At 46.0% G+C, this 72,089-nt stretch overlaps 3 protein-coding genes and 2 long non-coding RNA genes across 5 annotated transcripts; 3 read left to right on the top strand and 2 right to left on the bottom strand.

The window, feature by feature from the left end:
* The first annotated feature begins 7,719 nt into the window (after positions 1-7,719).
* Positions 7,720-8,359, top strand: LOC109742422 (WAT1-related protein At3g28130-like). Its single transcript, XM_020301506.1, has 2 exons — positions 7,720-7,955; positions 8,077-8,359. Exons 1-2 carry the CDS (start codon positions 7,720-7,722, stop codon positions 8,357-8,359), a joined length of 519 nt encoding a protein of 172 aa, XP_020157095.1.
* Positions 8,360-8,473: 114 nt separating this feature from the next.
* Positions 8,474-9,082, bottom strand: LOC109742421 (B3 domain-containing protein Os06g0107800-like). The gene has a single exon (XM_020301505.4). The coding sequence runs from the start codon at positions 9,080-9,082 to the stop codon at positions 8,492-8,494; it is 591 nt and encodes a 196-aa protein (XP_020157094.1). The 3' UTR covers positions 8,474-8,491.
* A 17,846-nt stretch (positions 9,083-26,928) lies between these two features.
* LOC120968208 (uncharacterized) lies at positions 26,929-29,474 on the bottom strand. The gene is made up of 2 exons (XR_005762444.3): positions 29,148-29,474; positions 26,929-28,813 (listed from the first exon to the last, which is right to left on the bottom strand). It is a non-coding gene; the product is annotated as an uncharacterized lncRNA (long non-coding RNA).
* Positions 29,475-32,251: 2,777 nt separating this feature from the next.
* On the top strand, positions 32,252-37,998 carry LOC109742436 (uncharacterized). Its single transcript, XR_005762442.3, has 4 exons — positions 32,252-32,539; positions 34,549-34,828; positions 34,950-35,643; positions 35,745-37,998. It is a non-coding gene; the product is annotated as an uncharacterized lncRNA (long non-coding RNA).
* Positions 37,999-40,363: 2,365 nt separating this feature from the next.
* Positions 40,364-44,285, top strand: LOC120969612 (uncharacterized). Its single transcript, XM_040396845.3, has 10 exons — positions 40,364-41,577; positions 41,692-41,910; positions 41,993-42,129; positions 42,214-42,483; positions 42,565-42,713; positions 43,149-43,213; positions 43,330-43,398; positions 43,481-43,657; positions 43,741-43,877; positions 43,952-44,285. Exons 1-10 carry the CDS (start codon positions 41,547-41,549, stop codon positions 44,039-44,041), a joined length of 1,344 nt encoding a protein of 447 aa, XP_040252779.1. The 5' UTR covers positions 40,364-41,546; the 3' UTR covers positions 44,042-44,285.
* Positions 44,286-72,089: the final 27,804 nt, after the last annotated feature.

Raw genomic sequence — 72,089 nt, 5'->3', positions numbered from 1 at the left:
AATCCAAAACTCGTCTGAAATTCATGAAACTTGGCATGCTATCATGAACGGCATCAACATGCCGTGGTGAAAATTTTGTCCCATTTGGGGCAGGTTTGGGTATAAGCTTCTCACAACAAGCATGATGCTTTCGATAGGGAACGTACCACCTTTGGGGACGGGACGATATCTGTTGCCTCTTATTGCTTTCAAAAAATTTCAAGTGTCAACATAGAACAACAGGAGTGTTGTGTTTAATCTTGGAATTTTTCGGGGTTCGTTTGGCATTTTTATACATTAACTGGGTTTTCTAGGCATTTTTTGTGCATAATTCAAATTTGAACTACAAGCACATGCTCCAATGCACTAAAGTTGGTTGAAAAATCACATGTGTGTCCTTGGGTTAATTTCTAGGTCGCATGCAAGAGATGGGAATGAAATTCAAACACCAGGGCACTGTTGATTGCCGGCAAAATGTTGAGATGCCTGGTTTTTAAATTCTAGTAAATCCAAAGCTCGTCTGAAATTCATGAAACTTGGCATGCTATCATGGAGCGGCATCAACATGCCGTGGTAAAAAATTTGTCCCATTTGGGGCAAGTTCGGGTATAAGCTTCTCACAAACCAGAGCTTCTCACAACAAGCATGATGGTTTCGATAGGGAACGTCCCACCTTTGGGGACGCAATGATATCCATTGCCTCTTATTGCTTTCAAAAAATTTCTCGTGTCCACATAAAACAACATGAGTGTTGTGTCAATTTTTGTGATTTTTCGGGGTTCGTTTGGACATTTTTATGCATTAACCGAGTTTTTAACGCATTTATGTGCATAATTCAAATTTGAACTACATGCACATGTTCTAGTGCATATAAATTGGTTGAAAAAACAATTATGTGTCCTTGGGTGCATGCTTAGGTCACATGCAAGAAATGGGAATGAATTTCAAACACCAGGGCACCGTTGATTGCCGGCAAAACATTGAGGTGCCTGGTTTTTAAATTCTAGTAAATCCAAAACTCGTCTGAAATTCATGAAACTTGGCATGCTATCATGGAGCGGCATCAACATGTCGTGGTAAAAATTTTGTCCCATTTGGGGCAGGTTTGGGTATATGCTTCTCACAAACCAGAGCTTCTGACAACAAGCATGATGGTTTCGATAGGGAACGTACCACCTTTGGGGACGGGACGATATCTGTTGCCACTTATTGGTATCAAAAAAATTCTAGTGTCAACATAGAAAAACAGGAGTGTTGTGTTTAATCTTGGAATTTTTCGGGGTTCGTTTGGCCTTTTTTATACATTAACTGGGTTTTCTAGGCATTTTATGTGCATAATTCAAATTTGAACTATAAGCACATGCTCCAATGCACTAAAGTTGGTTGAAAAATCACATGTGTGTCCTTGGGTGAATTTCTAGGTCCCATGCAAGAGATGGGAATGAAATTCAAACACGAGGGCACTATTGATTGCCGGCAAAACATTGAGATGACTGGTTTTTAAATTCTAGTAAATCCAAAACTCGGCTGACATTCATGAAACTTGGCATGCTATCATGGAGCGGCATCAACATGACATGGTAAAAAATTTCTCCCATTTGGGGCAGGTTCTGGTATAAGCTTCTCACAACAAGTATGATGGTTTCGATAGGGAACGTCCCACCTTTAGGGATAAAACGATATCCATTGCCTCTTATTGCTTTCAAAAAATTTCTAGTGTCAACATAGAACAACAGGAGTGTTGTGTCAATTTTGTGATTTTTCGGGGTTCGTTTGGACATTTTTATGCATTAACTAGGTTTTCTAGGCATTTTATGTGCATAATTCAAATTGGAACTACAAGCACATGCTCCAATGAACTAAAGTTGGTTGAAAAAACTAATATGTGTCCTTGGGTGAATTTCTAGGTCTCATGCAAGAGATGGGAATGAAATTCAAACACGAGGGCACTGTTGATTGCTGGCAAAACGTTGAGATGCCTGGTTTTTAAATTCTAGTAAATCCAAAACTCGTCTGAAATTCATGAAACTTGGCATGCTATCGTGGAGCGGCATCAACATGCCATGGTAAAAAAAATTGTCCCATTTGGGGCAGGTTCGGGTATATGCTTCTTACAAACCAGAGCTTCTCACAACAAGCATGATGGCTTCTGTAGGGAACGTCCCACCTTCGGGGACGAAACGATATCCATTGTCTCTTCTTGCTTTCAAAAAATTTCTCGTGTCAACATAGAACAACAGGAGTGTTGTGTTAATTTTTGCGATTTTTGGGGTTCGTTTGGACATTTTTATGCATTTACTGAGTTTTCAATGCATTTATGTGCATAATTCAAATTTGAACTACAGGCACATGCTCCAGTGCATATAAATTGGTTGAAAAATCAAATATGTGTCCTTGGATGCATGCTTAGGTCCCATGCAAGAAATGGGAATGAATTTCAAACGCCAGGGCACCGTTGATTGCCGGCAAAACATTGAGATGCCTGGTTTTTAAATTCTAGTAAATCTAAAACTCGTCTAAAATTCATGAAACTTGGCATGCTAACATGGAATGGCACCCGACATGTTGTCGCATTTTTTGTGTCCATTTTGAGAGAAGGCGCGCTCGAATAATGACAGCCAACAAAGGCATTTTGAAAAAAATAGCTGCCACTTTAATATCTCAAACATTTGTATAATTCAAACCATGTGCGTTCTGTTAACCATTCACGTGACGCCACGTGTCTTGGTTTTAATGGCCGTAGGAGGTGCTGTGCGGATAGCTGCTTGACCCTGACTGAACGAGAGGCGTGCGAGCGCAGTCCGGTGCGCATGCTGACCGAGAGGCGTGCAAGCTATCCTCCAATGTGCGGGCTCACCGGGAAGCGTGCGAGCTGTACGCTGCGCGGGCTCACCGGGAAGCGAGCCCTTTGACTTCCATGGCCGCCCGCCTTCCTGTCCATAATGGCGCCCGAGCCGCTGTTTAATACGGGCGGCCTTATTGTTCGCCTCCCATTCCCCTCCCTCCCGCAGACCTCCACCAACGCCATGGCGCAGATTGATCATCTGCCACTAGTCTTCAAGTTTGGTGAAGTCGACTCTGAGCCGGAGGAGATAGAAAATAAGGAGGAATGGGGCCTCATGGAAATGGCCCAGAACGAGCTGGTCGCGGCGGTTGCTGCCCCCGCTCCCGTCTCAGCACCCATCCCCGCGCCCGCGCCAGCGACCATACCCGTAGCATTGACGGGCTGGTCGCCGAGCACTATCGCAGAGCTGGAAGCCGCGGGCGTCAGCGAGGTCTCCGCGGACCCGCGCGAGCTCGTGTACATGCCAGCGCCCGTGCCCGTGCGCGCCCCTCCACCCACCATGGCGCCGGCCCCCGTGCGTTTGGCTGCACCCGCCGCACCCGTGCCCCTGCCCTTGCGTGCTCCTCCACCCACCGCGGGGCCGGTCCCCATGCGTTTGGCTGCACCCGCCGCGCCCGTGCCCGTGCCCATACGCGCGCTCCCCTCAGCAGCATGGGACGCTTCCGTCGACCGCTACCTCTCAGCGGCGCCAGTTGCCGTCCTCCCGCGCCCCGCTCGTCGATTGCGCGACGACATGATGTTTGATTTACAAGTGAAGAACATTTTGTGCTGCCTTGAAGACTTCAACAGCAGCGTCCCGGAGGACGACAACGACAACGACGGTGCGGCACGCCGCCTCCGCCGCTGCCGAAAATTATTTTTTTAGGATTTAATATTGTATCTCGAATTCTCGATCATATGAATATAAATTCGCAGTGTGACTGAATGAAAGATATGGTTTGAACGAACTTGCGTTTTTCTCACTTAATGTACAGACTTATCAAACAAATTTCTTTTGAAAAAAACGTCAATGATTTTTAAATATAAAACACTCATTGCAAACGTTTTAGTTAGAACACCCGTATGCAAACCGACAGCTTCCCAGGAAGCCAAGGGAAAATGTGCCGAGCAGGATTTCTGCATCCCTTCAACGCAAACGGTTGTTTTGCATGAGCCGTGTGCAACCACGTACAAATAATTGGGTAAGATTTGCATATCTGTCATTTTGGGTATGTTGCCATTTGTCAAACTGGAAAGATTGACATTTGTTTATCTAGTAACATTGCCATTTGTCAACCTTGTAACACTGCGATTTGTCAAAATATGCAGCTAAAAATCACTAGCACTATCTAATTTTTGCAACTAAAATCACTAGCACTGTTCATATGGACACCACTAGCAGGCGTGAGTTGATGGACGCATATGCAAATGTACCATTGATTACATACAATAAGTCATCAACCCACAACGACAACGAGGATACACATTGGATTATAGATCATTTCCAACAAAACATTCTAGTAAAGTTTTTCTCACACAACAAATAACAAAGCGATGAAATGAACTTCAGCCCAACCACTCGTCGGTGTTGGAAACGCTTGCTTTGAACGAGAAGTGATTCTCTGGCGTTGGAAGGGCCAGCTACTGTCAATCTCGAGACCAACGCATGACTGATCATCCAGGCTGAAGCAGCCTATGTCAGGACCCATATTGGGACGGTAGGGAAGCATAACAATGTCCGAGGTATAGATACAGTTGCTTCTCATAAATGGTAGTAACGTTGTGTCAACAGCAGCTGGATCGCCTTCCACCATCATTGGATAGTTTTGTCCAAGGAAGAGCGAGTTTCCTCCAAGACTTTCAATACTGAACCAGGGAGAAGGTGTTGGCGCTAGTACAGTAGTATCTATCCCGAATACCCTGCAACGGATGTTGGAATAGGTCCGGAGAGTGCGACCATGCGAGACAACACCTGCTTCCTTAGTAACATCAGCAGTGCCCTATATACAGACAAGAAGAGGTGATCCATCGGAATAGGTTGCCAGGCGCCACTAAGTATATGGGTCCTGCTCGTCCTCATGCTCATGATCATCAGCATCATCATCTCCCCCTTGGTTATAAATTTTTTCAAGTATAGGTGGTGGAATGTTCACAGGACCTTGGAAACATAAGAAGGTTAATTAGTAAGGAGAAACTAGCTAACCCGCATGCATGTGGGTGAAACAATTATAATTATGGTGGAAGACAAATGTACCGAAAGCATCAGGATTCCATGCAAAAACAGTGCCACGAGTGGTGGCAGCAAACACAAGACCCTCGTATTGAATTGCATCACAGTACTCATCCATATACAGAAATTAATTTTTGAGAAATATCCATCGAAGCGTGAAAGTAAGGACGGCAACAAGCTTGTCGAAGATAGCAACAACTTCATAGTTCGTGTAATCCCAAGAGCGGTTGGGAACTCGACAAATTGCTATCTTCCGTAGACGACAGTCACCATGATCGTATTTGAACTCACGTAGAATACCAGTGTACTCAACCTCTAGGCAGTCATCTGAGATTTTTGGAAGTGGAACCCGATGACGAGTGTACACATTCACAAGTTCCCACTCGCAGTTGTACCCAACATAAACAACCCAATCTCCATTTGCGCCTGCCCAAGCCTTGCCCTCAAGCGATGGCATCTTAACATCATATGTATCATTATCAAGCAGCATCAACTTGCACAAGGCGAGGCTTCCCTCATCCCGCGCCAGTCAGCAGGGCCACGGCGAAGAAGATAGGGGAGATCAAACCGCTCCTGGACCCTTGGGTTCCTTGTAATGATGTTATTAGTTGAGTCGAGAATGGTCTTGAACGAACCTGCCATGCTAGCCGAGGTGATGACGTCGCACAGATCAATGAGTTCCTCCACCACGTCATCTTTCATATCGGGGCAAGAATAACGGGGTCGTTTCCGGCCTGTTCCCTCCATGGAGAAGATGATCGAACAATGGCAGAAGGAAGGGTGAAGGCAAATGGAGGGAGGAAGAGCGTGCGACAGCAGTTCCAAATCGAGAGGGAAAGGCGAAGAGGCGGTGGACGGTTGCCATGGTACACGAAGAGGCGCCTGGGGAGCGAACGGTTGCCACAGAGGTCACACACCGACGACAAGGGCCGAGTGAACCGCATGCGTATATTGCACACACCTTGATCTGGCTGACCATTTCTTTTGTGTTGCCTAATCACAAGCAGTTCATCCGAGTGAACCATATGTTGTATATCGCACACACCTTCATCTGGTTGCCTGTTTTTTTGTGTTGCCTAATAACAAACAGTTCATCCGAGTGAACCGTATGTTGTGTATCACACACGCCTTCATCTGGCTGCCCATTTCTTTTGTTCCTCCTCATCGCACACGCAACTAAAATCTGAACCGTGTTTGATGCATCCGTCATCGCAAACGTTTTATACATTTTTGACGGTTTTCATACACCACCGTTTGCGATTATTGCATCGCACACATTTTCTCGAAGGGTCTCTGATTGTATTGTCGCGTTAGCAGCATCCTGCAGTAGTGAAAAACCGTTTGTATAGCAGCTCGTTGTACCAGTGCATTTCCCTGGAGAGAGAGAGAGAGAGAGAGAGAGAGAGAGAGAGAGAGAGAGAGAGAGGTCGGCGGAGCGCGGGGAGCTGGCGGACGAGCTCGGCAAGCTAGCAGCAGCGGTGGCGCGAGGACCGGGTCGCCGGAGACGAGAGAGACAGTGAGGTCGGGGGAGAGAGATATATCTTTTCTTTTGTTTATTTTTTGTTAGGCCCCGTGTATAAGTTAGATAGAGAGAGTTTTTCAATTTCTTTCTTTGGGCCCACATGTAAGAGATACATAGGAGGGGTAAGAGAAAGAGGTTTTATTTTTATATATTTTCGTGTGGGTCCCATATGTAAGTGACACATGTAGGCAGGGGCAAAATGTCCAAGAAACGTCCGGTAGACGGTCAAAGGTCTTGGACTGGACGGAAACAGAACGAAAGGGTATTTTTGTGAGGCCACCTAACGGCAGAGGGACAAATTTGAGCATGCTTCGAAATTAGGGGTAAATCTGAGTAGTGAGTTCGAGTTAGGGGCACAAATGTAAAAGTCAAATTTATTTTCACAACCTAAATTTCATTTTTTATTGGTTTGTTTCACAAAAAACACATCTATTTAAATTCCATATTTTTGAAATAACATATCTCACTCATTTGAAATAAACTGTTACACATTATCAAATAATCATTTTTAGAAATTGACATTTCAGTTTCATATTTGGGGTAAATAGGTTTCCAGTGGAATATGTCGGTTTCATATTTTTCTAGTGAAAATAGGTTTTCACATTTTTCTAGTGAAATATGTTTGTTTCACATATGGAATGTGAAACGTCAAAAATTAAACATGTTTCAAGTGAATCTAGGTTTTTTTTCCGGCAAAAGTGTATCTAGGTTTGATCTTGTTCTAAAGGTCTTGATGTCAGGAATTCAAATATATATTAAAAAAATTAGAAACGAAATTTTTGTTTAAAAAGTATAAATTATGAATTTTTTGAAGTGATGTACTCACTCCGTTTCAAAATATAAGTCTTTGTAGAGATTTCAATAGATGACTACATACGGAGCAAAATGAGTAAATCTACCCTCTAAAATATGTCTACATACATCTGTATGTTATAGTCATTTAAAATGTTTAAAAAGACTTATATTTCGGAACGGAGGGAGTATTTAAGAGAGAGAGAGAGTTTGTGCTTAAGTCAGAAAAGAGAGAAAGGTATGTACCATGCATGTGTTTTTTTTTTACTATGATACTAGAACCTGTGTCCGCCTAGTGATTTAACTCTGAAATACGTAAAAAATGAAATGTGCAATACATCTGGGTGGGCCATCGCTACTTCCATAGCTCGCATGTATCTCACGAAATGTGAGTCGTGTGAGATCTGCCACTTGGCCACCTTCCTCGTCGCCGTCGCGCTGCTGGCGGAGCGCCTCTCCCCCTCCCACTGGCCCGTCAGGATGAAGCTCCTCGGCGCAGCGGTGGACGTCGCCGAGGTGTTCCTGTCCCCGTACTGGGCCACCGCGCTCACCTGCGCCGCGCGGGGAGCTTGCAGTCCGCCGGGGCCGCCACCGTGCCATTCGCCCTGGTGCCCGCCCAACAGACATGGCTGGGCGGCGGAGTGGAGGCTGCAGTGGGACCTGCGCCTGGTCACTGTGGTCTGCTCTGGGGTGTTCAACACGGGCGCCACGTTCGTGCTCATGCCGTAGGCCGTGGCGCGGCCGCGGACCTGTGTACCCGCCCGTGTTCAACTCCCTGTCGTTTGTGGCCACCACAGCCGTCGACGCTGTCGTGCTCGTCACCGACTTCTGCCTCGATGGCGTGCTCGGGGCGGCGCTCGTCGTCGTCGGCCTCTACGCGTTCCTCTGGGGCAAGACCAAGGAGCTCGCCGCCGCCGCCAAGGGAGACAACGGCGAGCAGGAGCTGCGGCGCGGAGACGCCGACGACCGCATCGCGACAGCATCGTCGATGGAACTTGAGATTGTCATTTAACTACTCAATCAATCGTAGCATCGTACTACTAGACTACTAGTAACTTGAGACTGTCATTGACGAACACTACAGGAATTCAATTTCATATCTTCTTTCTTCGATGATCTAACAGTAATGTGCGTAATTAATCTGCTATCGCTCTGCACCGGCGAGCTCGAGGTCCACGCCGAACAGCCGGAGGCGCCGCCCGCGCGGTGCCCTGTCTTCGTCCGACGTCGCCTGCTGCGGAAGCGCCACTGGCACGAGGAGCCTTGTCGTCGGCGCCGAGACGACCCCGGCGCCACGCCTCCGGCAGTCGATGAAGAGGCGCGCACCGGCTCGGCAGAAGGAGACGGTGTCGCCGGCGGCGAGACGGCGGTCGCGGACGAAGGCGCTCCACCCTTTCGTGATGACGTAGCTCTGGCTGCTGCTCCAGTAGGAGAAGCGGAACGCCCACGCCTTCCCGCCGCCCCGGCCGTCCTCGAACCGCAGCACGGCTCCGGGGCAGGCCGCCCCCGCCGCGCCGCCGGGGACCCGCGGGAGGAGGTGCCGCTCCGCGAAGTGCTTGGGCACCACCAGCCGGTTCAGCTTCCCCACGTCGCTCGGCGTCACCACCTTGTCGAACATGTGCTCCCGCATGATCATCCTCGCCTCGCCGCCGCCATTGTCATTGCCACCATTGCTGCCGCCGCCGTCCCGATCTTGCTCCGCTCCCCGTCTCCCCAGCGCGGCCGTCAACGCCATTGATCTATCTTATTCCTCAGCTCAACTTGTCGATCTTTCTGTTGGTTAATCCCAATCAGAAGCACGCCTTCACATGTGTGTGTATATATAGATGGGAATATGGGATCTTTGTGGTTTGCGCGCCAAGTCGTCAACGCCTAGACTTTTCCCATGCACGGCACTCCTCTCGCTTGGTGGCTAATCTCAGCCGTTGATTTCTAGTGATCATGAGGACGTACGGTCTACAAACTCTCTTTGATCCAATAGACATTTCGGTTCGGTTGGCTAGCTGGTGGCATGCATGTCTGACGTGTCACGCGTTATTTCATGCTAATTGCGCACTAGGAAGCAGCCAAGCAGGTGCATGTGAAACCATGAAGCAATGACAATCACTAGTTGCGATCGGTTCAATCTAAAGCTAATCGGCGTCAGCGTACAGCATACTTATATAGGAGTATGTACTAATTGCCGTACAAACGACAATGGACTCGGAAAGTCAACACGTACGCACGGTAGATCACTCAGTAATGCCACATCTACTGGATATACACCTTAAACAATCTACGTAAGTTTAGCAAGTTTTGTAGGTTACGTTTGTTTGCTCGGTGTAAATCTTCTTAACGCGGTAATTTGCGAAGATTGTGCTTGCAAGAAAAAGTCCTGGTCAAGTTCAGTGGTTTAAACCAGATGGTTACCTTAAACAAATCATGTGATGAGAAGTCATGGATGTGACAGATGTGCATAGATAGATAGTGGGTACTAGATAATCAGTGCCACTTGCAGGTACAAGCTCAGTGGCACTATACAAGTATATACATGCCATGATAAGCTCTAGAGACAAGAGAGGATCGATGGATGATGAACGACAAGGTCAACTGCCAATTAACTTTGTCTCACTTGGAACAAGTCGGCATAGACATTACCTGGAAAATAAAGAGACATGCCAGCTATTTGAGCTATATATAGGTATAGAGACCAGCAAAATTAGATGGAGTATACACAAATTAAAGAGAAATCAACTACAGAATTAGTGTTATAATTGATTGGTGTTAATTAGACATGGAATGCAAGCTGGAGAAGAGAACTGGCCAGATGGTCGTACAAGTCTAAGAGCAGGTAGCAGTACAACTTACCATAGGAGTAATTAATATTATTGGGTAGTACGTAGCCTTAGAGCATCTACAACCGGACTTAGCAAATTCGGGCCCTGTACTTCCATGGACGAGCCCGGTCAATGTCCAAGCGTGTCTGTTTTGAGCCCGTATTTGTCCCTCTATACATCGTGCTCCTCATTTTTTCTCTTATATGTCCGGTCATTTGCATATGATTGATGGTGATGAAGAGAGAGAAAAAAGAAAGAGAAAAGATGGTCAGGGGTGAGCCGCGGGGATTGACTGGGCGTGTCCGCGAGCCCTCATATCCTCCCTATATTTTGTCTCATTACGAGGGTTCGTGGACAAGCCGGACATATAGGGATGATATGAGGGGTCCGGTCGGGTCATTTTTTTCCTTCTCTTCACGGACCGGGCGCGTCTACGAAAAGTTTAAGAAGGATTTGGGGGACCGGCGATGCTCTTAGTTCCGTGTAATTGGGCCAGATGATGAAGCTAGCTATTTGGTACTTTTTTTTTTGAGAAATAATATAGGGGCTACGAGCAAGCTAATTATTAAGTATTTAACTATCGTATTGGCTTGAATAATTGAGCATACAACTATAGGCACAATAAAAAATATGCAATTTGGGTTTGTGCATTGTGGTGGTGTACTTGTCATGCATCCTCCTCATGTCCAAACATTCTTGATAGTTTACCCTTGTTAATCAAGCAATTGGAAATCGGGGTGTTACTTGCTTAGTGATGACATCATCCTTGAAAATGTGGCTTAGGTCACATCCACTCTACTTGGACCTGGTCGCTCCCAACCCAAAGGTGAAAGGTGTATGCAATAAGCAAATTATTAATTAAGTTTCCTGACCAGATTGGTGGCTAAACTAAGCATCGCCACTTGGGTGTGGTCTCCGGGGTGACCCAGTTAATTAACTGCTCGTGCACCTTAGATGCCCCCCATGAGGCCAAGGACTTGCATTTTGTATATGCATATGAAACTAAAAATATATACTAGCTGCTGATCGATGTAGTCTCTACTCGACTCTCAAGGGCCAAATGGACGGTTTTGAACATTACATCTTAATCCAGTTCACTGCAGGTAGCTAGGGTGGTTTGCAGTGCAGTGCATTTGCTAGTTTGCAGTAGTACCATTCAGACCTCCTGTCCAGCCCAAAACCGCTTTGGATTTGCAGCAGCTTGTATACATACGTTGTTTCTTGGAGTAGCAAGGTCGGCAAGGGTTAGTATGCACGCACCAGCATAGTAGTAATATTTTGTTTCAGGTGGTGATTATCTGAGCCTTTTTGGCTTAGGCATGCAAATTAACTTGTGAAACATGTATTATACTATATTACTATGACACAAAAACAACAGATTTCTCATCGAATAAAGTTTTCAAACACGTACTTTTTATGAGATATTACATATGTTTTCTTAGTTAAACTGAAGACCTAGAAATCTGTGCCCGAGTTATAAACCCAACCAGAGAGGGAGTAGTGGTAGATTGGAATGGGATAATATGCTCAAAGAGTAAGGGCCAGTCCTGATCTCCTCCAACTTCACAAAACTTCTCAAATACCAGCTTCTCACGCTAGCTTCTGCTCTGCCTGGCAATCACGATACGTTCGGCTCCATTGGCTGGCAGCCCAGTTAACCAAAATCTGGCCTGTTCGGAGGCATTTGGGCCAGCTGAAACAACCCAGTTCGAGGGAGAGAGGAGAGCGAACAGTTCTCTTTACGTACCAATTCGTTTTCCTTACGAGCGTAGCGGTGGCAGTTCTGCCGTAATATCATCCAACTCCATCTTTTCGTTTTTGTGGAGTTGAGCCGACCTCGCTCCAGATTTTAACACTGCGATCGATCACAACTTCCCGAAGCCAGCTTCTCGGGGCTAAATCGTTCGGCTCGGTTTCGCTCCAGAATTTTGGGAAGCTAGGAGCGGGAGGAGATCAGAACAGGCCCTAATTAGATGAAAACTGCAGCTTATTAGGCATATATTATTGTACATATTTATACCCGTGCATTCTAAAAAAAAATCCTTGGCAACTACATACAAATAGTAGTCGACCGAAAGCTCCACAAGGCTGACTAGGAATAGATGAAAATTGCAGCTTACTAATCCAACTCGACTCCTGGGAGCATCCTTCACACCAAAAAGTGTTTTTGCAAATGTCAAAAAAAGTTGAAAAACAAAATAGATGGGATCATTGTTTGTTGTGCAATTTTAACACGCTCCCTCCTACTCCTCTTTTCACATGGGAGGTAGGAAGGTAAGAGTGAATCAAACCCACTACTTGATGCAATCAATGGCTCAGATCTATTTTATACTCTTATCTCTCATGTGAAAAGGGAAGGTAAGAAAGAGCATATTAAAAAAAATTATTTTTTGGGTAAATTAAGTTTAAGCATTTTGACCTGTTCAAAAAAAAGTCAAACATCAAATGTTACCTCCAAATGGTACACTTTTGGTTTTCCACAGATGAAGCACTATTATCCCTTTTCGCATGAAAATTGTCAAGCACGCTTGTTATACTAACAAGAACAACTACACAAAGAAGTAGTTTTTTAAAATTTTATTTACTATTAATTTGAATTTACTGTTCATCCAAGAGCATATGCACCCTAGAGCCAAAAGGCCACCCTATGTATATTGTACATTTTTTTTTTGTGGAGCACTCCAACACTAAGATGCAGTTGTAACATAGATGAGACTCATGAGAGGCAGAGGTAGAGGTGGAATCTTATTTGGCGCTTAACGCGTCAAAGACATGCCTATTAGTATAGGGCGCCCTCTACCTTTTCCTCCGCTAGGTTCTAAGTGGCTGACGGCCCATGTTATCTCTTCTCCACCGGTTTTGGGAACCTTCTATAATGTTTTCAATAATTTGTGTTTTGTTTTGTCACTTTATTTATTTTACCTTTTGTTTTATTTTTTTATTTTAATTTAAAATAATACATAATGAAAATCCATGAACAAATTTTCAAATTCATGAACATTTTTAAGTTCCTGAAAATATTTAAATGTTCAAACATTAAAAAAATCATAAACATTTATCCAAATTTGTGATTTAAAATAATCCAAAACTTTTTTCAATCTTGTAATTTTTTCGGAATTTTTGCACTTTCCTAAGTCCGAGAACATTTTAAATTCATAAGTTTTTTTTCAAATTATGAATTTTCTAATAAAAACCGAAGGACCTTTTTTTTTCTAAACTAGCAGTGCCTGGTTTTTCTCTGTACAGTGAGTGAGTGAGCAAGTCTGGCAAGCAAGGCTAGTGCTAATTTGGTCCTCGCTGCACTACTTTTCGTGCGAGCGTCGAAATGCCAATCAACGATCAAAGCGCTGTGGAGGACCTCTCGAGGTGGAGTGCTCCACAAGACTGAACGAAAGCGTGGTGGTGGTGGACCGAACCTAAGAGCACCATCATGAATAAGTTGGTGACCTAAAATTATTTTCAGGGTGGGAAAGAGAAGATTTTTGGGCAGCACGACTGCTGTTGCTCCAACAGGTGATGAAAAAGTGATGCCTAATTTATTTCCTTCTTCTCTTGTACTCCAAAGTTGCATATAGATGTTGAAACAAAACATGTCGTGATAGACTTTGTGAGATCACAACACAAATAATGAAACAACATATCAAATTCAAGGTCAAATCAACTATTCAAATCAAGTTCAGCATATCAAGCTGCAAGAATTGTGCATCACAACCACAAACAAAAGTGCATACATGAATACATAGTTGTGGAAAGGTTGGCGGGGGAGCAACCTTCTTCTTATTGTTCTGACGGGAATCACGATAGGGACCATTGCGGGTCCGACGGGAGCAGCGGTGAGTCCGACGGCACCAGCGATCATATTGGAGTGGCCTTCCATGGCGAATTGGGTCCACTGGTAGAAAAAGGGCCTATTATCCCGGTTGATAAGGGCCTTTTGTCCCGGTTTTCGAACCGGGACTAAAAGGTCGTTACTAATGCTCTAACCCTTTAGTCCCGGTTCTTACACGAACCGGGACAGAAGGTCCTCCACGTGGCCGCTGCGGCCAGCCCAGGCCAGGGGGCCTTTGGTCCCGGTTGGTGACACCAACCGGGACCAATAGACATCCACGCGTCAGCATTTCAGGGGCTGGGGTTTTTGTTTTTTTTTTTGAAGGGGGGGGGGGGTTGGGGGTTTTGGGGGGTTAATTTAGGTGTTTTATATATTGTGTTAGCTAGCTAATTAATAGAGAGAAGTGTCCTCTCTTATCTCCGTGCTTGGTCGACGCTACGTACTATATACGTATGGAGAGGACTAGACACGCTAGCTAGTAAGCAAATGAAGAAACAGAAGATCGTCATGAACATATGCATACAGAGAGAAGTGATATCGACCACCTCTCCTTCTCCGAGAGATTGGTCGAACAACAAGTTCTCGTATATCTATCTGACACTACCGGCTACATATATACAATAATTATCTCTTACAATATAATCTCCTAATTAAATTGTAAGAACACAGGGTCCACATAGTATTCTCCGTTTTCAGCGATCACGTGGTCAAGGAAGAATGCCGGCAATTCCTCTTGAATTGCTCGTATACGATCTGGTGCTAGGAGTTCATCCCGCATCCGAAATATCTAATTTGAAGAAGGGGGTCAATACATATATATATGAATAAATGAAACTCGACACAAATGATGGTAATAAAATAAAATTGTGAATATTATTGCTTATGCACTTCATATTGTTCGTCAGAGTAGATCCGCTCACAGGTCGTGTGGCGGATGGACTCGCAAACGTAGTATCCACAGAAATCATTCCCTTGTTCCTGCCACAACCACTTTACAAGAAATAGAGGTCAATCAAACTGATAAGCAAGCATGCTAAATGGTATTGATGAAACTAGCGCTTGAATCACTAGGAGATGCGCGGAACATGCTACTATAGTACTTACTTTCGGGTGTCTAAATTGCAGCTTCTTCGGCAGTCCCGGAGCTTTGTTGGTGAATTTTCTCCAAACCCTGCCAGACAAAGAAAACAATTACTTGATATCAGGAAATGAACAAAGTTGCTGATATGGTGGATAATGATCGATTTAACTTACTTCTCGAGTATTTGAGTCATGTCCACATAGTCGTGGGGATCTTGTCTCGAGTCTAAGACGGTTACTACTCCCTGCTCAAGCTTAATCTCTAGGAAAATATAGTGGAAGCTGCGCATGCATGCATAAGTCATCAATTACATTACCATAACCTGGACTAATAAGGGAAACCGAATATGCACAAGACAGTAACACTCACTTGAAGTTGTAAGGAAAGAGTATTATATCTTTGTTTTCATTTATTACCAACGATCGTAGCAAGTTGGCCTCGGTATCTTCGGCATGATATTTAACCTGAGTTGCATCTATGAGATTTGTGTTAATGAACCCAATATCACGGATTTGTCTTTTCTTCAATTCGGCGATCTTCAATCTGCATAATATAGTGAGGATAATTATAAATACATGCAATGAAAGAGCTGACCTATATAGAGAGACTTAATGACAGAAGTAGTACTACTTACAGACAGTAGCAAGTGATCATTGATTTATCGAGGGCCTTTTGATTGAAAAACAGGAAGAACTCCTCAAATGGAACATTCAGCAGTTCAATTCCAACGAGGTCATGCTCCGGTTTAACTCTTAGCGTCAAAGTATTCATCCCATCAGACTCTCTACAGGTTTTCATGTACCAATCATGTAATCTTCGCATCATCATTGTTAGAGATCTTTCATCTTTGACGAGAGGCTTCCCTAATGGTATTTGTGTTCGTCCACCTCCATGATTTCATAATGTAGATCGTCGGGCAGGTAATCTCCAAGATTGCTATAACCAGGCACCATCCTCGGATCATTAGCGACGATGTCGCTAGACTCCTTGAGCGGGGGGCACGATTGGTTCGCTTGTTCGCCGAGCTGGGCAATTTTTTTCCCAGCTCATCGTTCTTTTAACCTTTGATCACTGACAGTACTTCCCGACCGCTCCGCTTCGGCATATGTCTTTGCAAGAATGCGCTCATAGTTGCCTCTCGGCGAAGACTTTGGTGGTTTTGTCAGGGCAGCCAGAGTGCGCTTTGCTTTCACCGGATCTACCTTCTCCTGCGGAGGTGGATGTTTCTTTGCTTTCACCCCTTCAAAGAAGTTCGTCACTTCGGCTCGCACGATCTTCGTGGTTTCCTCCTCGGTCCTCTCGTATGGTAACTTCTCAGGAGTCTTCAGAGAAGGACCGAATCTGTATTGCCTCCCGCCTCTGGCAGCTGTACTGCTAGACGCCGGCAGAGCAGACGGAGCGGCTGCGGCTGTCTTCTTTCCTTGCTTACGAGGCGGAGGAGAAGGACTACGATGCGCCGGAGCAGCCGGAGCGGCGGCGGGTCTCTTCCGCCCTTGCTGACGAGGCGGAGAAGGAGGAGGCTGGCTGCTCTGGCACGTCGGCGCAGGCGGAGAAGGAGGCGGAGTGCCACCACGCGCCGGAGAAGGAGGCTGAGTGCCCTGATCACTCGCCGGAGGAGGAGGCGGAGTGCCGCCACGCGCCGGAGAAGGAGGCTGAGTGCCCTGATCACTCGTCGGAGGAGGAGGCGGCGGAGTGCCCTTACTCGCCGGAGGCGTCCAGTTCGGAAGGTTAATGAGCTCCTTCCGCCATAGGCATGGAGTCTTCAGAGCTAAACCTAGCCGAGTCTCCCCTTCACCGGTAGGGTGGTCAAGCTGGAGGTCCTCAAATCCCTCCGTTATTTCATCCACCATCACCCTAGCATATCCTTCTGGAATCGGCCGGCAGTGGTAGGTTGCGCCGGGTTCAGGAGGTAAAACAGAGCCAGCAGCCGCCTTGACTTTGAAGTTCTGCCATTGCGCCATAAGGTGGCAATGTTGAGACTCCGTGATAGCATCCACGGGGTAGCTAGCAGGAGCCGTCAAGACATGCTCCGGCTGAAGCAGCTCGGTGGAAGCCACGCTGCTTCTCCGCTGAGATGGCGGGGTAGCTTCGAGGGTAGTTTAGGCAGGTCGATTGCCGTCTCGTTCCTCTAGCGCTTGAACCCTTTCGTGCAGCTTCTGAATTTGGGTTTGCTCCATTTTTTTCCTCCTCTCCTGGCTTTTGTAACCGCCCGCGTCCGTAAAACCAGCCTTCCACGGAACGGAGCCTGGCGTGCCTCGTGTCTGTCCAGGGTGCTCAGGATTCCCGAGGGCCATTGTGAGCTCGTCGTTCTCTCTGTCTCGAACGAACGTCCCTTCCTGCGCTGCATCGATATATTGCTGAATCTTCTTGACTGGTATTCTCAAAAGCTCGTTCGTCCAAACGCACCTCCCTGATACAGGGTCCAATTTTCCGCCAGCCCCGAAGAACCAAGTCCGGCAACGGTCTGGCCAGTTCATTGTTTGTGGTTCGATCCCTTTTTCAAGCAGATCATTCTCAGCCTTGGCCCACTTAGGGCGGGCTTTGAGGTAGCCACCTGACCCCGTGCGATGGTGAAGCTTCTTCTTCGCAGCATTGTTCTTGTTTGTCGCTGACATCTTCTTACTCTTTTCCGATGTCTTGTGGGCCACAAATGCGGGCCAGTGATCTCTGATCTTCTCATACCGGCCGATGAATTCTGGTGTCTCTTCTTTGTCGACAAACGTTTTCAGTTCATTCTTCCACCTCCTGAATAGGTCTGCCATCTTCTTAAGAGCATGATACTTGATTAATTGCTCTTTAACTGGCTTCTCCGGATCCTCCTCTGGCGGTAGGGTGAAATTTGCCTTCAGCTCAGTCCAAAGATCATCTTTCTGCATATCATTGACATAAGACACCTCAGGGTCTTCCTTCTTAGGCTTATACCATTGGTGGATGCTGATCGGGATCTTGTCCCTAACAAGAACCCCGCACTGAGCAGCAAATGCTTCCTTTGTCCGGATGGGTTCAATCGGTTGGCCGTCGCGCGCGATTGCTGTGATCTCAAACCTTTCATCCGAGCGCAACTTTCTCTTCGGGCCTCGTCTCTTTACCGAAGTTGTGCTCGATCCGGAGGGCTAGAAAAAAGAAGAAAGACGAGAGTTAATTAATATGTGTACATACCAAAACAATGAATGCATCAATTAGCTAGTCAGCACAGGCTTAACTAATATATTTACCTGGCCGGACTCTGTTCGGTCACCGGAGCCGTCACCACGGGCTCCTTCTTGCACCAGCATTGGGTCACCGGAGCCATCATAATCATGTCTTTCCTCCTCCACTCTTCGATCACCGTAGCCTGCTTCTTCACCCTGTTCTTCCAGACCATCATTGTCGTTAAGATACGACAAGATATCACCTCCGGCTAAGATTATGTCCCCCAACACCTCTTCTGCTTGCTCGTCTCGTCCGTGCTCCATTGTTTCTGCAAATATTACAACATGGCAATTATTACACAACATGACAGCAGGTGGATATATTAGTGCAAACGTAGACCTAGCTTATTCCGGGTTTGGGGTGGCCTCGGCAACGCTTCAAGGGTAGGGGCGCGGCGGGAGGGGGTAGGAGACCGACATCGTTTTTTCTAGGGTTTGGGTGTCCTCGAGAGTTTTGGTCGAGCGAGAGGACCGGGGGTGCTCCCGTGGTATAAGTTATCACAGTCGAAGTTATCCGGGAGGGGGTTATATCGACAACGACGACATACATACATGGGAAAATAATGTTATCGGGGAGGGGGTAGGTCGAACCCCCCCCCCCTCGTGTTGAAGTTATCGGGACACGGGGTATATTAATAGAGGAGAAAAAGAGGAGAAGAAGATATTAATAGAGGAGAAGATTGAAGAAAAAAAGAAGAAGAAAAAGAGGAGAAGAAGAAAGGAATAGAGGAGAAGGAGAGAAAATACTATTTTCTCTTCTTCTTCTCTATTCCTTTCTTCTTCTCCTCTTCTTTTTTTTCTTTTTTCTTCTTCGTATTTATTTCTCCTCTTCTTTCTCTCCTCTTCTTCTCCTTTCTTCCTCTTCTTATTTTCGTTTTTCCTCTCCTTCTTTTTCTTCTTCTTCCTTTCCTAGCTAGATATATAAAACTTTTCTAAAAATGTAACTTTTGCATATATAAAATTTTTCCATGGATCATCATTTCTCATATATATCCATCTATAGCCACATACATATATAAATGGAAAAAATGCTATGAACAAAAATACATATATACTTGGTAAATATTCTATGAACATCGTTTCTCATATATATATATCAAAAAATACATATATATGACAAAAAATACATATATATGACAAAAAATACATATACATATACACACATTTATACACATATACATATAAATTGACAAAAAATACCTATATATGACAAAAAATAAAACATTTGCAGGGCAGGGGCGGCGGCGCAGGGAAGGGGCGGCGCCGCGGCGGCCGCGCAGGGCAGGGGCGGCGCGCGGCGGCAGCGTAGGGCAGGGGGCGCGGCGGCAGTGCGCAGCGGCGACTGCGGCCAGTACAGGGAGGAGGAGGAGGGGATCGGGGCGGCGCTCACAGCGGGCTCGGACGCGGCGATGGCGTCGGTGCAGGGCGCGGCGACGGTGACGAGGAGGCAGGGCCGACGACGAGGAGCAGGGCGTCGGCGTCGGGGCGCGGCGACGGCGACGAGGAGGCAGGGCCGGCGAGGAGGAGCAGGGTGTCGACGTCGGGGCGCAGGGCGACGACGACGAGGTGGGGGCGGCGACGGCGACCGCGGGGCGGCGACGGCGAGCACGGGCAGTCTGGCGGCGTCGATGAGCACGGCGTCGTCGGGCGGCAACTGCGAGATGAGAAGTGAAAAATTTCACAAGTCCAGCTTATATACACAGAGCATTGATCCTGGTTGGTGCCACCAACCGGGATTAATGCCCCCTTTAGTCCCGGTTGGTGCCACCAACCGGGACCAAAGGCCTCTTTTCAGCAGCCCAAAGGGCGGGAAGCGGCGGCCTTTGGTCCCGGTTGGTGGCACCAACCGGGACCAAAGGACATGTGCTGCCCGCGTCGCGGCCAAAGTTTAGTCCCACCTCGCTAGTTGAGAGAGCTCGAGAGTGGTTTATAAGTGCTGCTGCGCCCACCCTCTCGAGCTCCTCTCAATTGCAGGCTTTCGGGCCTAACCGTACACTGTGTGCCTGTGGGCCTACTGGGCCACCTGCGGGCCTGAATCCTGGCCCATGGTTGGGTTTCTAGTCGTATTCAGGCCGTGGTGGCCCAGTAGATGGCAGTTTTTTTTCTTTGTTGCTTTATTTATTTTATTTTGTTTCTACTTACAACAAAATACTTACTGTTGCTATTTTTATTTATTTTATTAAAGTTTATTTTTTAATTCTTTTTGCTTTTAGGTCACAAAAATTATAAACTTTCTGTTAGTGCCATTAGTTTTCAAAATTGAATAGTTTAAATTTGAATTCTTTGAAATTTGTGTGAATCACTAGTTTGTGATTAACTTTACTATAAAAATAGATTTTGGAGTGATTCTTTTTCCTGCTATTCAATATTACTATGTTTTATGATTCTATTCAAAAACAGATTTTGTTATTTTAGTTTCTAACAAAAAAATCTTTATGATAATGCTTTTTGCTATTAAAGTTTCTAACAAAAACATTCTTTATGAAAATTCTTTTTGCTTTTAATGTTTTGAACAGAAAATGATTTGATAATTTTAGTTGCATAAATTTTATATAATTTTAGTTTCAATAATACTAGAGGTTTATAAAAGTTTTTTTGTTGATTCCTTTTGCTATTGGAGTTTTATAAAAGCTTTTTAGTTTATTCTTTTGGCTATTGAAGAATATTATAGTTTTGTTTTAGTTGATCATAACAGCATATTTTAATTGATTATTTTTAGTTCATTCTTTTTGCTATTAGTTCATGAGCTATAAATGACCCTTAAATTGAAAAGCACTACAAATGAACTCTGAAAAGGTTGAAAGTTGGCATGGTATCATCATTTCACCCACATAGCATGTGCTAAAAAGTTGAGAGAGTTATGGCAAAAACTGGATGCACTTCGTGTACAAAATGGACAATCTCTTTCGAAGTATCAGGATTTCGGACGAAAACTCATCAGTTACAAAGTGATTTCATTTTTTTGAACTTATTTGAACTCCAGACTTTTTGTGTGTTCAAAATGCACCATTCAAAGCCACATCATCAATTTTTAACCCTTTCTGACTTCATTTGTTATTTTTCATGCATTTACTGTTTTTTTGAGCTATATGACCGTGAAATTGAAAAGCACTGGTGTCATCACTTCACCCACATAGCATGTGCTAAAAAGTTGAGAGGGTTACGGCAAAAACTGGATGCACTTCGTGTACAAAATGGACAATCTGTTTCGAGATATCAGGGTTTCATACGGAAACTCGTCTGTTACAACAGGCATTTCAAATGAACTACAAAAAGGTTGAAAGTTGGCATGGTATCATCATAATAGTTGTGGAGAGAAAGTCTTCATTTTTTCTTCGCTTGTGTCCTTTGCTTATTGCGCTGTAACCATGGATAATCTTCATCGTTTATCAGGATGCTTGGGTCAGCCTTGACTTTGAAGGGAGGAATTTCATGAAACTTTTCATAATCTTCAGACATGTCTGTCTTGCCCTCCACTCCCACGATGTCCCTTTTTCTTGAAAGAACTATGTGGCGCTTTGGCTCATCGTATGATGTATTCACTTCCTTATCTTTTCTTTTTCTCGGTCTGGTAGACATGTCCTTCACATAGATAACCTGTGCCACATCATTGGCTAGGACGAACGGTTCGTCAGTGTACCCAAGATTGTTCAGATCCACTGTTGTCATTCCGTACTGTGGGTCTACCTGTACCCCGCCTCCTGACAGATTGACCCATTTGCACTTAAACAAAGGGATCTTGAAATCATGTCCGTAGTCAAGTTCCCATATGTCCACTATGTAACCATAATATGTGTCCTTTCCCCTCTCGGTTGCTGCATCAAAGCGGACACCGCTGTTTTGGTTGGTGCTCTTTTGATCTTGGGCGATCGTGTAAAATGTATTCCCATTTATCTCGTATCCTTTGTAAGTCAATACAGTCAAAGATGGTCCCCTGGACAACGAGTACAGCTCATCACAAACAGTGTTGTCACCTCTGAGACGTGTTTCCAACCAACTGCTGAAAGTCTTGATGTGTTCACATGTAATCCAGTCGTCGCACTGCTCCGGGTGTTTGGAGCGCAGACTGTTCTTGTGTTCATCGACATACGGGGTCACCAAGGTAGAGTTCTGTAGAACTGTGTAGTGTGCTTGAGACCAAGAATATCCGTCCCTGCATATTATTGAGTCCCCTCTAAGCGTGCCTTTTCCAGTCAGTCTCCCCTCATACCGCGATTTAGGGAGACCTATCTTCTTAAGGCTAGGAATGAAGTCAACACAAAACCCAATGACATCCTCTGTTTGATGGCCCATGGAGATGCTTCCTTCTGGCCTAGCGCGGTTACGGACATATTTCTTTAGGACTCCCATGAACCTCTCAAAGGGGAACATATTGTGTAGAGATACGGGCCCCAGAATGACAATCTCGTCGAGTAGATGAACTAGGACGTGCGTCATGATATTGAAGAAGGATGGTGGGAATACCAGCTCGAAACTAACAAGACATTGCGCCACATCACTCCTTAGCCTTGGTATGATTTCTGGATCGATCACCTTCTGAGAGATTGCATTGAGGAATGCACATAGCTTCACAATGGCTAATCGGACGTTTTCCGGTAGAAGCCCCCTCAATGCAACCGGAAGCAGTTGCGTCATAATCACGTGGCAGTCATGAGACCTTAGGTTCTGGAACTTTTTCTCTGGCATATTTATTATTCCCTTTATATTCGACGAGAAGCCAGTCGGGGCCTTCATACTGAGCAGGCATTCAAAGAAGATTTCTTTCTCTTCTTTGAGCTGGCAGGACCTTCATACTGCTTCGGAGGCATGCCGTCTTTTTCGTGCAAACGTTGCAGGTCCTCCCGTGCCTCAGGTGTATCTTTTGTCTTCCCATACACGCCCAAGAAGCCTAGCAGGTTCACGCAAAGGTTCTTCGTCACGTGCATCACGTCGATTGAAGAGCGGACCTCTAGGTCTTTCCAGTAGGGTAGGTCCCAAAATATAGATTTTTTCTTCCACATGGGTGCGTGTCCCTCAGCGTCATTCGGAACAGCTAGTCCGCCGGGACCCTTTCCAAAGATTATGTGTAAATCATTGACCATAGCAAGTACGTGATCACCGGTACGCATGGCGGGCTTCTTCCGGTGATCTGCCTCGCCTTTGAAATGCTTGCCTTTCTTTCGACATTGATGGTTGGTCGGAAGAAATCGACGATGGCCCAGGTACACATTCTTCCTGCATTTGTCCAGGTATATACTTTCAGTGTCATCTAAACAGTGCGTGCATGCGTGGTATCCCTTGTTTGTTTGTCCTGAAAGGTTACTGAGAGCGGGCCAATCGTTGATGGTTACAAACAGCAACGCGTGCAGGTTAAATTCCTCCTGTTTGTGCTCATCCCACGTACGTACACCGTTTCCATTCCACAGCTGTAAAAGTTCTTCAACTAATGGCCTTAGGTACACATCAATGTCGTTGCCGGGTTGCTTAGGGCCTTGGATGAGAACTGGCATCATAATGAACTTCCGCTTCATGCACATCCAAGGAGGAAGGTTATACATACATAGAGTCACGGGTCAGGTGCTGTGATTGCTGCTCTGCTCCCCGAAAGGATTAATGCCATCCGCGCTTAAACCAAACCATACGTTCCTTGGGTCAGCTGCAAACTCAGCCCAGTACTTTCTCTCGATTTTTCTCCACTGCGACCCGTCAGCGGGTGCTCTCAACTTCCCGTCTTTCTTACGGTCCTCATTGTGCCATCGTATCAACTTGGCATGCTCTTCGTTTCTGAACAGACGTTTCAACCGTGGTATTATAGGAGCATACCACATCACCTTCGCAGGAACCCTCTTCCTGGGGGCTCGCCGTCAACATCACCAGGGTCATCTCGTCTGATCTTATACCGCAATGCACCGCATACCGGGCATGCGTTCAGATCCTTGTACGCACCGTGGTAGAGGATGCAGTCATTAGGGCATGCATGTATCTTCTGCACCTCCAATCCTAGAGGGCATACGACCTTCTTTGCTGCGTATGTATTGTCGGGCAATTCGTTATCCTTTGGAAGCTTCTTCTTCAATATTTTCAATAGCTTCTCAAATCCTTTGTCAGGCACAGCATTCTCTGCCTTCCACTGCAGCAATTTCAGTACGGTACCGAGCTTTGTGTTGCCATCTTCGCAATTAGGGTACAACCCTTTTTTGTGATCCTCTAACATGCGATCGAACTTCAGCTTCTCCTTTTGACTTTCGCATTGCGTCCTTGCATCGACAATGACCCGGCGGAGATCATCATCATCGGGCACTGGTTCCTCTTGATCTTCAGCAGCTTCCCCCGTTGCAGCATCATTGGGCACATCGTCTGGTTCCTCTTGATCTTCAGCAGCTTCCCCGGTTGCAGCATCACCGTATTCAGGGGGCACATAGTTGTCATCGTCCTCTTCTTCTTCGCCGTCTTCCATCATAACCCCTATTTCTCCGTGCCTCGTCCAAACATTATAGTGTGGCATGAAACCCTTGTAAAGCAGGTGGGTGTGAAGGATTTTCCGGTCAGAGTAAGACTTCGTATTCCCACATGTAGGGCATGGACAACACATAAAACCATTCTGCTTGTTTGCCTCAGCCACTTCGAGAAAATCATGCACGCCCTTAATGTACTCGGAGGTGTGTCTGTCACCGTACATCCATTGCCGGTTCATCTGCGTGCATTCCACTAAACCGTACAAATCTCAAGAAAAATGGAGCTTTGAGGTCGAGCTTCGAGAGGAGAAAGCTTAACTACTGTGGCTCGGGCATTTCATCGAACACCTCATGTGCATAGGACATGAGCTAGAGCACCACAAAGCCCTCCCCTCGCCGGCCAGAGAAAAACAGAGCACTGGAGTGCTCTGCTCGCGGGCGAGGGGTATATATAGGCACCTCATTGGTCCCGATTCGTGGCATGAACCGGGACTAAAGGGGCAGCCTATGGTCCCGGTTCAAGCCACCAACCGGGACCAATGATGGTGGGCCAGGAGCGAGGCCCATTGGTCCCGGTTCGTCCCACCAACCGGGACCAAAGGGGCCAGACGAACCGGGACCAATGCCCCCACGAGGCCCGGCAGGCCCCTGGCCTCACGAACCAGGACCAATGCTAACATTAGTCCCGGTTCGTGACTGAACCGGGACTAATGTGAATATTGCCCTGTGACCAAAACCCTGTTTTCTACTAGTGGTCTAAATTGTAGTATTTGAACATGAACAGTATTTTTTCATCATCTTTTGGAGATGCTCTCGAGTCCTCGACAACGTGGCAGCGCACGTGAAAGCAAGGACGATACCGTGCAATCAGGTCGGTTCACGCGCGCATGTCCAGAGCATGTACCTACGGCAAGCTCGCTACCATGCTCACGTTACTATCTTCATGTGCGTGTCATGGTTCGTGAGGCAGGTGCTTATGTTTTACTGTAGGACCGTGTGGCAGGTGCATAATTACGTGCGTGCGTGTGGACGGATCGATGGCCATAGGACATGCATGCCAGAAACGGATGGCCGATCGATCTTGCACGCTCACCCTCCTGGGATGGTACCCTCGCCGACATGTCGTAACCAATAAATCAAAGGGCTGTCTATTTAACATCTGACTGAAATCTAATTGGCTTTCAGTCAAATTTTTCATCCAATAGAATTGTGACACCTATATGTCTCTTTGTTCTCTTATATGTATGTACGTTTCAACGAGGCCGTGCTTAAAACTGCCTCATCAGAAAAAGCTTATCGGGTTGGACTGGACCCGCTTGAAGTCATGACAAGTGCATAGCATTCATGACAAGCGCATAGCATTCATGGTGATGGAGCAAGTTACAAGGGCTGAAAACTTACTGAAACAGAGTAAAATAGACAGTAATCCATGTACAACACGTGAAATTCGACCAAAAATAACAAATACTTTGACACTGTAATTCATGAATTTCAACACTGTAAAAAAAGTACAGTGCAGTTAAAACGACATGCATTACCGATGCTACAAAAATAAGATCATGAACTGACTGAAAAGTTCAGCCATAGCAAATTATATGATCTGAAAACTGAACATAGGAACAGTTGCACAACAAATCTAGACCAGTAGGTCGCGTAAGATTCACATGGCAGACTCACCAAAGCATGGACCCAAGAGCAGTAAACTGAACTTAAAATTATATAGTAAACTATACGGTAATTCATGCACAATCAAGCTGTAAAAGCAATTCTACAAGACTGTAAGCACACGTACAAGATTGTTTACCACAGCTGATTGCACACTGTAATTCATGCATTTTGATACTGTAAATAAGAGTTGACAACCAAGTAAAAGCCATGCATCATCCATGACCGAAAAGTTCAGACTGGAAATGAAACAGACAATAGATTAACTTTAACTGAAACTTGAACCAAAAAGCACTAACTAAAGCTTCAACCCCAAAAGTCACAAAGTAAACCATATAGGAATAGAGATGGCCAAAAGCCAAGAGGGACAAAAAGAAGAAATCAAAGATGATAGCAAGGCCAGAAGATTTGAAAAGGAGTGGTGCACAATGAAGAAACAAGAATAGAAACAACAGAGAAGCAAAAACAAGGCCAGGCAAGATTCACGCAAGAGAAAGACAATATAATCATGAAGCCACAATTACTAGCTCAAATAGTTATCTGTGGCATTCAGACAACTCGGTAATTTTAAATACTAGAAGCAAATAGTTCAGAATTTATTGGTCTATGTTGCAACTGATCTTTTTAAACATGCAGTTAATGAGTTGCAGAATTTGAAAATGCTAACTGGGCTAAAGTTATAGTAAGCCTAAACAAGAATTACAAAATGAAAAAACAGTAAAGTACATAACGAAGATTAGTAAATTGAGGCCAAAGGTTGAATGAAGACCGAGCAAGATAATCGAGCACATTGAAAACGAGCGTCTCTGACCACTCTTCAGAAATCTTGGGTTATCCGAGTTAGATGAGTGAAGAATTTCAGCAAGATCCAGCACAACCTGAAAGGCAGAACAAGGACAGAAGAAAAATCTACACTGTCATCAGAAGAAATATCATGGGGTTCCTGCCCACAAGCCTTCCGCAATCTGCACATCTGTATCACTAATCATAGTCAAAAAATTGATTATTATGAAGCAAGGATCGAAGCTGAAAGAACACCATAAAAGACTAAAAATGACAAGACCAACAAAAGGATTATGGTGGTAAACTAAAAGACAACATATCTCACACAATCCTTCATCAATCTACTCATCTGTTTCCAAATGATTTACATCACTCACAACAAACCAACACTGCAACTAACCATGGTCAAAATTATTTATAGCACTCCGATTACAAAATTAATCCACTAAAATTACACAAGGATTTACAGTGTAAGTACACTGACAATCCAGTGTAAATACATAGTAAAAAATGCACATATAAAATAATAAACACTATAATTACAAATGTAATTCACTGTAATTACAAAGGGATATACAGTGTAAGTGCACTAACATTGCAGTGTAATTACATATAATATATTCCAAATGAAAATTGGACTGTAAATTACAGGGAGTGCAATTATCAGTGTAAAAGAGCAGTGTAATTGCACTGTAATGTTAGTGCACTGACACTGGAAGTCAATGTGACATTACAGTGTGAATTATAGTGACATATAGTGTAATTAAATAGAATAAAATCCAAATGAATTACAGTGTAATTACACTGCAATTTAGACTGGAACTTTCAGTACATAGAATAGTAAGTTACAGAGTTAAAGTACATTAACTTAGACTGTTAGTACACAGATATTCAGTTTAATATAGACTGTAAGTTACAAAAAATGAAAGAAGACACTAAAAATTACAGTGTAATATAGACTATAGACTGTACCTACAGTAAGAAAAATCACTGTAAAATTAAACTGAAATTGCATTTTACAATTGACATTTAGACTGGACTACAAAAATGAAATTAAACTGAAAATCCACTCAAAATTACACTGCAAATTACAGTCCAAAACACTATTACTTGACTGAAAAAATTCAGTCACGAGACTCAACCGAAAAGGAGATTCAGCATTTGCATACCTACATCTAGATCAATAATTTACTTTCTCTATTTACTGAAATTTCAATTAATGTATTACCATGTAAAAAACAGTGGAAGCAGAAGATTCAGTTAAAATGTACCACCATGTACACTGGAAGTTACACATTACAGAAGTTACAAAAAATGAAACGAAACACTGAAAATTACAGTGTAAGATAGACTAATGTAGACTGTGACTACAAATGACTAAAATTGCATTTACACTGGGCTACAAATGAAATTAAACTGAAAATCCACTCAAATTAACACTCCAAATTACAGTCCAAACCACTGTTACTTAACTGAAAAAAATTCTGTCCACCAACTAACCAGGAGATTCAGCATAGGCAACCATACATACAGTGGCGGCGCCAGGCTGGGGCAAGGACCCAGGCAGTCTTCAAGCACTGTAGACTGTATACACTAGCTACACTGTTCCCTACAGTTGACGAAGGAAAATGGTCTCACGCCCCGGTGCCTGGGGCCTGTCTCCGCCGCTGCATACATATATCAAAAACAGGCCGACGAAAATCAACCTACCAACCTAGCAGATGCCAAAAGAAGATCATACAACACTCGCCACAGGGAAAACTACAGGGACATTCGCAAGCATAGATCAAAATAGACAAGGCCACCGCTACATCTGCATCTGCAAACCTCATGTGTGGGTGTGTCTGTGTGCTTTGGGGGGGGGGGGGGGGGGGGGGGGGGGGGGGGGATAGGGGACGGCTCGAGCCGAATCGCCTTGCCAGAGAGTTCAATCAAACCACAGCGTACGGTTGGGGAGAAGCAAGCAGGGGATGGGGGGCGGGGGAGAACCGGACGCCTCACCACCAGAACGCCTTGAGAGATCGGCGAGTGAGATCTCCAACCAAAATCGCCATGGCTCTCTGCCTCCGAGCTCTCGCCGCTGCCCGCTGGAAATGGGGAAGGAAACTGACAAAGGCAGCTACAGGAGGAGAAAATGAAGAAAGAGAAAAGAAAAATGAGACCGCCTGAGACCAGGAGACGTGACCCGCGAAAATAACGGGTCTCCAGGCTAGTTTGCGGGCCCGATAAGAACCGAACAGACCGAGAGCTGAAAAAAAAAACATACCTGCACGAATCTTAACACAGGAATCGAACGGACAAAAAAAGAATGACGACGAATTAATTTCATCCGACTGAAAATTAGCAAAACCGTAAATCAATCACCACGCCACATCTGCATGCAATGGCTACATCACGATCTACTCCCACGAAAGCGACGTTTATGATGAGTGTCTGATGAGCCAATAGTCCAATACAAGAAGGTTAAAGCAACATGTCTTGACTTCTTTTTGGTATGCAAGTTTTTTTTTTTGAGGGGAAGCTATGCTCCTTAAAGTAGAGAGAATACAAAGGACACACGGTTCACGGTTGGTCGGATGGATGAAAGTGAACCAAATCCTCAGTTGAAGTTAATTTCTATCACGAAAACTGTTTTTGTGGAAGCTATAAAGAAAAACTCAGAGCATCTATAGCCGGACTGGGTAAATCCGGCCCCTCAAACTCGTGCGGACGTCCGCGTGCCCTGACCGGGCACCCCTCAAATGTTGTGCCGCACATCTACATACCGTAAATTCCGATTCTCAAATCCGTGCAATCCATGCACGTCGACCATACGATACAAATTGTCTGAATGCCAAATTTCGAAAGAAAGCAAAACAAATCATAGTTCAATAAACTGGACATGGCAAAAAGAAATCAATGTCCGAGCATGACGGATGACCTCGGATTAATGGCTGGGCGCCTGCTCCTGCTCGTCCTGCTCTGCCTGCATCCTGGCAGCCTCCTCCGCTTGCATCTGGGCCACAGCCGCCCTAGCCGCCTCGTACTTCCTACGGTCGTTGATCTCCATCTTCTTGTCTACAAGCCACTTCTTCGCATGCTCATCCAAGAGGGTCGCGTCAGCGCTCGGAGGGAAGGGGTGCGGGGATCCGGGCGGTGGAGGAGACAGCTGCTCCACCATGTCTGAACCTCCCTGAGCAGCCGCCGCCACCTCCCTCTCTCGCTGTCGGCGTCGCCTCAACTTGCAGGTGACATTCTCCGCCTTGCAAGTCGCAACCGACGAATTGACACCGTTGACGGACAAGGCGGACTGCGTCTCCGTCGCGGCGGTGTGGGTCGGGCTGGAAGACATCTCCAGCGGTGGATCAGGACCGGAGGTGAGGATTGGGAGCAAGGGTGGGGGATGGCGAGGGTCCGGGCGCGGAAAAGGTTGGAGGGCGGCGGGAGGAGGACAGAGGGTGTGGTGGATTTGGTGCAATTTAGGGTGAGGTTGGGCTGGCGGGTCCGACGTCGTGGCAGGCGTGACCGGACATTCCCATATCCGCCTCATATTTGGACTCGATATGAGGGGGTGCCGGTCAGCCCGGCATTTCAGGCCCGTTTAAGGAGTCTGTCTGAGTCGAAAAAATGTGATTGGATAGTAACCGGACGGCCCGCCCGGGCGTATCAGGCGGGTTTGAGACGTCCGGCTATAGGTGCTCTCACAAGCTCTAATTAATGATACTTAATTTTAGGCCACATATATACTGGTGCATTTTTTTGCGAAATTACTGGTGCATTTTTCTAAAAGAAAAAAGGGTCTCTGGCCACTAAAAAATCCTCTAGAAATATATTGATTTAAATTACTCTAAACAGGTTTCACCCCTGCTTTGTATAAAGCAAACCACACGCCCATGCATCAAGTTTAAGTGCCGGAAAGGCGAAAAGAAAAGGATAGATCTGTTGGGGCAACAACACAAATATGCAAAAGAAAAAAAGATGATGCATGACTCTAGGGAGCCGGATCAATCATGACGCCTAGCCAATCCCTATCCTATTGCCTGGAAAATGGACGTCAATGTGGAAAGAAGGTCAGAAATTTAAATACGAATTTAATAGCATGCCGCAGAAAGACACACCCGATCACCATCTTGTTACATATCATTACAGGGTTCAAGTTATCTTTGTGAACGCTAACCAGAAGAGGCGTCTCCTCCTACCTATAAGGTTGGCCTAGGCTTCTAGGAACTGTCCTAGGTCCATAGCCTGCCATCCAGTCTCACCGTCTCAGATCCTCGTGGACAAAGCTCCATAGAAACCGGGCAACATGACATGAGAAGAAATGTGGGTCCTGAGCTGGTGGGACACCACACAGGATACACAACCTATCAACAGAGCCACACGGGGGTGTCTTCTTGCAGATTGCTTGCCTTTGGACCAAACTGTTGCACCGGCTGACCACGTCTCCGGACTCGCTACGATGTGTTTCATTGGTTATGTGTCTTGGTATTTATTTCTCGAGCACTCTTAAGACGTACGTTAAAGACATAAATGCCATTTGGTGCTCAAGGTCCATGAAGCTATTTCAAAAAAAAAAACACGTTTCAAAGTTGCATTCCCCCCCCCCCCCCCCCCCGTGTACAATGGTGCCATCTTAAGAGTGCCACGTATACAATGGTGCCATCTTAAGAGTGCCACGTAGGATAAATGATGAGGTGGGGAGAGAGAACTCATAAGAAAAGGCTTGTGTTCTTTTATTTAAGAGAAGACAAGAGATGATCTCTTAGCACAATATGTCTCACCATGTTTTTAGGAATAGCTAATTATTAAAGATAAGGCTAAGAGATAATCCATTGTAGACATTTTTTTTGTCATCTCTAAATTACATGCAAGATTTAAGATAAGACTATTTTATCAACCATTGTATATGCCCTTACCCCTCCTGGTCTCTTTGATTGACTGAGACGGCCATACCGCCCGTGACACCTCCGTTTCTTTCTCGCAGTCGCAAGCAGTCTCACTTTCCGTTTTCGGCATGCTGGGCTACTCCAGGAAGGAAGTAGCCACAGTCCTCCTCCTATGCTACCCAGCTAGCTGGTGCGGCGAGTGTCAGCTGCCGAGTGCTGTGCATCCACCGCCTGCGCCACACCCACACGGAATCGCCCCTCCGTCGTCCCCTAGCTAGCACCGGCCTCGCATCGGTCATCCCCAACCTCGATTCCACTGTCAACCATGACAATGACGAGACAGACGCCCAAGCCCATCCGGATTCGCTGGATGTAATTCCTGGGAGGTCACGCGCCCCCACCCACGATCCGACCTTTCAAGCAGATCGTCAGCCAGCCGCAGCCGGCCGTTCCAAGGATTTGGATCTCGCTTCCTCCAAGGCTCCAACCACGTTCCGTTCGAGTAGGTCGCCTCTCGACCCAAGGCACGTAAGTCCCCAGAAACCCCAATATTCCTTTTGGTTTAAATTTTTCCAGAATCTACACTGCTGCGCGCTTACACGTGGGGTCTCGATGAGATTTGTGAAATAGATCATCGGTTTTGATCTGTCTGATGCTTCGTGTTACTTCCTTCGTTTCAAAATAGATGACCTAACTTTATACTAAAGTTGAGTCAATTGCAGAAAACTACCACATTTACGGCTAGGTTTGCGAAAAACCACCAAGTCGATAATCCGTTGCAAAAAACACCGTGATTTCACTAAACTCCTTGCAAAAGCACTGATCGGGTGATTTGGCCCATTTGATCATTTTTTGACAAGTGGGGCCAGATTGTAAGGAGGTGTCTTAGCAAAAATATTACGTACACACCCCTGGATCTTAAAATAGCAAGCAATCAACCCCTCCCCCCGATATCCTGCTCCCGATCCAATCGGGAGGAGGCAACCGCCGGGCGCCCTTGCAGCCGACCATGCCGCCCCCGCCGGCTCCCGCCGCCGCCGGAAGCCCGCCCACCGCCCTCTGTCCATGGCGCGGACGCCCTGAGCCGCCATGCCCTGGTCCTGAGCCGCCGTGCGCAATCCAGTCCCTCCCCATCTGGGCCAGCAACTTTTGCGGCGGCGACGGACCGCATTTCCAGCCCGCGGGGCTGGAGCTCGCCTCCAATGCTCCGGCGGCTTCGGCGAAGAGGCGTCGGGCGGTGAGGCAGGCCTCGCTGGCGCGGACGGCTACGAAGCGAAGGAGGCTGCCCGCGAAGAGCACGTCGACGGTGGCGGCCAGGTAGGCGATGTGGAGCGTCGAGGCGTCCGCCATGGATGGATCTTGGAGGTCCACCGGCATGGTCTCTCCGACGAGAACCAACAGGAATGGTGGCCGCCGCAGGGAGCCCGTCCCTGAGCCCGCACTGCCGCCGGGAGCCCGCCCCTGCAACCCTTCGTCCCTTCTGTTTCCTTCCCGACGAATGCTGCCGCCCCATAACACAGGCGTCCATGGGAGGAGAGGAGGAGCGTGACGCAATAGACATCTCCGACGCCGACGAGGGCGTCACCGCGCGTACCGGATGGCAAGGCCAGTGCGCCGCGGTTGTGCACACCGGGGGTCTGATTGCGTTTCTTTGTAAATATCTAGGGGTGTGTGTGCTAATTTTTTGCCAGTTAAGCTCCTTAGTTGGCCCCACTTGTCAGAAAATGATCAAACGGGCCAAATCACCCGATCAGTGCTTTTTGCAAGGAGTTTAGTGAAATCACGGTGTTTTTTGCAACGAGTTACCGATTTGGTGGTTTTCTGCAAACCTTACCGCAAATGTGGTAGTTTTCTGCAATTGACTCACTAAAGTTAGTATAAAGTTGAGTTATCTATTTTGAAACGGAGGGAGTAGTTCTTAGGCATCGGGCAGATCCGTGCATGTTACGACTTATCAACATATATGATTCATGACCCGTAACAACATATGATACGTGGGTTTATTGTTGATTATTTGAGGTCCTATCCACCTTATCTTCACGAGCCTTAGAACATTGTACAGAGGGATATACATGTGACAGGACAAAATATGTTCAGTGTCTTGCACTTGCACTTGAGCCAAGTTCAGAAATGAAAATGTGGCAGGACAAAAAGGTGCCAGACCTACACCGCTGTGAATTTCTTGAGGATGATAACAGATTTTAGCCAAGCCACTGGTCATTCAAGGAACACGAGGAAACATGTAATCAAAGTTTCTAGGCAACAAAACTGGAGACAACGCTAACGTTGAAGCAATTCAACATGTGACTTCAAAATTTCAGTATAAACAGGACAGTCTATAAGACTATTCATGTTATTTCTTCACACCCTGTGAATTCAACTTAAAACCCCTTCCGCCCATGAGACGGGTCTAACAAAAATCCGGTAAACATAGCATTGCTATTTGAACTTTTAGGGACATATGTTTCCGCAGTACAATGTCAACTGACCTGCTGTGAAGATAATAAGTTTTGCTCTTGTTTCTATTGAAAGTGCAGCACAACTATTGTTCTGGTTGACACACAGATCTGGCAAAAGGAAGCTAAGCCGGTGTCAAGCTGAACAATGGCAAGCTGTTTCCCCTGCTTGAGCGCGAGGAAGAAGGAGGTCCCACGTTCTGCCCCGGCCAATGCACACACCAGCAGCGTCCCTGGCGCTGTGGCACGAACTTTCTCCTTGAAGGAGCTCGCGGCGGCGACAAGAAACTTCAGCTCTGACTGCCGCATCGCTGGTCGGGAGGCGGATCTTTACAAAGGCTTCCTCAAGAGCATCAATCATGTGACGATCCAATTCTCCTCCTTTTACTTGTTAGTTTCATATACGTGCGTACCATGACGAGTTGACAACATGATCAATGTGAGGGAAAAAATGATTGATCAATCAACATCTGCATATGTAGGTTGTTGCTATAAAGCTGCAGCATGCTGTTGATCCAAGTGGATCAGGGGAGCAAGATAATAGAGAGTTTCTTGCCCACGCGCTGACGATGAGCGGGCTGCGCCACCCAAATATTGTCAATCTTATCGGCTTTTGTGCGGATGGCCATCACCGGATCTTGGTTCACGAGTACATGCCATTGGGTTCTCTGGAAGATCACCTCCACGGCGCCTCGCCTTCTCCACCTCCGGCTACTTATATGCATGCCAACAATCTAGCTACAAAGCTTATAACTGCGTTCATGATTCGTTTGAGGTTGTGTTAGTTAACCACCTGATCAATTAAGAAAAAAAAGTTAACCACCTGATCATCTTGTGACCATTAGGTTCATCTCCAGGCAAAGCACCGCTGGACTGGAACACGAGGATGAACATTGCCGCCGGTGTGGCCAGAGGGTTGGAGTATATGCACGACAAAGGTGTCCTCTACCGATGCGTCAAAAGTTCGGACATCTTGCTCGGAGACGGCTACCACCCAAAGCTGTCCCAATATGGACTGGCGGAGCATGACAAGGGCTGGTGTACTGGTATCGCCATAAGGACGGCATTGGGTACTATGGCCCCCGAGACCGTGATGACCGGGAAGCTGCTCCCGGGGTCGAGTGTTTACGGCTTGGACACCAGGACGCCGGGGAGGATCGACACCTTGTCACATGGGTAAGTTAATTAGCCAAGGTTTTGGATTCTATTTTGCTACTTCTTGTTTCGCCATGAATGATCCGAGTGATGTCGTGTACTGATGTTTGTTGTTGGATCAGGCCCGAACAACGCTGATGGACAGGAGCCAGTTCCGCCGGATGGCAGACCCGGCGCTGCAGGGACGATATCCGTCCTTGGACTTGCAGGAGGCCCTCGAAGTTGCTTCGTTGTGCATCCACGACAATCATGCCATGAGAGCGCCCATCGGCACCGTCGTCACGGCTCTGTCTCGCCTCGCCTACGATGTTGATCCACCCGAATCATCACACCGCACGACGCCTAATTAACTTAGGAGGTAAACGGCGTCGTGTCATCCAGATGCGTCGATCATGATTAAGTTGCTTGATATGCTATGAGCTGTGACCGGCAACAAGTTGCGTTTGTGATCGTTGCTTGCTCTGGAATAACTAATGCTTGGCCTGCATGATTTAGGAGCTCTTTTACTATACCCCGAAATGAATAGACACCATTCATTTTCCTCAATCCAACGGTTTGCGCGATCTGGTACTCCAGCATCAGTCCCCCGGAGTACTAACCGGGAAACAGGTGGAGTACCTCCGTTTGAGGGGCAAAATGGTAATCCCCAGCTTTGTTTATGATTTTCTTGTGATGTGAGGAGTATTTCAGCATTTTCTTTTTCTTTTCTGTTTTCTCCCGGCTGGAAATGAACGACGTAACCTAAACACATTGCCCTAACCCTAGTAGCCTTCCTGCTCGTCCCCTCGTATCCACCTGCGGCGGCGGCCTCTGCCCAGCCCAAAAAGCGGCCAACGGCGCAGGGTGCGCCTCGCCTTCTCCACCTCCGGCGACATCATCTGCAACAGCGGCCATAGCGGCCATAGTTGGCGAGGCACACGCGGCGTGGCGCGGATCCGCGCCCATGTCAGCCGGCGTTGGCGAGGCGCACGCCTCCCGGCTCGTCCCCTACTCCTCCATCTCCGCTCGTCGAGCAGGTGCTCTATCCAGGGCGTGCCCCGCATACGGGTAGTAGAGCCGGCCGGAGAGAGGATTTGTACTGTACCCAGGCGCTGACTGTACGTGTGGGTGGTCGATAAACTGGGTTTTTCTGTCCAGATGTCGGCTGAATACGTCGTAAGATCAGTGAGCCCTTCCCATTATCTTTGGTACTTGCTTTTGCTTTTCTCTGCATTGGTTCAGGACATATATATGAATGGACACCACTAGGCATCAAGTATGGAGAAGAGAAAATTATGCAGTGATGGAGTACATGATAATGAATAAGCAAACCAGCTGACAAACTGTTCTGGATCAAACCAGTTACTCTGAAATAGATTATAATGTTGTGTTCTCGGAAAGATACCATGTGACACAATTTTCTCTAACATGAACTTCTGGCAATGTTTCAAAATATGTTTTGTCCATCATTTTTTAGTTCTAATGGATATGTGTCCATCATTTTTTTTCGAATTTATGTTCTTATTCCATCCTACATGGCCTAGATTTAATTATAACAAAAGTTTGGGTAATTGAGATTATTGGAAACCAAAAAAAGGTGTCACATTGTTCCTTGTACATGATAGATCTACATGTCCTAGCTTAATTCAGAAGAGTTTTGTAAACAGCAATTATTGGAAACAAAAAAACACTTGAATCTATGTTCGTTATCCACCCTTGTATTGTTCCCTATACAACATGGAGATGTACACGTCCTAGTTTTAAGTAAGAAAAGTTTGGGTGATGATGATTGACTAACGTGAACCTTGATTCTTTCATCAGGTTGTGGACTTGTGGCGATCCTAGCGATGCCATTGAAGATTTATTTTTATGAAAGAATTTTTTCATTCGGTTGTGGCGATGCCATTGTAGATTTTCTTTTATGTAGGGAAATAGCTGGATTTCTCCATCAATGTCCAAGTAACACATTGACGACAGATGAATATGGAGTGTTGTTGCTACGCTGTCGGACGAATGTTGTGCAAATCTCAGTTTTATTGTGCGGATGTTTTTTCCATAACATATAATGCCATCTGAAACACCATCCACAACGTATAAAACCGTATCTATTTCTAAACTAAACAAAGCAATTGTTCTTGTAAACAAATAAAAAACATATATCTTCATTGGTACAGTATGATTTGACCACAAATATCACACTGAGTCGTTCAGACTGACAACTAAGCCTTTCCAGTCCACTTTGAGTAATTCGGATCCACACGTACAAATATGAGTCTTCTGGTCCGACATGTACCACTGCAAGGTTGGTATCTAGACACATAAGTAGAAGTATGAGTCGTTTTCCCGTCATGTATCGCTATGAGTCATCCGGACCCACACATAGAACTTTCGAGTTAACAAGGCCCATAAGCTGGAGTTGTTTGGCCCTGCAGGTACCACTTCAAGTCATCTAGCCCTAGAAGTACTAGTATGAATCCCGAACATAGAAGTACAACTCCGAGTCATCTGGGCCCACAACAAGTATGAGCATGAGTTGTTATACCTCACATGTACAAATTTGAGTCATAGGGATCTACAAGTGTCAGTACGACTCTTCTAGCACCACAAGTACCGCTCCGAATCATCCGGTCCCCCATAAGTACTAGCATGAGTCTTTTTTTTGTATGAATTACTAGCATGAGTCTTACAAACCCGTAGGTACCACTCCGAGTTATCCGGACCAATAGGTACCTCTCTGAGACGTCCAGATGAGATATATACACAAAATTATGTTTTTCAAACTTGTAAATGCCTTTAACAAAAAAAAACTTGGGTGTGTTCTTTTTTTTTGAGATTAAGTTGGGTGTGTTCAGAAAGATAATTTGACGTACCTGTCATTAGCCTTTTCTTTAGTACAACCTTTTATTTCTCCAAGGTTCGTCCCCCTGTGGCTTCACAAAGGAAAAAAAAAGGAACTGGTTTGAGAGTTTCACTTATAAGCTGCACGTTCTAGGCTCATGCAACATTAGTTTTATTTTCTCTCCTAAATAAATCTCAGCTATTTCCCGTAAAAAGAAATCTCAGCTATAAATGAACGAGACCCACCAATATGGCCTACTAAACCGATCGCCCGAGTTTTGTTTTTTGGGAAAGTATCCCCTAATTTGGTACGGAAAGTCCGAAACGTCCATATCTCCATCGTCCCACACCGAAAAAATCGGATCTATACTAATCAGATGGAGCGTGTTGGGCAATGGACTGCGTGTGCGTCCAAAAGTCAAAAATCACCCCTCGATGCCGTTTGGGAAATGACTTCGTTGCCCCCTCCGTGCGGACGGCCAGATCTGCATGGTACTCCCTGATGTGGTTTTGGAGTACCAGGGTACCGTAAAAGAGCTCGATTTAGAATGTTCAAAACACACTCCTGTGTAACTGGCAGAGGTTAATTGCCTAGTAGTGGTGGATTTGGAAATTGTGTTGGTTCCAGGGGTGGGGAGAAGTCAAGATATGAGCAAGAACCAGGATTAGGCAAATTAGCAGACGCAATTTCAAGGCCCATATTACTACGGTAAACATAAATAATTATGCAGGCAACCATTTATATATAACTAGCATAGACCGGGTGCACCATTGAGTATCCTCTTCTTTTCTTCTACCGATTGTATTCAAGAAATAAATCCCTCCGTTGTACTGTATACTTTATAAGCAGTGCTAAGTGTCCACCAAATCATGCTGAATGTTGAATGCACCGTCTACCATAACGGCTTACAATTTCTGACCGATGAATTGATTTGGGTGGGGTTAAACTTGAACTGAAAACAGAAGGACAAACAGAGAAAGGCATGAGCAGCAAGAAGCAGAGGATCACTGGATCAGCCAGGGTCTTCTTTTCTTCCTAATATGAAGGGTCTCCTCTACTTCCATTTCATAGAAAATACCTAGTGTGCTAGAACCGTTTCAACCAGAGAAAAGGAACCAAACAAACCAAAAGGCCTACCCGACAACACATCCAACTCTGCTCAGAGTCACACCCTAGACAGGGAACACAGGACCTTAGCAGTCTACAGCTTAGCGAAGTTGAATTAGTCAGCGACAGAACCAAGACTTTTGTTCCAGGCTTATAACAATCTGACATCACAAGCTAAGCCCCAACCTGGCTTCAAGTATGAAATTTTAACCATTGCCGAGCCCGGCATACAAGCCCAAAGCGCCTCTGTTTTGACAGCAGAATATGATTTCAAGGCTCACGAGCCGAAGGAATCCTTGGCCTGATCGCCCTCACAACCCTTGGCATGACAGGGCAGCCCAAATCCTCAACGATCCACTCAAATGACAGGATGAATTCAGCACGTTCCGTTACTGGTTACACATCATTACAGCCCAGCTATTACACCCATTCCATGTTGTACTGTAAATTGCACGTTTTCAATATCCCCATACTCGAAGGCACACTTCAATCCTCAAGTTAGGATTAATCTTGTGAACATCACCAGAAGCTCTAACCAAACTTACTAAAATGACAATTGTTGCAGGAAGAGGACGCATTGCACTTTATAACAAACCCCGTGCAAGCGAAAAACGTTGCATCTCCGACTCTCCTTGGAATGAAGCTAGTGACACAACACTTTGGAGAGTGTGAAGCGACGACTTTAGGGAGTTGAGACTGTATCTCACCGTCGAATAAATATTCAAGGAAATTAATAAGCACACTTGTATATCCTTGGCTTATACATAGCACCTGCATCAAACCTGTGCTGCTTAATCCCCATCCTGACTATCCCCTTCTTGACCATCTGTTTATGGATCAGAACCCTTTGTATGAAAGGAGTCATTTTCTGGTAACTAGGATAGCTGTTCATTCCAACAAAGTTCCCATCAGGATCCACAAGCTCCAGCTTGAGGCCATGAACAACCTGATCTGAAATGGCGCCATACAACCACCACTCTCCTTCTCCTGCAAGGCTCAAACAGCGTGTCATGATCGATCGAGATGTGCAGCATGGAAGCCAAGCCACCCATGCACTGAATCTTGACGACGGCATAATCTTCGCTAGGTTCGCGGTGCGGGTGCCCGACTCCAGATCGTGTGCCGCGCGCTTTTCATGTCCCGACTCAGTCCCGAGTTAAGGTTGAGGATACCGACCCAACCAGATCTCCTATCCGGTGAGGCAACCCTGTTTATATCCGTGCGCGATTCGCCCTCAACCCTAGATCCCCAAATCCCCTCCTCCCCGAGCTGCTTGATGTAAGCCTCTATTTTTCTCATCACCTGCTCACGTTTCCAGTTCCAACACTTCCTGATTTCCAATACAACACCAGGGTTTCATTAAATTGGAGCATTTTACAATCTCATATGCGATGGTTATGCTCACAACACTAGCTAGGGTCATATTTTGTACTGATTTTCAGCACCCGCGCACATATAAACTGTTCTGTCAGTATTGTCACTGCCTATCAGTATTTTTTTTCTTTCAGAAATTGTATTATCAGTATTTGTCACTGCTTGTATGATTGAGGACTGGTGAAACAAGCATACCCATCATCTTAACATGTGTAAGACGATAAAATATTCAGCAAGCTTTACATCCTTAATTTGGAATGTCTTAAAGGAGAGAACCAGTAGAACTCTTCTATGTTCTACCTTTTGTGAATATCTTGTACTATTGAAATCTTTTGCTTTTCTCCTATCTTGGTAAAAATTGGCAGAGCACCCTGCCTGTTAAGTCGATTTTTTTTTGCTTCCAGTTAATGTTGCGGCATTATGATGAATTTGCGTTTTTATGATCAAACCTTGTAGGAGGCCTTGATTTACTCTAGTAATTAAGCATTTTGGATTTACTTTCTGCTGCTGCAGGACTGCAAGCGCAAGTTTGGAGAGGGAGGAGAGAGCCATAAACAGAAGAAACGGACGTGAGTCATCATTGGCTTCAAGTGGGAGTCATGTCCCAAAAGCCACTAATTGTAGGATGAGCAAAGGCATGAAAGCAATGTTAAAACGTCAGTCATTGGTTCTGAATTTTGTGTTTTTCCTTTTTTTTTTCGTGCACAGGTATATACTGCTCTAATAGAATACTCACAGTTCCGCTGAATCATGTTCGTTCATAATTGTAGTTCATGCGGTTCAGGGGGCGTACGCTGCTGCTGAGGAGAAACGATGTGCTCTTGAGGAGGAACAGTTTGGTAGACTTCCTCATCGAGATGGGTCAGCCAGTACCTTTGAAGAGAAACAGTTTGGTTATTTAGTTGGGCATTGTCAAGAGTACTATCTAACCTGTGCCAATATAACCAGAGATCTGTCTTCCATTGTCATCTCGATTGCTTTGTTTGATGGTGACTGTACTTATGAATTTTCCATTTTGTATCTATTTAATTTGTACTAACTTGTGATAACTTGAATCATGTTCTTGTGCAGGAGATAAGATGTTATTCGCATGCTCGGGCATATGTGTATCATACGGGTCAACTCAATTTCAGCTGACAAGATTTGCGACTTCGGCGCGTTTGGTTACCGCATATAATGAGAACATGAACAAAGATGATAACTTGAGGGTTGTTACTCGTATTTAATCATTGTGTTCACCATTGTGCTCTGTTTGTTAATTCAAGCTGATGTATTGTTTTCGTCATCGACAGATTGATGTACGCCTTCCTAGAAATGCAATGACAGAAGGGTTTTTGGGACTGTATGATCGAGATATTGCTATTGTCACGACGGCGGGCCTCCCAAATGTTCGTTCCGTAGAACTGGATCTTCAGGCACAAGCAGTACCTACCTCCCCTGGTTCACGTATACTAGCTGCAGGGCGTAGTTTCACGTCAGCCAGTTTGATGGCCATGCGTGGGTCTATCTGTATGGAACATCCCAGCAGGTGGATTTCTGATGATGGACAGCATATCACAGAGGTATATAATGTGTCACTGTGTGCAACAAAGTAAATGTGCCGTATTTATTTTATAAACCCTACAACTTTACTTCTGTTTCAGGCTGCACTAGGAGGGCCACTAATATCAGATGATGGAAGATTTCTTGGCATGAACCTTGACAATAAGGAGTCTGAGGCGAACACGGTATACTCCTTTTTCATATCACGGGGGCTGCTTTATCAACGCTTGAAGCATTTTCAGATACTCGAGTATGTCTTCTACACTTCTAGTATATGTGAGATGTATCTTCCCCAGTTAGTTTATTTATGTATGTTCAAAAAACCCTATCTTGTGCCATTTTTTATTATATTAACTGCATTGGACCTTGCTAATATATGCGTGAGACCACATCTGCTGTCGCTAATTTAGTTCTCTTTCTTAATGTTGGAGCTAATATGCTTCTCTAAAATGAAGAGTGTAAACAGTTCTTTTGGTCTGTACTGTACAGGATGGGCAGTGCAACTCAGATTTCTGACATCTGAATATGTTTGATCCTCTCATGTCTTTTGCTGAATGTTTATAAGCACGATTCCCTCTGTAAGATTTGGTCCATGTGTTGGTGTGACCGCTGTTTTTGCTGTCTCTAATTCTTGCGTGTTATATTGTTTATTTATCATAACAAACCTTACTGTGTTCTATTGCAGTCCTGAAGAATTTGACATCCGCGCATATTCATTGCCTTCAGGTGTATCTACCATAGTCCCTTCAGGTGTGAATAATTGCAAGTCAACATTCTAAATGTTACCAATTGATCTGGCAGAATATTATGTGAAAGTCATTATACATATCATTTGAGCACTAATAGTGACCAACTTATTCCATCAGGATTTAGGAAATCTATTAACCGGTTAAAATCCCAAGGCTATCCCATGCCACCACCACTTGTGCTCGAATGTAAGTGATTGCTTTCGCTCTTGCTGACTTCTCCGTAGCGCACTTCTTTATAGCTAACTCCTGATTTTGTTTCTTTACCTAGTCAACAGTGAACTGCTTGATCATTTTGAAGAGCAATTTGGTGAATTGCGTGCTTGGAAAGGGTATCCTTCCGATGTAATGTCCCGTCGTTCTGCGGAGTTTTGTGTCTGGAAATCACTTCGAAAAAAAGTTGTTTATGATATATCCCGGCGTGTCGTCTCACTTTCTTCATTTGATGGTGATTTAAGAGTTATATGCTCATTAATTTTCAATGATAACACTTGTTCTTCAGTAACAAATGATTGAAACTATGATGTGCAGGATACTCGAGGTATTTTTCGTGCACAGGCTTGTTTATAAAGTGGCCTGGAAGCAGAGGCACACGCTCAGTCATTCTGACTTCGGCCAGTTTGGTTAGAAGTCGTCGTAATGTAGACAACATTGATAATGATTTGAGGGTTGGTGCTCCTAATAATTTCTCGTGGTATTTCAAGTTATATAATGGTTAGTTGAGCTCACTTTACCATTGCAGATTGAGGTGTTTCTCCCGCCGAAACAACGTGCCAATGGGAGATTGGAATTTTACAACTTAAACTATAACATCGCTATTGTCAGCGTTTAGAAGAGTTTTCGTTGTATTCATCCAGAAGATATTTCCAATACAGTGCAACGGTCACCAGAAAAGTCAGTAGTAGCTATAGGACGTGAAGCTAATGAAGGTGTAACGCCCACGACGCGGCTATATCTCCCACGTGTCGAGGCACGACTTAGAGGCATAACCGCATTGTAGGTATTGTCGCAAGAAGGGTCATCTTTACACAATCCCATGTAATGAACAAGAATGGGATAACGAGAGTTGGCTTACAATCGCCACTTCACACAATACATAAATTAATTCATACCTCATCCAAAATCCACACATGAACCGACTACGGTCAAATCCAAATGAAAATAAGATAACCCCAAATGCTAGATCCCCGATCGTCCCAACTGGGCTTCACTACTAATCATCAGGAAACGGAACATAGTAACGACCACGTTCCTCGTCGAACTCCCACTTGAGCTTGGTTGCGTCATCTGCACTGGTCTCGTCGGCACCTGCAACTGTTTTGGTAGAATCTGTGAGTCACGAGGACTCAGCAATCTCACACCCGCGAGATCAAGACTATTTAAGCTTATAGGAAAGGATGGTGTAATGAGGTGGAGCTGCAGCAGGCACTAAGCATATATGGTGGCTAACATACGCAAAAGAGAGCGAGAAGAGAAGCAACGCAACGGTCACGAGCTAGACATGATCAAGAAGTGATCCTGAAACTACTTACGTTCATGCATAACTCAAACCGTGTTCACTTCCCGGACTCCGCCGAAAAGAGATCATCACGGCTACACACACGGTTGATGTATTTTAATTAAGTCAAGTGACAAGTTCTCTACAACCGGACATTAACAAATTCTCATCTGCCTCATAACCGCGGGCATGACTTTCGAAAGATAATACCCTGCAGGGGTGTCCCAACTTAGCCCATTATAAGCTCTCACGGTCAACGAAGGATAAACCTTCTCCCGGGAAGACCCGATCAGTCTCGGGATCCCGGTTTACAAGACATTTCGACAATGGTAAAACAAGACCAGCAAAGCCGCCCGAATGTGCCGACAAATCCCGATAGGAGCTGCACATATCTCGTTCTCAGGGCACACCGAATTGTCCAAGCTTCCGATAGGCGAGCCCAGAGTTGCCCTGGTGGCCACCGGCGACTGACAGGTTGGACCAATACTCAGAGGAGCACTGGCCCGGGGGTTTAAATAAAGATGACCCTCGGGCTTGCGAAAACCCGAGGGAAAAAGGCTTAGGTGGCAAATGGTAAAACCAAGGTTGGGCCTTGCTGGAGGAGTTTTATTCAAGGCGAACTGTCAAGGGGGTCCCATAAATCACCCAACCGCGTAAGGAACACAAACTCAAGGAACATAATACCGGTATGACGGAAACTAGGGCGGCAAGAGTGGAACAAAACACCAGGCATAAGGTTGAGCCTTCCACCCTTTACCAAATATATAGATGCATTAATTAAATAAGAGATATTGTGATATTCCAAAATATCCATGTTCCAACATGGAACCAACTTCAACTTCACCTGCAACTAGCAACGCTATAAGAAGGGCTGAGCAAAAGCAGTAACTTAGCCAAACAACGGTTTGCTAGGAAAGGATGGTTAGAGGCTTGACATGGCAATATGGGAGGCATGATATAGCAAGTGGTAGGTAGCGCAGCATAGCAATAGAACGAACAACTAGCAAAGCAAAGATAGAAGTGATTTCGAGGGTATGGTCATCTTGCCTGCAAGGTTCTCAGAGTTGTCGAAAGCTTGATCCTCGTAAGCGTACTCAACAGGTTCCTCGTTCACGAACTCGTCTCCCGGCTCTACCCACAGCAAGAACACAAGCAATGGAACCACAATCAATCACGGGAAATGCACAAGCAACATGATGCAATACATGCATGATATGCGAGATATGATATGCGATGCGTATGCGTGCTCCGGAAGAAAAAAGATGAACAAGGCAGTAACTTGGCAAACCAAGTATGCCACTGGAAAGATGAGACGATTTCGGTCGAAAACGATATAAAGATCACCGGAAACGGATGCACGGTTTGCAAATGGCAAGCAAAACAAGAATGACACGATTCTGCGATTAACAACATGATAGCACTTAGAATACATCAAGTAACTATGCTACAGCACTCCAACATAGCAACAAAGCATATGGCAGTAATCTACAGGAGATGCTTGACAAAAGATGAACACTGACCTACGGCTAGATCACACAATAACAGACTCAAACAAGCATGGCAAAAGTGCAAAAGATATCAGCTTAATAGACTTGGAGAAAATACTGAACATGGCTGAAACAGCATCAGGTAGCAATGTTCAGAGCAAGCAATCAACATGCTACAGGAACTTAACATAGCAAAACAAGGCATGGCATGAATCTGCTAAATGCATAGAACAAAAGTCCCTTACTGACCATGAGCCAAAAAGGCACAGAAGATGTTGGGGATATAACTACTGGAGTCACCCGCCCAGGAGGGGCCGGGTGATGTCATGACGATCATCCCATGAAGCCCAATATCAAGCTTGAGGACGGCCGACCAGTAATGGGCTTAAGGCCTAGAGGCGGCTTAAGGCCCGTAGTGAGAAACCGCCGTTAAGGCATGACTTGTAGTGTAAGGCAGGAATAGTTAAGAGTCCGAGCCGGACACTGTTATAAGCCGGCCGGGACTCTGAGAGCCGCTGGGCGTTAACCTCTCTATATAAAGGGACGACCCAGCAACGGTTCAGGACAAGTAAGATCAGATCGATAGCCAGGCATAGCGGTTTAGCTCCCTGGTCATCGAAACCCTAAGTAATTCCACCTCAACTGGAGTAGGCTTTTACCTTCACCGTAAGGGGCCGAACCAGTATAATCCTCGTGTCCTTTGTCCCGTTTAACCCCTTTAAGCTTCCTAATTGCGATGGCTCCACGACTAAGTCCTTGCACGAGGACATCTACCATGACAATTCCACGACAGTTGGCGCCCACCGTGGGGCCAGTGCACGGTGGATTTGAGTTCTTGAAGGGCAGCTTCGAAGGGATCAAGGGATACGCTGTGGGCCGGATGACCAAGAGTCGTCGCGGCAAGCTCTACATCGACGACGCAGGCTGGGCCCCCGACGCCGGCTCAATCGAGTACGGGTACCGGGTCCCCTTCGGCGGAATCCACGTTTTCATTGGCAAGATTGGCGAGCCGGACCTCTGCACTGATCTCGTCGAGACAGCTCAGTGTGCGAGACCCGCCCGGACTCTGCCTGCCTTGAAGCGTGCTTTCGTGGGATGCGTCCATGGAGGACTCTCTGAAGGATCTGGATCTGGCGATGAGACGGCCGCCCGCTCTGACGGCGAGTCGTCCACAGATGAGACCAACTCGTTATATCAACTTCAAGATGGCAGGCTCAGGGGTTGTTCCGATGGCGACAGTATTCCGGACCCCTTTGAGCCGCCGCTGGGGCAGGAGGCCCTGTGCACTCGCCGGCACACAACCTGTCCAAAACCCCGCCGCTGGGGCAGGAGGCCCTGTGCACTCGCCGGCTCAGGTGCTAATGGATCTCACAGATAAGTTGACGGCCCTGTTAACTGCCACGGTCGTCCCGGCGGATCAAGCTCAACATGATGCAGAAGTGGCACAACTAAAACTGGACATAGCGCAGGCCAAGGAAGACCTGGCAGCGGAAGGAGTTAGGATGGCTGCAAAGCGGGCGGCTCTGGATCCCAGGCTCAGTTTATTCAGGCGCAATCTTTCCGGCTCACGATGGATCAGAACGCATCCAATGAGGTCATGAGAAGGAGGTATCAGAAGGCTCAATCTCGGCTCCTACAGGTTTATGATCCTCGCAACCTCTTCAACACACCCGGTGCAGGGCCTAGCAACCCGCCAGAGATAAATCAGATCACGGCACCCGGGGTGGGAACGCTGGTTCAGCCACCATTGATGGGGCCTCCCGGTGTGAATACTGCACCGCCTCCATATGTGCCAACACCACCGGGTCATTATTCTAACCCGTTGGAAAACATGATCGCTGCAGCAGCGCGACTGGCGGCTCTTCCGGTTGAGGGTGACTCCCCAACGGCGGTCGAAACCCGCAGGGTCAGAGAACTTCTTCAGACGGCTTTGGCGCAGCAGGAGGCATATTTATATAGCCGGGACAGGATTCATTCGACCCCTCGACAGGCAATTCGTCAAAACCGGAGTCCGAGTTATAGCAGACACATGGCGTCGGCGACCGGCTCAAGCAACATCCTGCGCCATGACTTTCCTGGGGGGCATGGCCCGGCACATAATGGAGCCTTTAATGCGGTAGATCAAGACAGAGCGCGTCAGGAAGCTGAGCAGGCGGCTCAGATGACGGCTTACCAGCCTTTTCTGGTTTACCCGACAGCTTCTATTGAGGCAGGCATGGCTACAAGAGCCGGAGGCGTCCCTTGCCTGGTGCCGGCTCTCCGTAACGAACATCTGCCCAAGGATTTCAAAGGACCTAGGAAGGTACCTAATTACACGGCTGATTTACAGCCCGGAGCATGGGTTGAGAGCTACGAGATGGCTATGGAGTTGTTGGAGGTCAGCGAAGCGGCAATGGCCAAATACTTCACCATGATGTTGGACGGGACTGCCCGCACTTGGTTGAAGGGACTGCCGCCCAATTCCATCGGGTCATGGGCAGAGCTAAAAGCCCGGTTCATCCAAAACTTCAAAGATACATGTAGGCAATCAATGTCGATTGTGGATTTGACTAACTGCAAACAGCAAGAAGGCGAGTCTACAACCCATTGGGTACGCCGGGTCAAAGAGATAATACATTCGTCTGATAAGAGGGATGCCGGCTCTGCGGTCTTGATGTTGGAGCAAAATTGTCGTTTTGCGCCTCTAAAGATGAAGCTTGGGTGGCTCAAGCGCGATTGCAACGATATGGGTACGCTGATGGCGGCTCTGGTCAAGTACGCCGACTTTGATAGTACCAAGGATCCCGCGTCTGATGAGGAAAAGACAGGGAAGGGAAAGAAGAACGGCAACGGCAAGGGCCCTCAGCATAACCCGGTGAACCAGGGAAGTAATAAACGTAAGGCTGATGGCAGTATGGAATTTGTGGCCAACACCAATGCGCAAGGTAACAACCACCGACGTAAGGGGAGACCACCTCCCTGATCCGCCGGATCAGGCCCGACGCTTGAGCAATTGTTGAATGAGCCATGTCCAAGGCACGGTTCTAGGGAGAAGCTAGCCACTCATCTATGGAAAGACTGTGCAATCATGAAAGCTTTAAAAAATTCCAACACTTTCAATGGCAACAATGGGCAGGGCGGCGGCTCAGGCGGCGGCGGCTTTCATGGTCCGGGCGGCGGTTCAAATTCCAATTTTCAGAATTTTCAAAGTAATCAAGGAGGGTTCAACCAGCAATCTGGCCAGGGTAATCAGCAGCAGCAGGGGGGATATTAGACCAATCCAAAGCAGCTCAACAGTGGACAGTATCATGTGTTTACTACCAGTTTGTGCAAGCGAGACCAGAAGCTTCATAAAAGGGCTGTGAACGCTGTTGAGCCGGCGGTTCCACGTTACTTGCGATGGTCTGAGCAACCTATTGTATGGAGTAGGGAGGATCACCCTCCCCGGGTTGATAATCCGGGTCACCTGGCTTTGGTGGTGGCTCCTCAGGTTGGTGGGTATAAATTCACTAAGGTGCTCATGGACAGGGGCAGCAGCATCAACATCCTCTATTATGAGACCTTCCGTCGTATGGGATTAATCGATAAAAACCTCAGCCAGTCCAATACTGTTTTCCACGGCGTGGTGCCTGGTAAGTCGGCGCATCCAGTTGGTAAGATCGAGCTGGAAGTAGCCTTTGGAGATGAGTACAACTCCAGGGCGGAAAAACTGACCTTTGAGGTGGTCAAGATCATAAGCCCGTACCATGCTCTATTTGGGCAGCCGGCTTACGCCAAGTTCATGGCACGGCCGTGTTATGTATATTTGCAGCTCAAGATGCCGGGTCACAACGGGACCATTACGGTTCATGGCAGCCGAAAAGTAGCTTTGGAATGCGAGGAAGGTGACGCTGCTTACGCTGAATCTGTTTGTGCGACAGAGGAGTTGAAGTTTTATAAGGATAATGTTGACCCGGCAGATATGACGTCTCTGAAAAAGCCAACCACGGAGCATGAGCTGGTAATGAAATTTAGGTCGGCCGATGAGACTAAGCTTGTTGACTTTGTTCCAGGTGACTCATCTAAGCAGTTCAGCATCAGCGCCAATCTGGATCCTAAATAGGAAGGCGCGCTCATCGAGTTCATCCGTGAGAACCGGGACATGTTTGCATGGAAACCTTCTGACATGCCGGGTGTACCGAGAGAGCTCGCTGAGCACACTCTTAATATTGATCCATAATTTAAGCCAGTCAGGCAATTCCTCTGTCGGTTTAATGAGGAGAGGCGGAAGGCCATTGGTGAGGAAGTAGCTCGGCTCTTGGCGGCCGGGTTCATTGTGGAAGTATTTCATCCAGAATGGTTAGCTAACCCGGTGCTCGTACTAAAAAAGAACGGCACCTGGCGTATGTGTGTGGATTATACGGATTTAAACAAGGCTTGTCCGGCTGATCCTTTTGCTCTCCCCCGTATTGATCAAATTATTGATGCTACGGCGGGTTGTGAGTGTTTGAGTTTTTTGGATGCGTACTCTGGTTACCATCAGATCAAAATGGCTGTTAAGGACCAAGAGAAGACGGCGTTCATTACTCCCTTTGGAGCTTTCTGTTATGTGTCTATGCCTTTTGGGCTCAAGAGTGCACAGGCGACTTACCAGCGTTGCGTGCAGAATTGTCTTCATGATCAGATTGGGCGCAACGTTCATGCCTATGTGGATGATATTGTGGTCAAATCCAGAGAGAAGGAGACCTTGATAGATGATCTGAGAGAGACCTTTGATAATCTCCGGGTCTACAAGATGATGCTTAACCCGGCCAAGTGTGTTTTTGGTGTTCCTGCACGCAAGCTCTTGGGTTTTCTGGTTTCTCACAGAGGCATTGAAGCTAACCCGGAGAAGATCAAGGCAATCACCTCTCTGGCTAAGCCGGCGTGCATCAATGACGTCCAGCGTCTGGCGGGTCGCATCGCTGCTTTGAGTCGATTTATAAGCCGGTTGAGCGAAAAGGCCATGCCACTGTATCAGATGATGAAGAAAACAGATGACTTTGTCTGGAGTGATGCTGCTAATGCTGCTTTTGAGGATTTGATAAGACAGTTAGCTGAGCCGCCAGTCCTTGCCGCTCCTGTCAATAAGGATCCCTTATTGTTGTATGTAGCCGCTAACACACGAGCTGTCAGTGTGGCCGTCGTGGTGGAGCGCAAGGAGGCGGGTAAGGAACATCCGGTTCAGCGGCCGGTTTACTATGTCAGCGAAGTACTCATTGAGTCCAAGCAACGGTATCCACATTGGCAGAAGCTTGTTTATGGGGTGTTCATGGCAAGCCGGAAGCTTAAGCATTACTTCCAGGGCCACCCCATCATTGTGGTTAGTTCTGCTCCTTTAGGAGATATCATCCAAAACAGAGAAGCCACCGGAAGAGTTGCTAAGTGGGCCATTGAACTTGGGCCTCATGATTTAAAGTATGTGCCACGCACTGCTATCAAATCTCAAGCATTGGTAGACTTCATCAACGACTGGACAGAACTACAGATGCCTGAGGAGAGGCCAGATAACACATACTGGACTATTCACTTCGACGGGTCCAGGCAGTTGGAGGGCTCGGGGGCTGGAGTCGTTTTAGCTTCCCCTTGAGGTGACAAATTTCGTTATGTGCTACGGTTGATGTTCCCCTGTACTAACAATGCAGCTGAGTATGAGGCCTTGCTCCATGGTCTTCGGATGGCTAAGGAGATGAGCTTAAGCCGGGTGAGATGCTTTGGCGACTCAGATTTGGTGGCTCAACAGGTATCAGGCAAGTGGGATTCCAAGGACCCCCTCATGGCGGCTTATCACCGTGAAGTTGATGCCATCACCGGGCATTTTCAGGGTTATCAAGTGGAGCACATTGACCGCAGAAAGAACGAGGCGGCTGATGCCTTAAGCCGGCTGGGCTCTCAGCGTAAGCCGGTGCCACCTAATACTTTCTTGGATATTCTGCATAACCCTTCTGTCAAGTTGCCTACAGAGGAAGACTTGGCTGTTCCTGACCCAGAAGCACAGTTGGTGGCGGCTCTTCACATTATCCCAGATTGGACAGTGCCATACTTGGCTTACATGACCCGGGAAGACTTGCCTGAGGATGAAACTTTGGCCAGACAGATAACCCGGCGGTCTAAGGTAATGATAATTATCAATGGCGAGCTGCATCATCGCAGTGTTACTGGGGCTTTTCTGTTGAGGAACGTAGCAGAAATTCAAAATTTTCCTACGTGTCATCAAGATCAATCTAGGAGATGCTAGCAACGAGAGGGGAGGAGTGCATCTACATACCCTTGTAGATCGCGAGCGGAAGCGTTCAAGAGAACGGGGTTGATGGAGTCGTACTCGTCGTGATCCAAATCACCGATGATCCTAGCGCCGAACGGACGGCACCTCCGCGTTCAACGCACGTACGGAGCGGGGACGTCTCCTCCTTCTTGATCCAGCAACGGGGGAGGAGAAGTTGATGGAGATCCAGCAGCACGACGGCGTGGTGGTGGAAGTAGCGGGATCCCGGCAAGGCTTCGCCAAGCGCAAGCGGGGAGGAAGAGGTGTCACGGGAGGGAGGGAGGCGCCAGGGCTTGCGGTGCTGCTCCCATGCGCCTTCCCACTATATATAGGGGTGGAGGGGGCTGGTTTCTTGCCCTCCAAGGCCATTGGGGCGTTGGCAAAGGTGGGGGAAAGAAATCCCATCATTTCCCTTCCCCACCGATTGTTATCCCCCTTTTTTAGGGATCTTGATCTTATCCCTTCAGGATATGATCTTATTCCTTCTAAGGTGGGATCTTGGTGCGCCTTGACCAGGGGTGTGGGGCCTTGCCCCCACTACCCACGTTCATGTGGGTCCCCCCATGCAGGTGGGCCCCACTTCGAAACCTTCTAGAACCTTCCCGGTACAATACCGAAAAATCCCGAACATTTTCCGGTGGCCAAAATAGGACTTCCCATATATAAATATTTACCTCCGGACCATTCCGGAACTCCTCGTGACGTCCGGGATCTCATCCGGGACTCTGAACAACTTTCGGTTAACCGCATACTAATATCTCTACAACTCTAGCGTCACCGAACCTTAAGTGTGTAGACCCTACGGGTTCGGGAGACATGCAAACATGACCGAGACGACTCTCCGGTCAATAACCAACAGCGGGATCTGGATACCCATGTTGGCTCCCACATGTTCCATGTTGATCTCATCGGATGAACCACGATGTCGAGGATTCAATCAATCCCGTATACAATTCCCTTTGTCAATCGGTACGTTACTTGCCCGAGATTCGATCGTCGGTATCCCAATACCTTGTTCAATCTCGTTACCGACAAGTCACTTTACTCGTACCGTAACGCATGATCCCGTGGCTAACTCCTTAGTCACATTGAGCTCATTATGATGATGCATTACCGAGTGGGCCCAGAGATACCTCTCCGTCATACGGAGTGACAAATCCTAGTCTCGATTCGTGCCAACCCAACAGACACTTTCGGAGATACCTGTAGTGCACCTTTATAGCCACCCAGTTACATTGTGACGTTTGGTACACCCAAAGCATTCCTACGGTATCCGGGAGTTGCACAATCTCATGGTCTAAGGAAATGATACTTGGCATTAGAAAAGCTCTAGCAAACGAACTACACGATCTTGTGCTATGCTTAGGATTGGGTCTTGTCCATCACATCATTCTCCTAATGATGTGATCCCGTTATCAATGACATCCAATGTCCATGGTCAGGAAACCATAACCATCTATTGATCAACGAGCTAGTCAACTAGAGGCTTACTAGGGACATGTTGTGGTCTATGTATTCACACATGTATTACGGTTTCCAGTTAATACAATTATAGCATGAACAACAGACAATTATCATGAACAAGGAAATACAATAATAACCATTTTATTATTGCCTCTAGGGCATATTTCCAACAGTCGCCCACTTGCACTAGAGTCAATAATCTAGTTCACATCACCATGTGATTAACACTCAAAGTTCACATCGCCATGTGACTAATACCCAAGAGTTTACTAGAGTCAATAATCTAGTTCACATCACCATGTGATTAACACTCAATGAGTTCTAGGGTTTGATCATGTTATGCTTACGAGAGAGGTTTTAGTCAACGGGTCTGCAACATTCAGATCCGTGTGTGCTTTACAAATCTCTATGTCATCTTGTAGATGCAGCTACCACGCGCTACTTGGAGCTATTCCAAATAACTGCTCTACTATACGAATCCGGTTCACTACTCAGAGTCATCCGGATTAGTGTCAAAGTTTGCATCGACGTAACCCTTTACGACGAACCCCCTTTCCACCTCCATAATCAAGAAAATTCCTTAGTCCACTAGATACTAAGGATAAGTTCGACCGCTGTCATGTGATCCCTTCCTGGATCACTATTGTACCCCTTGACTAACTCATGGCAAGGCACACTTCAGGTGCGGTACACAGCATAGCATATTGTAGAGCCAACGTCTAAAGCATAGGGGACGACCTTCGTCCTTTCTCTTTCTTCTGCCGTGGTCAGGTCTTGAGTCTTACTCAATACTCACACCTTGTAACATAGCCAAGAACTCCTTCTTTGCTGATCTGTTTTGAACTCCTTCAAAATCTTGTCACGGTATGTATTCATTTGAAAGTACTATTAAGCGTTTTTGATCTATCCTTATAGATCTTGATGCTCAATGTTCAAGTAGCTTAATCCAGGTTTTCCATTAAAAACACTTTACAAATAACCCTGGATGCTTTCCAGAAATTCTACATCATTTCTGATCAACAATATGTTAACAACATATACTCATCAAAAATTCTATAGTGCTCCCACTCACTTCTTTGGAAATACAAGTTTCTCATGAACTTTGTATAAACCCAAAATCTTTGATCATCTCATCAAAGCGTTCATTCCAACTCCGAGATGCTTACTCCAATCCTTAGAAGGATTGCTGGAGCTTTGCATACTTGTTAGCATCTTTCAGGATTGACAAAACCTTCTGGTTGTATCACATACAACCTTTCCTCAAGAAAATCGTCGAGGAAACAATGATTTGACATCCTATCTACAAGATTTCATAAATAATGCAGTAACTGCTAATATAATTCTAACAGACTCTTAGCATCGCTACGAGTGAGAAAGTCTCATCGCAGTCAACTCCTTGAACTTGCCGGAAAACATCTTAACGACAAGTCGAGCTTTCTTAATGGTGACACTTACCATCATTGTCTGTCTTCCCTTTAAAATCCATCTGTACCCAACAGCCTTACGACCATCAAGTAGTTCTTTCAAAGTCTATACTTTGTTTTCATACATGGATCCTCTCGGATTTTATGGCCTCGAGCCATTCGTCGGAATCCGGGCCCACCATCGCTTCTCCATAGCTCGTAGGTTCATTGTTGTCTAGCAACATGACTTCCAAGACAGGATTACGTACCACTCTGAAGTAGTACGCATCCTTGTCGTCCTATGAGGTTTGGTAGTGACTTGATCTGAAGTTTCATGATCACTATCATAAGCTTCCACTTCAATTGGTGTATGTGCCATAGGAACAACTTCCTGTGCCCTGCTACACATTAGTTGAAGTGACGGTTCAATGACCTCATCAAGTCTCCACCATCCTCCCACTCAATTCTTTCGAGAGAAACTTTTCCTCGAGAAAGGACCCGTTTCTAGAAACAATCACTTTTGCTTCCAGATCTGAAATAGGAGGTATACCCAACTGTTTTGGGTTTTCTATGAAGATGCATTTATCCGCTTTGGGTTCGAGCTTATCAGCCTCAAACTTTTTCACATAAGCGTCGCAGCCCCAAACTTTTAAGAAACGATAGCTTAGGTTTCTCTAAACCATAGTTCATATGGTGTCGTCTCAACGGAATTGCGTGGTGCCCTATTTAAAGTGAATGTGGTTGTCTCTAATGCCTAACCCATAAACGATAGTTGTAATTCGATAAGAGACGTCATGGTATGCACCATATCCAATAGGGTGCAGTTATGATGTTCGGACACACCATCACAATATGGTGTTCCAGGCGGTATTAGTCATGAAACAATTTCCACAATTTCTTAATTGTGTGCCAAACTCGTAACTCAGATATTAATCTCTATGATCATATCACAGACATTTTATCCTCTTGTCACGACGATCTTCAACTTCACTCTGAAATTACTTGAACCTTTCAATAATTCAAACTTGTGTTTCATCAAGTAAATATTCTCAGCATCTACTCAAATCATCTGTGAAGTAAGAACATAACGATATCCACTGCGTGCGTCAGCACTCATTGGACTGCACACATCAAATGTATTACTTCCAACAAGTTGCTCTCTTGTTCCATCTTACTGAAAACGAGGCCTTTCAGTCATCTTGCCCATGTGGTATGATTTGCATGTCTCAAGTGATTCAAAATCAAGTGAGTCCAAATGATCCATCTGTATGGACTTTCTTCATGCATATATACTAATAGACATGGTTCGCATGTCTCAATCTTTTCAAAAACGAGTGAGTCCAAAGATTCATCAACATGGAGCTTCTTCATGCGTTTTATACCAATATGACTCAAGTGGCAGTGCCACAAGTATGTGGTACTATCATTACTATCTTATATCTTTTGGCATGAATATGTGTATCACTATGATCGAGATTCAATAAACCATTCATTTTAGGTGCAAGACCATTGAAGGTATTATTCAAATAGACAGAGTAACCATTATTCTCCTTTAATGAATAACCGTATTGCGATAAACATAATCCAATCATGTCTATGCTCAACGCAAACACCAAATAATTATTATTTAGGTTTAACCCCAATCTCGATGGTAGAGGGAGCATGCGATGCTTGATCACATCAACCTTGGAAACACTTCCAACACATATCGTCATCTCACCTTTAGGTAGTCTCCGTTTATTCCGCAGCTTTTATTTCGAGTTACTAACACTTAGCAACCGAACCGGTATCTAATACCCTGGTGCTACTAGGAGTACTAGTAAAGTACACATTAATATAATGTATATCCAATATACTTCTGTCGACCTTGCCAGCCTTCTCATCTACGAAGTATCTAGGGTAGTTCTGCTTCAGTGACCGTTCCCCTCATTTCAGAAGCACTTAGTCTCGGGTTTGGGTTCAACCTTGGGTTTCTTCACTAGAGCAGCAACTGATTTGCCATTTCATGAAGTATCCCTTCTTGCCCTTGCCCTTCTAGAAACTAGTGGTTTTACTAACCATCAACAATTGATGCTCCTTCTTGATTTCTACTTTCGCGGTGTCAAACATCGCGAGTTGCTCAACGATCATCATGTCTATCCCTGATATGTTATAGTTCATCACGAAGCTCTAATAGCTTGGTGGCAGTGACTGTGGAGAACCATCACTATCTCATCTGGAAGATTAACTCCCACTCGATTCAAGTGATTGTAGTACTCAGACAATCTGAGCACATGCTCAACGATTGAGCTTTTCTCCCTTAGTTTGCAGGCTTAATAAACTTGTCAGAGGTCTCATACCTCTTGACGTGGGCATTAGTCTGAAATCCCAATTTCAGTCTTTGGAACATCTCATATGTTCTGCGACATTTCAAAACCGTCTTTGGTGCCACAATTTTAAACCGTTAGCATCACACACTGAACTATCACGTAGTCATCAAAACGTGTATGTCAGATGTTTCGTAACATCTAGAGACGACGCTCGAGGTTTAGCACACCGAGCGGTGCATTAAGGACATAAGCCTTCTGTGCAGCAATGAGGACAATCCTCAGTTTACGGACCCAGTCCGCATAATTGCTACTATCAACTTTCAACTAAATTTTCTCTAGGAACATATCTTAGTAGAACTAAAGCGTAAGCTACGACATTATTTGCAAAGGCCTTTTGACTATGTTCATGATAATTAAGTTCATCTGATTATTTAATGAACTCCCACTTAGATAGACATCCCTCTAGTCATCTAAGTGATACATGATCCGAATCGACTAGGCCGTGTCCGATCATCACGTGAGACGGACTAGTCATCATCGGTGAACATCTCCATGTTGATCGTATCTACTATACGACTCATGTTCGACCTTTAGGTCTCTTGTGTTCCGAGGCCATGTCTGTACATGCTAGGCTCGTCAAGTCAACCTAAGTGTTTTGCTTGTGTTCCGAGGCCATGTATGTACATGCTAGGCTCGTCAACACCCGTTGTATGCGAACGTTAGAATCTATCACACCCAATCATCACGTGGTGCTTCGAAACAACGAACCTTCGCAACGGTGCACAGTTAGGGGGAACACATCTCTTGAAATTTTAGTGAGGGATCATCTTATTTATGCTACCGTCGTTCTAAGCAAATAAGATGTAAACATGACAAACATCACATGCAAATCATAAAGTGACATGATATGGCCAATATCATCTTGCGCCTTTTGATCTCCATCTTCGAGGCGTGGCATGATCACCTTCGTCACCGGCATGACACCATGATCTCCATCATCGTGTCTTCATGAAGTTGTCTCGCCAACTATTACTTCTACTACTATGGCTAACAGTTAGCAATAAAGTAAAGTAATTACATGGCGTTTTCATTGACACGCAGGTCATACAATAAATTAAGACAACTCCTATGGCTCCTGCCGGTTGTCATACTCATCGACATGCAAGTCGTGATTCCTATTACAAGAACATGATCAATCTCATACATCACATATATAATTCATCACATCCTTTTGGTCATATCACATCACATAGCATACCCTGCAAAAACAAGTTAGACGTCTTCTAATTGTTGTTGCATGTTTTACGTGGCTGCTATGGGTTTCTAGCAAGAACGTTTCTTACCTACGCAAAAGCCACAACGGTGATATGCCAATTGCTATTTACCCTTCATAAGGACCCTTTTCATCGAATCTGATCCAACTAAAGTGGGAGAGACAGACACCCGCTAGCCACCTTATGCATCAAGTTCATGTCAGTCGGTGGAACCTGTCTCACGTAAGAGTACGTGTAAGGTCGGTCTGGGCCGCTTCATCCCACAATGCCGCCGAATCAAGATAAGACTAGTAACGGCAAGCAAATTGAACAAATCATCGCCCACAACTACTTTGTGTTCTACTCGTGCATAGAATCTACGCATAGACCTGGCTCATGATGCCACTGTTGAGGAACGTAGCAGAAATTCAAAATTTTCCTACGTGTCATCAAGATCAATCTAGGAGATGCTAGCAACGAGAGGGGAGGAGTGCATCTACATACCCTTGTAGATCGCGAGCGGAAGCGTTCAAGAGAACGGGGTTGATGGAGTCGTACTCGTCGTGATCCAAATCACCGATGATCCTAGCGCCGAAAGGACGGCACCTCCGCGTTCAACACACGTACGGAGCGGGGACATCTCCTACTTCTTGATCCAGCAAGGGGGGAGGAGAAGTTGATGGAGATCCAGCAGCACGACGGCGTAGTGGTGGAAGTAGCGGGATCCCGGCAAGGCTTCGCCAAGCGCAAGCGGGGAGGAAGAGGTGTCACGGGAGGGAGGGAGGTGCCAGGGCTTGCGGTGCTGCTCCCATGCGCCTTCCCACTATATATAGGGGTGGAGGGGGCTGGTTTCTTGCCCTCCAAGGCCATTGGGGCGTTGGCAAAGGTGGGGGAAAGAAATCCCATCATTTCCCTTCCCCACCGATTGTTATCCCCCTTTTTTAGGGATCTTGATCTTATCCCTCCGGGATATGATCTTATTCCTTCTAAGGTGGGATCTTTGTGCGCCTTGACCAGGGGTGTAGGGCCTTGCCCCCACTACCCACGTTCATGTGGGTCCCCCCATGCCGGTGGGCCCCACTTCGGAACCTTCTAGAACCTTCCCGGTACAATACCGAAAAATCCCGAACATTTTCCGGTGGCCAAAATAGGACTTCCCATATATAAATCTTTACCTCCGGACCATTCCGGAACTCCTCGTGATGTCCGGGATCTCATCCGGGACTCCGAACAACTTTCGGTTAACCGCATACTAATATCTCTACAACTCTAGCATCACCGAACCTTAAGTGTGTAGACCCTACGGGTTCGGGATACATGCAGACATGACCGAGACGACTCTCCGGTCAATAACCAACAGCGGGATCTGGATACCCATGTTGGCTCCCACATGTTCCATGATGATCTCATCGGATGAACCACGATGTCGAGGATTCAGTCAATCCCGTATATAATTCCCTTTGTCAATCGGTACGTTACTTGCCCGAGATTCGATCGTCGGTATCCCAATACCTTGTTCAATCTCGTTACCGGCAAGTCACTTTACTCATACCGTAACGCATGATCCCGTGGCTAACTCCTTAGTCACATTGAGCTCATTATGATGATGCATTACCGAGTGGGCCCAGAGATACCTCTCCGTCATACGGAGTGACAAATCCCAGTCTCGATTCGTCCCAACCCAACAGACACTTTCGGAGATACCTGTAGTGCACCTTTATAGCCACCCAGTTACGTTGTGACGTTTGGTACACCCAAAGCATTCCTACGGTATCCGGGAGTTGCACAATCTCATGGTCTAAGGAAATGATACTTGACATTAGAAAAGCTCTAGCAAACGAACTACACGATCTTGTGCTATGCTTAGGATTGGGTCTTGTCCATCACATCATTCTCCTAATGATGTGATCCCGTTATCAATGACATCCAATGTCCATGGTCAGGAAACCATAACCATCTATTGATCAACGAGCTAGTCAACTAGAGGCTTACTAGGGACATGTTGTGGTCTATGTATTCACACATGTATTACGGTTTCCAGTTAATAAAATTATAGCATGAACAACAGACAATTATCATGAACAAGGAAATACAATAATAACCATTTTATTATTGCCTCTAGGGCATATTTCCAACATTTTCAGCGTTGTGTTTCCCCTGAGGAGGGTCAAGAAATTTTGCGAGAGGTTCACGAGGGGGATTGTGGCCATCATGCCGGCTCGAAATCCCTTGTGGCGAAGGCTTTTCGTCATGGTTTTTATTGGCTGACGGATCACGCTGACGCAGAGGACCTAGTTAGTAAATGTGACGGTTGTCAGAAGTTCTCAAGACGTGCTCACGTGCCGGCTCAAGAGTTGAGGATGATTCCAATCACTTGGCCGTTTGCAGTCTGGGGGCTTGATATGGTTGGGCCTTTCAAAAGGTCCAAGGATAAGAAGACCCACCTTTTGGTGGCGGTGGACAAGTTCACAAAGTGGGTTGAGGCAGAGCCAGTTAGTAAGTGTGACGCAGCCACGGCGGTTCAGTTCATGAAAAAGGTGATATTTCGCTTTGGTTTTCCACACAGCATTATAACTGACAATGGTACCAATCTGTCTAAAGGTGCCATGGGAGAATTTTGCCAACGAGAGCATATTCGGCTTTATGTTTCATCAGTAGCTCACCCCCAATCCAATGGTCAAGCTGAGAGAGCCAATCAGGAAATCTTGAAAGGCATCAAGCCCCGGCTTTTGGTCCCTTTACAACGGATGCCGGGTTGTTGGGTGGAGGAGTTATCCTCTGTGTTATGGAGCATCAATACTACTCCTAACAGGTCTACGGGTTACACGCCTTTCTTCATGGTCTACGGAGCTGAGGCGGTTCTCCCTAGCGACATCCGCCATGACTCGCCTCGAGTGGCGGCTTATGTCGAGGCGGACAATGAGCAAGCGCGTCAAGATGCTCTTGACTTGTTGGACGAACAACGTGACGTAGCAGCAGATCGCTCGGCGATTTACCAACAAGCGCTATCACAGCCGCCGGGTTAAGTCTAGGACCTTTCAGGAAGGTGATTTGGTGCTCCGGCTCATCCAGGATCAAACAGATGCACACAAGTTATCCCCACCTTGGGAAGGGCCCTTTGTGGTCAGCAAGAACTTGCACAACGGGTCATACTACCTCATCGATATTCGAGATCACAAAGATTCACGTAAGTCAGAGGAGGAGACCCGCCGGCCGTGGAATATAGCTCAGCTTCGGCCTTATTACACCTGAGCCACCGGCTCTCGTAATGTACATATTTCTATAGCCATGTATATATTATGATGAATAATAAAGCAGGACCTCTGTCCTTTTTCCCCCTCCAAAGGTAAATGTGTCATTGTTATTTTCATTATGATATCACATGATCACTTGGAGGCTGATCCGGCTTATGATCGTATTCGAATCTAGCCGTTAAATACATGATCACTTGGGAGCTTCCTGTTCAAACATAGGTCGTATTCGAACCAAAGAGAACATAGCTGTCGATACCCACTTGATTGGCATATTGCCAAGCTCACTGGGGAGTTTCTTGATCATATTTGAATCATAGCTCAACCCCCTTTGGGAACCGACGTGGATCGTATTCGAATCAGTGTCGTTAAACAACTTTCAAGGTCATTTGGGGGCTTCCTGTTCAAACATAGGTCGTATTCGAACCAAAGAGAACATAGCTGTCGGTACCCTCTTGATCGGCAACGCCAAAGCCACTGGGGGCTATATGATCGTATTCGAATCTTAGCTTAACCCCTTTGGGACGGTTCTCTGGTCGTATTCGAATCAGAAGCCTCCAAATTTTTGAAGTCCCTTTGTTGCAAACAAGTTCTTTTGATTATATCTAAGGTGTTCAAGGGTGGTTTCTACTCCACCGACTTAACTTTGGTCAATAAAGTTGATCACACATGATAAGCATCATGTCATATAGTGGGGTTTTTACTCATTATTCGGATCACATAAACCGGAGGTGTACTTGAAGGATCACATGTATGCTGTTATGGTTGTCTCAAAGATATAATGGAGAACCGGTTTGTTATGATTCCGGGTTATATGTAAAGTGTATGACTCTCCATGCGGTAAGCCGCCAAGGGACTTGTGATTTGTTTTTCTATGCAGGACAATTAGAGACAGCTTTTTAAACATAAGGAAAACAGAGGATCAAGCATAACCCGGAAGAATGTAAAAGGGCAGCTTAAACAAAGTTGAGCGCTACACACGTGCGCGATGGCACGACAAAATTAAGTGTTTGTCCTACTCTATTACATGACTCCCCGAGTCCAAAAGGTGAGGCATCGTCTTTAAAGACATAACCATGAGCTGCCTGCGAGATCAAGGGTGTTGTTGGCCTGAGGTTGTCGGGTCATCCCTCTCCGCTCCTCTGGCTGTTTCCATGACCTGGAAGGTTGATGATTTCCAGTCAATGCCACTCAAGGCTTCAAATTGAGCCTCATCATCAATTAACCCGGCCGGGTCAACTTCAGGGGCGAAGGTATGCTTACGAGTTGGAGGAATCAGGTTGACTGCTTCATAACGTGGTGCTGGGATTCTCTGATTCTCCGCGTCATAGCCCGGTTGATATTTGGTAAGATCTGTGTCATTGCCAATCAAAGTGGCCACAGGGCGTACGCTCTTCACACAAGCGGCGAAGTCCTTCTGGTCAAAGGGGGTGCCGTCTTCCTTCAAGCTGGGATACCCAAGGGCGATGTCGGCCGGGTCTAGCTCCGGTAGAAACGCCTTGGCCCGGCTCAGAGCGGCTATAGCTCCGGCTCTTGCAGAAGCCCGTCTCAACTCTTGGAAGCGTTGAGGAAGTACGTCAAGCCGCCTGAGTACATCCGCCAAGTGAGTGGGAACTTCATTTGACAGAGCCACAACGGCTAAGGCACGTTGTGACCCGGTGTAAAGTTGCTCTACCAAGGTATAAACCGCCTTCAATTTTGTCAGCACATTTTGATTAAGATTGGAGCTCCTGGGGCCTGCATTGCAAAGACAGGTAAGCTGATGACAATTGAGATGCTCTTTGGAAAAGATGTAAACTAGCTAAACACCTATAGAGTAGCTTACCAAAGATTACGGAGACCATCTGAGAAACATGGTGTTTTAAGCCGGATAGCTCGGTGGCTGTTCCAGCAAGAGTGGCCTCCGCTTGTTCGGCCCGGCTGAGCAAAGCCGCCTTTTCATCCGCCCAGGCTTTTCTCTCTGCTTCAAATTTCTTCTTTAGTTTCTCTTGAGCAGATACACTGATTTCAAACTTGGAGTTGGCCTTTTGGGTTTCATTTTCTTGAGTCTTCAGGCGGTTCTTTAAATCAGAGATCTTCGATTCAAATTCCTTGACGGCGGCCTGTATAAATTCCGGGTCACAGTTAGGGTGATTATAATGTAACATTAAGTCCCAAGCACTTTGCAAGCAAAGACACTTGGCACTTGGGGGCTAATGTATGCTGAAGAGCTCTATTTACAGTGGCGGTTCATGCAAATAAGTCCCAAGCACTTTGCAAGCAAAGGTACTTGGCACTTGGGGGCTAATGCATATTGCTGTTCAACTACTTGATTAAAACAAGGTAAGGACCGGTTCAGATATGCTAATTAAACCGGACCTTGAGTGCTATCAGGTAAGCCGTTTTTCTTGCAGTGATTACTAAGCCGGTATTAAGTCTACAACATATTTTTATCATAAGTAATAGACTTGGGGGCTGGCATGGTAAGTATAACTATGGAGTAAGAAAGAGAGTTGTACCTCAGATTTTTGCTGTATTTGTTTCACCATGTCAATCTCCAGATCCCGGCTGTTGTGCACTTGATTCACATAGCCAGAGACAATATCTTCAATGCTCAGATGAGCATAATCAGTGATGTTCAACTTGGCCCGGCGGCGCTCCAGAAGTTCTTCCTTGGCAGAGCACTTGGCCAGCACGGTAGGTCGTCCCGGTTCGACAAACTCAATCCGGGTGATCTCAACGTCCAGATCATCTGGATGAGCCGGGCTAGGGATCTCCGGGTTCTCAGAACCTTCTATAGCTTGTTCAACAGTTGGAGCAGCGGTGGCATCAGGAGATGGTACAGCCGGCGACTCATCAGCAGAGACATTAGGAGCAGCCATTCTAAGTTCCGGCTCAGCCAGGACTGGTTCTTCGGCCGGCTTATTTTTCTTCGCCCTCTTGGTGGGCTTCACTTGTACACTGCAAGTCAAAGGGTTAGTACAAACACATGAGTAAGATAAGCATAAAATCAACTGATCATCATTACCCGGGAGCGGTTTTGAAAGCCGGCAAGCTGGACTGCATTGAGTCGCCGGAGGAAGGCGAAGTTCCCAGGTAGTTTGAGTCGGAAGAATTAAGGGGTTGACGAGTGGCGCCCGCCAAAGGATACAAAGAATATAAGTCGGAGATAACCTCAGTCCGGCGCTTCCTTGATGCTTCGGGTAAGCCGGAGGAGAGGTCTGCATCTTTGCTGGTCCGGGTCTGCCTCCGACTCTCATAAATATGTCGCTTCGAAAGAAATTGAGGATCCTGATAAGCTAAAGGATGTGAAAATCTTACTTTCCGGGTTACTCTTCGGACTTTCTTTCTCGGCAAAGGCTCGGAGTCGTTGGAAATTATAGTTACCTCTTCATTCACTTCATGACTCGTTCCGGTGTCCTCCTGCTGATAACCCGTGTCAATAAGATGATTAAAAAAGGAGCCTAAAGAATCAAGAGCTACCTCTGACTCGGAGGTGTCTTCCAGACGAAGCAGGTCTGAGGCGCTAGGTTTGCTCCCCTTCTTATGGGGAGCAGCTTTCCTGGCGGCTTTCTTAATTTTTCTGGCTTTCTTGGCAGCTTCGTGGTCATACTTGACCTTCCAGAATTTATCATTAGCCTGTAAAATACAACAAAGGTTAGTGAGTTAAGACAAAATCATAAAAATGGAAGGAGAAGTATTCAGGTCAATGGTTTACCACTGGAGCCGGGTTAGTCTTACAGAAAGGGCTTAAGCCCACTCTCCCGCAATCTGCCAGGCTCTCGTTCAGAAGCGACTTGGTTGTATCATCAATGACGTCCTCAGGTAACTCGTCTGGATTGTGTCGAAGAGGATCATCCTTCTGGCCCGTGTAATCACACATCAAACCAGGGCGGCGGCTTAAAGGAATCACCCGCCAGGCAACCCAGACCCGGACCAGATCAATACCATTTAAGCCGTTCCCCAGAAGAGCTTTGATTTTGTCATGGTGGGAGTAAGTGGTTGACGTTCAGCTTGAGACAATTTGTCTGGCAAGGGGTGATTTGACTCCAGACGCAGGGCGCGAAAGCCGGGCAGAGGGTTCTCGTCAGCCGGAGAAGTGTCTTGGCAGTAGAACCATGTCTGGTTCCAATCTTTCGGGTGGCTTGGCGGCTCAGCATAAGGGAAGAGACAATCTCTCCGTCGTTGGATTGAGATTCCACCGAGCTCCAGGCTGGGCCCGTTGGCACATTCATTCTGGCGGTTCAGATAGAATAACTCTCTAAAGAGTAGCAAGCTGGGCTCTTCTCCAAGGTACACCTCACAGAACACTTGGAAGTTACAAATGTTTGACACGAAATTGGGTCCGATGTCTTGAGGTCGCAGGTCGAAAAAGTGCAGAACATCTCTGAAGAATTTTGAGCCGGGAGGAGCAAAGCCCCGGTTCATGTGATCAGTAAATATGACAACTTCCCCATCCTTGGGTTGAGGCCTCTCTTCTGACGGGTCAGGAGCACGATAGGACATGACCTCTTTCTTTGGCAGGTAACCCGTTTTCACGAAATCAGCTAAGATGCTGTCGGTGACGTTGGATCTAACCCAGTTGCATGTGATGGGTGCTTTGGGAGCTACCACATAGATGCGTTGGCCTCGCGACTAAGTCCTCACACTAAGGACATCTGCCGTGACAATTCCACGACAGTTGGCGCCCACCGTAGGGCCTGCGCACGGTGGTGTTGAGTTCTTGGAGGGATCTTCTTCCAGGATCGAGAAGCTCGCAATATGTTAGATGAGAAAGCGCCTGTACGGAAAAGCGTGCAGGATAACCCGATGTGAGACAGCCTTGGACAGAGCTGGTAAATTCATCGTTTTGTGAACGGTGTCATGATTAACTTTGGAGCTGGTAGTGCGAGATCAGAGATGAGAAATTTAGGGTTGCGTGCGTGGCCGCACGTAACCAGGTGATCCATCTGGATCGGATTCTGCTGCTTACGAAGGTCGCCGAAACCAACAGGAGATTCCTTTCGCACCATTGCAGAAATCCATCGAAAGCGTCTCACTTTTCGGATCGAAGGAAAAAACTCGCTGCAGCCGCGTGTGGCTCCAAGTCCCGAGGGAATCAGTCACACCTTTTCCTAAGACTAGCCACAATGGGTAGTAACATAGAGTAGTAACATGGACATGTTACTACTCTATGTTACTACCTCCATAGTGGGGAGTAACATATGTGTGGTAACATGCAACACTTTATTTATTAGGCTATAGACTCATCTTGCCTTGATATGTGTGATGTTACTCATACTAGTAGTAACTAGCTATGTTACCACATGCCTCTCTTTCTTCATTTATTGCTTGCCACATCATCTATTTTATCGAGATATATGTGATGTTACTACCTATGTTACTCCCATTGTGGGTAGTCTAAAGGTGAAGGCCGAGTCAAATCCAAAGAGTAGTACTTTGACCCAGAAACAGAACAAAACACGCACGCGAGATTATCTGCTACGTGTGGCTGTGTATAGGCACAAGTCCGAAGGAAATTCACAGCGGTGGTAGCAGGCAAATCCAAGGCGTATGGTGTTGGTATTTTTCTATCTGAAGGCAGAATAGTCCAATCAGACTAGATCGAGTACGACTCCCTGGCGCAAAGACCGAGTCGTGCAAATCAATTTGCACTTTTTCAGAATATCTGTTTGCTATACGGAGAGGCAAACCTACATGGGCACAAGTTCCCAGGCCAATTATTGCCTAAAAGTTCATCTGTTTGCTATACGCGAAGGACTAGGCTAATTCACTATTCCTTAATGGCTAAAGCTATGTTTGGTCAGCTCACAAAGATCCACGTGAAGACTCAGGTTTTGGGAAAAGATAATCTATACAGCAAGGTCCAGATTCGTTTTTTGATTATTCTTTTGGTCAAATCAGCCACGAGTACTATTGAACCGCCTAGAGTTGCCGTCTGCCTCTGTCGTTTCTGCCTCAAGCCGCTGGGCCTCGCGCAGCACAACTCGTCGTCTGCCTGTCATTGCTTTTGAGCCGCCCCAAATGATGGAGAACTGAGCCGGCACCTCGGCCACGTGCTCTTGCACCTCCACGTGAAGACTCAATCAGTCAGACAATTACTGGTGAAACTAGTGTTACACCAGAAGTGTCAATGCAAATTTTCCAGTACAGCCAAGCCTGCCAGAAGAAAAGGTCGACATGCATGAAACAACTTAAGTACTATTAGTACGGTCTCCTCATGAGAGGAAAGAAAACAAAAGGGATCAAGTCCCCAGACTAATAAGGACTGAAGGGAATGCACATCATCAGATCAACTGAGCATCTGCTATCTTTTTTGTCTGACAAAAATACCAGGTGATATCCTTTTGGTTTATTCTTTTATCAATACTTGTTAATTTTTGGTGAAAACAACCACCCTGCCATACAGTGTTGTTATATGCAGAGCAAATTATTTATTACAAAGCTGGTGTTATATCGCGGGGACGCAGCACGCGCCAACAACATTCTGCACTGGCGTTCGTCTGTGCCTTGCTATTCGATGGACATGTGTACGAACCGCCGCCCCCGCGGTCCAGTCTACATCAACTCGCCGGACTGCGCCCATGATTGACTCGTCCGACCGCGCGGCTTACCGCGCCTGCGATTGACTCGCCCATCCACACCGGTTTACAGCGCTGCGGCCGGTTCATTCATCTGCTCCCGCGGCCGACTCGCCCGTGGTGATCATCAACTCCGCGGTGGATAATTTCTGGCCTAACATATCAAGGTGAAATCTGTCCAATCAATTTTTATTGATACATTTTTTATTCTTTAAAAGAACAAATTACTCCGGCTTGCGATATTATTTATGCAGGAGCAATTGTTCATAGCAAAAGCTATGGCCGTATTTTGGATGTATAGTTCGCTCTGCCATTATAAATGCGGTAGCATCTGACCACACCATCAAGCTCGGTGAATATATCTGCAAGCCGCCATCAACATGATGTGGTTAACTCGCCCGTTCGTGCCGGCTTACAATGCTGCGGCCGACCCATCTGTCCGAGCCACCTCTGATGCTGCGGTCATCTTTTCCGTCCGTCTCTCGCGGCCTGGTCTATATCAACATACCAGGCCACACCCGTCTGCGTGAGCTGATTATTGAGTATGAGCAAGTCACTGCTTGGGAAGCCCGGTTTTTTCTTCCAACAAAATTGGAGGCAAATTATCATGTATTATCAGCCGCCATCTGCACTAGATGGTTCAAATGGGCAGGCGTACAAGTCGCCGCCACTACAGTTTGGTTAACTTCAAACAGCCAGTTGGAAGGGACCATTGGCCGAGTTGCTGACACGGCTCATACAGGATCATTTATAGCCCGCCGCAGTCACCTCAACTTTCTGTGGATTCACATCGCGCTATCAACACCAATGATATACACCTTATGCTATGGTCAATATGGAGAATCTCAAAGCCAACTCCTCGAGTCGTCTTGAGACTCGGGGGCTACAATAATATGACTCGGCAGCATTAGTCAGCTTCAATGCATTCAAGAACTCCGGGTCATTGGAGGAAAAAATAACCCGGTCCCGGTGGCTACCGCCGTATTGGTGAAAAATTTAAAGGCCGTCAGAAAATTTCCGGCTTAAAAAGAAGGATTCCGGGTTAGAACCGGCTCAAGAGACTTGACATCTCCCACAAAGCACTGAAGCTCTTAATATTCGGTTTAAAATCCGGTTCAAATGAAATTTATCTGCCACAAAGCTTTGAAGCTCTCAAATCCGATTCAAAATCCGGTTCAAGGTAAATTTATCTATCACCAAGCTTTGAAACTCTCAATATCCGGTTTAAGAATTTCCGGTTCAAAAAGAATTTATCTCTCGCAAAGTTCGAGTTCTCAGGAAAAATTAAAGGGACCAAAGAGAGTCTGTTACAAAGTACAACTCAAACATAGGTACCCTACTTTAATGACCATTGGGAGCTGATCGTATTCGAATTTAACTTAACCCTTTGGGTGTGACCCTGATCGTATTCGAATCAGAGTCGTTAAATATTCTCATGATCACTAGGGGGCTTCCTGTTCAAACATAGGTCGTATTCGAACCAAAGAGAACATAGTTGTCGGTACCCTTTTGATTGGCACACTGCCGAGCTCACTAGGGGGATTCTTGATCGTATTCGAATCATAGCTCAACCCCTTTTGGGAACCGACGTGGATCGTATTCGAATCAGCGTCATTAAACAACTCTCAAGGTCATTTGGGGGCTTCCTGTTCAAACATAGGTCGTATTCGAACCAAAGAGAACATAGCTGTCGGTACCCTCTTGATCGGCAACGCCAAAGCCACTGGGGGCTATATGATCGTATTCGAATCTTAGCTTAACCCCTTTGGGACGGTTTTTTGATCGTATTCGAATCAGAAGCCTCAAAATTTTTGAAGTCTCTTTTTGCAAAAAAAAAATTGGATTTTATTTGAAGTTCTTTTGATCATATATAAAGTGTATATGAGTGGTTTCTCTTTAACCCGGCTTGATTTTTGATGATAAATCGCCAGCTTATGACAATCATCATTTATGTGGAAGCATTGGCTTCTAAGGATTGGGTTATCGCCCTTACTGCACAGGTCATGTAAACCGGCAGTACAAATTCAATACCACAGTGGTTATATGTGAGATATTATGACCCGCCCTGCGGTAAACCGCCAAGTGATCTTGTGATCTAATTATGTGCAGGATAAGACTACATTTGGGTGGTTACCCGCCCTAGTTTTTGACGTTAAGTCGCCAGGGCATATGTTGTTTAAACTCTGCAGGATTTACAGAGCTATGACTTGCATAAATGATTAAATTCAAGCCCATCATCATAGATTGAAATCAGTGTCTCAAAAGGGTTATCAATTCTTGATTTTCTCAAAGGCTATAAGCTGCCGGGTTGTACAAATTCTGGCTTACAATGGAGGCATATTAAATCGCCATCGGCCAAGAGCCGCCGGGTATTTAAACTCCGGATTGACTTATCAGCAGATGAGGTATTCAAAGTCGCTTTGGCGCAATGGCTATTATTTTTTCAATGGATATGATTTATTCTACAATGGAAAGAATAGTCCCGAGTCGCTGCAGGCTTACGACCCGGCACTTGGGGGCTACATTATTCAAATTGATATAACATCGAATATGCAAGTCCCATGTTACTGCCAGCATGTACCATGGCACTTGGGGGCTAATGCAAAGTCATTTTTTGCTCAACTTATTGAAGACCTGACTCATCACATTCTAAATGAGCCGGCCCTTGGGGGCTACCAATTGCTCCTGTCGAAATATTGAAAGATCCTCTACTCAGTTGGTAGAGTACAAAACTCTTAACCTTGTGGACGTGGGTTCAAGCCCCATGGTGGAGATTACATCATATGTTGTTATTATCAATATACAAAGTCCCAGCTCGGTAATATATTATTAAACCCAGCCCTTGGGGCTACACGTTGCTGGTCAAGTTTACATGATCATATTTACAAAGTCCCTGCTCATTATTGCATAATGACCCGGCCCTTGGGGGCTACACTGGTTGAAGTTTTTATGAGCATAAGGCAATTACAAGTCCCAGGTTGCTGCAAGCATGACAACCCGGCACTTGGGGGCTACATATATGGAATATTCAGTTTATGACTAATGATTGAGATGAATAACCCGGATTTCTTCAAGGTTGCAACACTTATATTGAAGCAAGTCTTAAGTTATCACTATGTTCTCCTCTTAAGACTTGGGGGCTAGGCATATCAGGGAGAAAAAATATTCAAATTCTCAGTTTGGAGCAGACCAGATTAACCTGGTGTCTGCAACAATCATGACCCGACATCATTTATTTAAAACCTGGCAATTTTGGCAATCATAAATCGGCAAGATCTACATCTTTAAGCCGGCTGAATATCAGTTGAATATTTCAAGACCAATATTTTTGTCAAACCAGAGCATTGAAGGTTGACTCAAATGGATTATTTCTTATAATATTTCTTTACAAGA

Source organism: Aegilops tauschii, chromosome 7, assembly GCF_002575655.3.
Source record: "Aegilops tauschii subsp. strangulata cultivar AL8/78 chromosome 7, Aet v6.0, whole genome shotgun sequence".
NCBI classification, from domain to species: domain Eukaryota; kingdom Viridiplantae; phylum Streptophyta; class Magnoliopsida; order Poales; family Poaceae; genus Aegilops; species Aegilops tauschii.
This window is presented reverse-complemented; position numbering and strand designations above follow the sequence as displayed.

Coding starts and splice junctions, on each gene's coding strand:
- LOC109742422 (XM_020301506.1), top strand. CDS start 7,720: ATGTATCTCACGAAATGTGAGTCGTGTGAGATCTGCCACTTGGCCACC. Junction 7,956..8,076: donor CCACCGTGCCATTCGCCCTG/GTGCCCGCCCAA, acceptor CTCATGCCGTAG/GCCGTGGCGCGGCCGCGGAC.
- LOC109742421 (XM_020301505.4), bottom strand. CDS start 9,082: ATGGCGTTGACGGCCGCGCTGGGGAGACGGGGAGCGGAGCAAGATCGG.
- LOC120969612 (XM_040396845.3), top strand. CDS start 41,547: ATGAGCAAAGGCATGAAAGCAATGTTAAAAC. Junction 42,130..42,213: donor ACAAAGATGATAACTTGAGG/GTTGTTACTCGT, acceptor CGTCATCGACAG/ATTGATGTACGCCTTCCTAG. Junction 43,658..43,740: donor CTCACTTTCTTCATTTGATG/GTGATTTAAGAG, acceptor TATGATGTGCAG/GATACTCGAGGTATTTTTCG.